General features: G+C 40.4%; 2 protein-coding genes and 3 non-coding genes across 12 annotated transcripts; 4 read left to right on the plus strand and 1 right to left on the minus strand.

The window, feature by feature from the left end:
• Nucleotides 1-3,151: 3,151 nt before the first annotated feature.
• Nucleotides 3,152-32,828, minus strand: SLC18B1 (solute carrier family 18 member B1). Of its 8 annotated transcripts, none has more exons than XM_034962870.3 (14): nucleotides 32,170-32,826; nucleotides 30,742-30,881; nucleotides 23,958-24,053; nucleotides 23,545-23,618; nucleotides 21,214-21,361; nucleotides 17,704-17,860; nucleotides 13,028-13,164; nucleotides 10,088-10,189; nucleotides 7,982-8,073; nucleotides 6,756-6,851; nucleotides 5,902-5,976; nucleotides 4,829-4,902; nucleotides 4,663-4,712; nucleotides 3,152-4,113 (listed from the first exon to the last, which is right to left on the minus strand). In XM_034962870.3, the coding sequence occupies exons 1-14, from the start codon at nucleotides 32,210-32,212 to the stop codon at nucleotides 4,108-4,110; spliced, it is 1,290 nt and encodes a 429-aa protein (XP_034818761.3). In that variant the 5' UTR covers nucleotides 32,213-32,826; the 3' UTR covers nucleotides 3,152-4,107. The 8 variants fall into 8 exon arrangements, 5 of the variants coding, with proteins under 5 accessions (XP_034818761.3, XP_034818759.3, XP_034818760.3 ...); XM_034962868.3 differs by having other exon boundaries at nucleotides 4,663-4,705; nucleotides 4,809-4,902; nucleotides 32,170-32,825; XM_034962869.3 differs by having other exon boundaries at nucleotides 4,809-4,902; nucleotides 32,170-32,822.
• Nucleotides 32,829-47,897: 15,069 nt separating this feature from the next.
• RPS12 (ribosomal protein S12) lies at nucleotides 47,898-51,161 on the plus strand. Its single transcript, XM_003827670.5, has 6 exons — nucleotides 47,898-48,206; nucleotides 48,325-48,375; nucleotides 48,564-48,680; nucleotides 50,057-50,159; nucleotides 50,554-50,655; nucleotides 51,074-51,161. The coding sequence occupies exons 2-6, from the start codon at nucleotides 48,362-48,364 to the stop codon at nucleotides 51,134-51,136; spliced, it is 399 nt and encodes a 132-aa protein (XP_003827718.1). The 5' UTR covers nucleotides 47,898-48,206; nucleotides 48,325-48,361; the 3' UTR covers nucleotides 51,137-51,161.
• On the plus strand, nucleotides 48,899-48,969 carry LOC112440243 (small nucleolar RNA SNORD101). Its single transcript, XR_003028418.1, has one exon. It is a non-coding gene; the product is annotated as a small nucleolar RNA SNORD101 (small nucleolar RNA).
• Nucleotides 50,398-50,473, plus strand: LOC112440267 (small nucleolar RNA SNORD100). Its single transcript, XR_003028442.1, has one exon. It is a non-coding gene; the product is annotated as a small nucleolar RNA SNORD100 (small nucleolar RNA).
• LOC112440259 (small nucleolar RNA SNORA33) lies at nucleotides 50,813-50,942 on the plus strand. Its single transcript, XR_003028434.1, has one exon. It is a non-coding gene; the product is annotated as a small nucleolar RNA SNORA33 (small nucleolar RNA).
• Nucleotides 51,162-71,547: the final 20,386 nt, after the last annotated feature.

A 71,547-nucleotide genomic window follows, 5' to 3' on the forward strand; every position in this document is an offset into this window, starting at 1 on the left:
TAGGATATTTCTTATTTATTTATTTATTTATTTATTTTGAGACAGAGTCTTGCTCTGTCGCCCAGGCTGGAGTGTAGTGGCGTGATCTCAACTCACTGGAACCTCCGTCTCCCAGGTTCAAGTGATTCTCCTGCCTCAGCCTCCTGAGTAGCTGGCATTACCATGCCCGGCTAATTTTTGTATTTTTTTGTAGAGATGGAGTTTCACCATCTTTGCCAGGCTGGTCCTGAACTCCTGACTTCAGGTGATCCGCCCACCTCGGCCTCCCAAAGTGCTGGGATTATAGGCCTGAGCCACCATGGCTGACCAGATATTTCATTAATGCGTGATATTTAATATTCATTGTCAAAATCAAGTTTCTTATCTAAAATAAATGAGTTAGTTGAAAACAAACTAATCATGCAATTACCACGCAACTCAGCAGTTGTATTGCTGGGCATTTATTCCAGAGAAGTGAAGTCTTATGCTTCATATCCCACCCTCTACCCTCGCCCCTGGCAAAAACAAACAAACAAACAAACAAAAAACCTGTTTCTGAAAGTTCGTAGCAGCTTTATTTGTAACAAATAAAGTAGTATTCCATTGTGTCTTATAGCCACCCAATGGAATACTACTCAGCAATTTAAAGAACTGAACTATTGATACATGCAACAATGCCAATAGAACTCAAGGGCATTACGCTGACTGAAAAAAGCCAATCCAAAAAGTTTCATACAATACAATTTCATTTATACGTTTCTTGAAATGACCAGATGATAGAAATGGAGAAGAGATTAGTGGCTGCCAGAAGTGAAGATGGGAGGGAAGTGGGTGTAGCTACAAAAAGGCAACGCGAAGAATGTGGCGATGGGAATGTTCTGTATCCTGGTTGTGCTATTGTACTATAGTTCTGCAAGATGTTACCATTGGTGAAAACCAGGGAAAGAATACTCATGATCTTTTTCTATTATTTCTTACAACTGCATGTGAATTAACAATTATCTCAAAATTTTTAAAGTTTAATTTTTAGAAATGATCTGTGATTTGTATTTATCCTTTTTAGTTTTCCTTTGGATTGATTTATGTATCATATTATAATGTATAGGTTGCAATATGATCTTAACATAAAAGATTCCTTTTATTATTAACATATTCCACATTCAGTTATATAGAATATTCTCATTATTAAAAAGGTTCTTTTAAGCTGCTCAGCCTTGTTACATTTAGAAGACTATAAATATATAAAAATATAAACACATACACAGAGATTTCCTTTGATAGTTTTGACCAACCTTTTGGTTTTCTTGTTCAAAGTGTTCTTTCCTCTGTCTTTTCTCATATTTTTTAAACTTTTCTGTCACTTATCCTTTTTTTTTTTTTTTTTTTTTTGAGACGGAGTCTTGCTCTGTCACCAGGCTGGAGTGCAGTGGTGCAATTTCGGCTCACTGCAACCTCCTCCTCCCGAGTTCAAGCAATTCTCCTGCCTCAGCCTCCCAAGTAGCTGGGACTATAGGCGCACACCACCATGCCCAGCTAACTTTTGTATTTTTAGTAGAGATGGAGTTTCACCAAGATGGTCTTGATCTCTTGGCCTCGTGATCCATCCACCTCAGCCTCCCAAAGTGCTGGGGTTACAGGCGTGAGCCACTGCTCCCGGCCCACTTATCTTAATACTTGCAAAATTTCAAAATGAGAAAGGAGTAAATTTGGTTTTGCACATAGCATCTTTAAATACACTGCTATCTAAGGGAAGTATTGAGAGCCGTGTGTTGGGAATGGGGATGAAGGAAGTGCTGTCCCCAGAGAGCCTCGAATCCTTGCGTTGACTTTGAATTCTCAACAATCAACTGTGCTGGTAACAGAACAGCCTGGCCCAGAGAGTGGGTAGGAAGGTGCAAGCTGCAGACTCATGCTTTAATAGTGGCCCCAAGTGACAGTGGCAGGGACTGCAGGCACTCAGCCGCATCCAAGACCACCGGGCTGAGGAAGGGCGGCTGTCCTTGCGTGGGTGGACATGAAGGTCAAAAAAGTCCTGGAGGGGGCCAGGATGACTTAAGGCAATCAAGGCCCAGATCTGCATGCCACATGGGTGCAGGGGACCAGGGTCACACTCTGTCCTGGCACTGCTCCGGGAAGGGAATTGCAGGCCGTTTGTCCTCCTCAGACATTGGATCACCCTCTGGAGGTTCAAGAGTGAAAGGTTTGAGGGGACAGGGAAATGAAGAGATCACAAGACAGATGTACATCCAGTCTTGACACTCAATGCCAGGCAGTCTTCCAAAGCCATCCTCTCCTACCCTGGGTATTGTCCTCCTTTTCCATATTTTTGGTTTTGGTGGTGTGCAATGACATCCCATGGTGGCTTGAACTTTTGCCACTTCAGGATCCGTTTTGCTCCTATTCTTCCCCAATTCACTAAGAGTCACCACCATCCACCCACACCCTCAAGCCAAAACCTAGGAGTCCTCCTAGATTCCCCTCTCCTCCCTCCACATCAGCAAGTTCTGTTGGTTCCACTCCCAGATAGAGCCTTTTCTCTCCATCACAAGCTCCCTGGTCCAAACCATTATTGTCTCTCTCAAATCTTCCAAAGCTCCGCCTCCATTCCCATTACCGTCCCTATCCCCACTCACTGTCCACATGCAGACAGAATGGACTTTCTGAAATGTGAATCAGATTCTGGCATCGCCTCCAGTTTACTAGACTCCAGCCAGCAGACCAAACCTCACCTTTGACCATGTCAAGCCCTTGTGCACATACTACGGACTGTCCTCTGTCAGAATGAATGGTGGTTACATTCTCTTCCTTTAGATCTCAACTCAAAGGTCGCACTTCCATGGACTTTTTCAAATTAGGCACCCACATCTAAACAACCCCAGCCAACTACTCTATCACATCACCATGTTTTTTTTTCCTTCTTAGCATTTCTGTAAGATAATTGGAGAGTCTGATATTTATTCATTGTTTGTCTCTTCCACCAGTATAAGTTACATAAAAGCAGAGATTGTGTTTATCTTGATCACAGCCAAATCCCTAGTATCTGGCACAGTGTCAGCTCAGAGAAGACATTCAAAAGATATTTTTGAATGAACAGATAAAACCATTTCTTCTTTAAAAAAATTACTGTAAATGTGGCTACTACACCATGAAAATAGACCAAGAAGCATGAGAGTTACACAATAGACATTTATTCACTTCAACATCACAATTTCACACGAAGTTGGAGGAAGCCCTTCCCTAACAAAACAAGCATTCGCATTAGGGGAAGGAGGCTGACCTGCTCTAGGGATGAAATACATCTACCAAGAATATAGATAAAAACAAAAACAAAACAGATGGTAGAGCCAAAAAACAGAGACATTAAAGGAAATGAAAAACGTTATACCAAGTAATGTTTATAAATCCAGATCATAAGTGAACGTAGGTTACAAAAATGGAAGTTGTAAGTATTGTTATTCTTGTACTTTTCACACAAACAGAATTTTTAGAAAAGCTTAAGGCCAGGGAATGCTAGAGAGTTTCTGTATGGCAGGCAAGAATTCTTCCTTTTGAACAAGACCGAAAAACCTCAGGACAAAGAGAAAGTATATCTTTTAAAAACTGATTTCATAGTAATGTTTCTATATATTTTGAAGCACCTTTATGTATTTAGAGCATATCAAATTAATTCATTTCTTTCCCTGTTAATAAAAAAGGTACATTCACAGAATCAGTGTACTTAGAATAAAAAATAAACAGAGGAGATAAGAACTAACTCGAGTTAATAACAACATCTTTAAGGACAAGTTTGGTCATTTAAAAACGAAGTTTTGTTTTGTTTTGCTTGTTTTTAATTACTCCTTTCATACTTAATATTTCAGATATAGCTGCTTCAGCAGGACAGCTTTTCAGTATCACAGTAAGTACAGCCCAATACAGGATCATCCAAAAACACGTTGACACTTCCAAGACACTGGCACGGGGTCCACGGAGTTTTGCGCGTAAAATTTTAAAAACCCTTCCTACGGTGATGTTTAAGGCCAGGAGCATTCATTTCTCAACCTTGTATCAATCCAGGATCCATCGGACTAGGTTTCATTAGGCAAGAGAGTAGTTCGTTCCTCCTCTGTGCTGAGGATGTTTTGAGATTTAGACCTACATTGAGGGAAAGAAGAGATGAATCTCAATATTTCTCATCTTAAAAACAAACAAACAAAAAACCAGTACCTGTATCTCCATCCAACTATCTTTTTAAAAAAGTTTCTACTGCCCGGGCATGGTGGCTCACGCCTGTAATCCCAGCATTTTGGGAGGCAGAGGCAGGCGGATCACTTGAGGTCAGGAGTTCAAGACCAGCCTGGCCAACATGGTGAAACCCTGTCTCTACTAAAAATACAAAAATTAACTGGGCATGGTGACCCATGCCTGTAATCTCAGCTACGTGGGAGGCTGAGGCAGGAAAACCACTTGAACCCGGGGGGCAGAAGTTGCAGTGAGCTGAGATTGTGCCACTGCATGCCAGTCTGGGTGACAGAGCAAGACACCATCTCAAAAAATAAAAATTAAAAAAGTATCTACCAACTGATGAGCCTCAGAGTGCTTAGAAATCCACTGACTGGAAGAATAAATGTAAAATGTTATTTATTTTCCACTTGCACTGGCTAACTTTTAAAGAGAGAAAAAAAGCCCCAAAATTGACCATACCTTTTTCTCCTTGAATACTCCAGTAGATAAAACAAGCCCATGGCTATTCCCTTAAACAAAATTAAAAGTACTGATTAATGTAAATTTTCCAAGTCAAGTTTTTCCACAAATATAAGGAAAATGCAAATAAAAGACTGATTACTCACACTTATCAGAGCCCACAGACCTTGTATAGCTGCTGCCCACTCAAAACCAATTTTCTCATACAGAAATCCACCCAGCGTTGGTCCCATAAAAGCACTAACAATAGAAAGAAGAAAAAGTATTCAATAGTGCAAAAAATAAATAATTACTTCATGAAAAGCTACATGATCCTTCAATTGTAAGTCTTCATTAAATTGGAAGATAAGTACGAAAGAAAAAGCTAATTCCTGGGCACAGCATTCAGTAAAAGAAAATAATTCTACCTGATAATGACATTCAAAATTTTTTAACAATTTTGAAATTATTACTGCTTCTGAAAAGTTGATGGCTTATATAAAACTAAAAAAGATGAAACAGGTTTAAAAAATTCTTTATATTATTCTATTCTCAGTATTTGCAACTAATATAACTCAATTCAAAACAATATATTACATTGTTAGCATAGTTACCCTTCTGGTAGAAGGTAAAAAATAAACAAATGAATGAATAAATGAATAAATTGTAAAAATCAGAGACATGTTTCTATTAAAGGAACTTATAAATACCACTCAAATAAGATAAAGTATATGAAACCATTTTGACTAAGTATTAAACTGTTGGTATAGGCATTGATTGTTGAGTGAAAGGGTATGGATTAGAACTCTGGCTTTCCCCTAGATGAACTGTTTGTCTTTGAGAAACTCATCTGATCCCTCAGTGTTTCAATTTCTTCATCAACATCAAGCAGGGATAGTATTAATATTTTCCATCTTGCAAGTATGAATGAAATTAAATGAGGCTGGGCACGGTGGCTCACGCCTGTAATCCCAGCACTTTGGGAGGCCAAGGTGGGCAGATCACCTGAGGTCAGGAGTTCAAGACCAGCCTGGCCAACACGGTGAAACCCTGTCTCTACTAAAAATACAAAAATTAGCCAGATGTGGTGGTGGGCACCTGTAATCTCAGCTACTCAGGAGGCTGAGATAGAAGAATCTCTTGGACCTGGGAGGCGGAGGTTGCAGTGAGCCAAGATCGCACCATTGCACTCCAGCCTGGGTGATGAGAGTGAAACTCCATCTCAAAAAAAAAAAAGAAAGAAATTAAATGACTACTCACCCAATTGACCACATTGCACTAAAAAGACCTGATACAAGTCCCAATGTACTTAATCCCTCTTCAAACCCATTTTCACTGCAAAAAGAGACATGAGTGTATCCATTATTAAAAGGAAAACCTGTGTGAAAGAAAAAATTGTATGATAGATCAATTAAGATAAACCAAGGATAATCTGGAAAAAACCAACAGCAAGAATACTCTGCTTCTAAGATAAAAAGCAAATCTTATTTAAAAGAATTTTCATAGTTACATTTACTCCATGGTTTTCTAGAAATAATTTTTCTGCATATATATGATATTAAGAAGCATGGCTCATTTGCATTAAATACTTATAAAAATATATAATTAAGAAATTCTTAAAATGAGATGAAGATGGAAAGAGAACAAAGGCAACTTTTAAAAAACAGAGATAGCTCCTTATTCCCATGAGAACTATTGAACTGACCCAGCACAGCCATAGTACTTAGTGTTCTTCATCATCATGCCTATTAAACAAAAGAATGATGACCAGGTGACAGATGCTGGTCACTCTAGGCTTTCTCATGGACCTCCTCCATGAAAGAGGAACAATGCTGAGACCTATTTTGCTTTAGCTTTTCAAAATTACTTACATACTGAGGCATAAACCAAGCCAGACATCTGTCCACAACCCATTTTAGCTATTAATGTACTATTATCATTTCTATTAGTGTATTATTACTATTTATATCATAATATCATATGCTACAAAATCATGAAGATTTAACATTGGGGCAAAAATATCCAACATGCTGCAAAATTGAGATATTCAAGAAAGCCTGTGATACTTACTACTTATTCACAATACAGCTCTTCAAGCAATGGAAGTAACTTACTGTGCACAACTGAGAATTTCCGGGAAAGTTGGAATTATACTCATTCCAGCAGAGAGGCCACTTACAACTAATATCAGCACCAGCAGCCAGAGCTGACTGCAAAAGGGTTTTGGAGAAAACAAATACAAAAAGAAAACCATTAGTGTTTTAACAAACACAAAGCTTAATGCTAAGGAAGTGAGGATCCCTGATAAGTTATTTCACCGATTATGTGCCTAGTCTCATTCCCTTTCCCATCTAACCCATTTCATTCAGTTAGAGTGTCCTTTAGCTCCTTACAGTTTTGGGGGCGGGGGGGTGGGGGGGAATTCATCCTGATATCTCCATCTCTTTGGTCCTTTGGTTACACATATCACATATCTGGAGCCAACCTGGCTTCTTCTCACCAGACAAAATCCCTTCAAAATTGGTGAAAACGTCAGTACTAAAACTGTTCTTTCAATCACTCGGCTTTGAACTTCAATTAATTTAAAAATAGCATAGAAGGAAAGAGGTAAAAGAAGAGTCAGGAAACACATTTGTTCCATGTGAGGAGACTATGCCAGTTACTTAATATATGTTACCAGATTTAATCCTTGTAATGTAAGTACTATTATCAGCTCCTTTTTGTAGATGAGAAAACCGAGGCTCTTGGAAGTTAAGTGGTTTGCTTATTAGTACATGGCAAAGCCAAAATGTAAACTCAAGTCTGAAGGACTCTGAAACCCCTTCCTTTCCATGTTACTATGTTTTATCCCAGAAGTACCTGAAAAGGTCTAAGAAGTTCAGTTTATTTTAGCAACTAAATTACATTAAGCAAGGTCTAATAAGCAGCTACTACATGCTAAGGATGATACAGAAAGAAAAATAGATTTGGTCCCTGCCTCAAGGAAAAAGAAAAGAAAAAAACAAAAATATATTCTAAGAACTATCAACTAAAGGTAAGTAGCAACAAATTCTATTTTAAAAATATAACAAAAGTATAAACAAGTATGTACAATTGAAATACAGAAGGAGAATATGCATTTTTGTCATTTGAGACAGATTTTATGCATTTCTTTCTGTTGTCCCACTGCTAGCTTCTAGTAGGGTAAAATATTGTCAGCCTAACAATTCAATAGAGTCCTAAAGTTAATTATTTAAATATTAATGTTCAAAATACTAAACTATACCAATGTTAAGACAAAATTTTTCGAAATAATTCCTAATGTTATTTGGCCAAACATACAGAAGAAGAAAAAAATTACCTTTTAATATGCAAGATTGGGACAGGCCCTAAGAGCATGTAGCACCCGGCTGTGATTAAGTTGCCAAACACCAGAAGCCATTTCCTTAGAGGCTGGTAAAGGAGAAAGAGAGTCAAAATGATTCTTAGAGGCAAAGACCCTCCATAATCAAACAACGTAAAACATTAGTAAAAAACACAAATCATGATATTCAAAAACCCAAATACAATGAAGAAAACAAAACTTTACATTTAAAAGAAAGTAAGGAGATGATAAACTCGCAAGCAATGACGATATATAACAAGACAGAAAGTGAACAAAGGACAAAGATTTCTTAGCAGGGGAGTGTATTGCAGATCACATTTTGCACATGATGAACTATTACAAATATAACAACGAAAAAACTCATTATAAAAAGCAGTAACCGGCCAGGCACGGTGGCTCACACCTATAATCCCAAAACTTTGAGAGGCCGAGGCGGGAAGATCCCTTGAGCTCACAAGTTTGAGACCAGACTAGCCAACATGGTGAAACCCTGTCTCTATTAAAAAAATACAAAAATTAGCTGGGCAGGGTGGTGGACATCTGTAATCCCAGCTACTCAGGAAGCTGAGGCAGGAGAATTGCTTGAACCTGGGAGGCGGAGGTTGCAGTGAGCCAAGATCACACCACCGTACTCCATCCTGGGCAACAGAGCAAGACTCTGTCTCAAAAAAAAGCAGCGACCACAAAAAAAACCCACCAAGTATTAATAGTTACAATACCTAGAAAAATCACATTATTAAAAAATTACCTGCTAGAGACTGAATGCTTATGTCCCCCCAAAATTCATATGTTAAATCTTAACACCCAATGTGATGGTATCTGGAGGTGAGCCTTTGGGAGGTGATTAGGTAATGAAGGTGCAGCCTTCATGAATAGAATTAGTATCCTTATACAAGAGGCCCCAAAGAGCTCCCTTGCCCATTCCATCATGGTGAGGTTAAAGTGAAAGATGACAATCTGTGCGCCAGGCAACAGGCCCTCATCAGACATCAAATCTGCCAGTGCCTTAATCTTGGACATGTCGGTCTCCACAATTGTGAGAAATAAATTTCTATTGTTTATAAAGCCTCTCAGTTTACGATATTTTGTTATAGTATCCTGAATGGACTAAGATTGTATCCAGTAAAATTATCCCTTATAAACTATTTGAATCAGGACAAAAATTACAGGGGTACCATATCTGCTCAGTTATGTAAGATTATGTCTGAAAACCAAGCTCCAAACACTGTTTAAGATACTTGCTTTTTGACATCTGGGTTACTAAGTAATCCACAAGTAATTCTGTTCTTGATAAATAAATATGCAAATGAAATCAAGAGAAATGCAAAATATAAGCCCTAAAACCACAGAAGTTTAAGATTTTACTAACAGTACTAATTCTGTACTCTGATCATCTGGACTGAATGGTTTAAACCTGGTTGAAAGAGAACAGAAGGGTTTTTTTTGTTTTGTTTTGGTTTGCTTTTCTTTTTATCAGAAAGGCTATGGGATAACCAGTGCATATTTATGTGGTCAATTCTTTCACTCACACAGAAAATCTAAATTACCTCCTCCTAAAGAAGAATCTCTCAATTTGATCAAGTCCACAGTAGCCTCTAGGACTTTGCCCTATTTATTAAGATCAATCCATTTTTTCACATCAAGTGAGCTTTTTTCATAAGAGAGTTTAATCTAGGAGCTGGATGTGGTGGCACATGCCTATAATCCCAGCTACCTAGGAGGCTGATGCAGGAGGATCACTTGAGCCCAAGAGTTCAAGGCTGCAGTGAGCTATGATCGCACCACTGCACTCCAGTCTGGACGACAAAGTTGGGGGAAGAAATTAGAAAAGGAAAGTCTAATCTAATTTATTTTTTTTTAAGCATAAGACTCTTCCTCTTTTCCCAGGTGAAGCAATTTAAAGTGAACTGGCTTAGTGTGATAGCTGAACCTTAGGGTGATAGAAGACACTGAAACCTCTCCATCAGTCCAATTGAATATATCAAGTCTAACCAGTGGAATCCTAGAGTTCCAAAGGAACAGTTGGAAAACCACTGCTCTAAACATACAAAAGTGACTCAAATATAAATTAAGTGTACATACTGGCCTTTTATCACTTAGGAGACCAAATAGTGGTGAAGAGATGGCATAGGACAGTGCCATACCCAGGAATACTAGTCCCACATATCCAGCTGGTAAATTGAACTGTAAAAGAAATCCTATATTAAAGTTACATAATTAAGTCATTTTTAAGTAAACATCCCTCTTTTCCCTCTACCATTTCTTTAGCTCTTGTTATTACCATGAGTCTACTAATAATATTCTGCATTTTCCTAATTTTCATCTTACCTTTGAAAATGCGTTACTTTTTCTCTATATGGGAGGACAACCTAACCAGAAGTCAGAAGAGTAGATTTTTTGCTTTGTAGCCTTTGGCGTTAAACATATTTTGCTTCCATAACTCAGAGCATTTTTATATGTAAATTAATGTTTTGCAAACTTCAATGTGCATAAAATTTACCTGGAGAACTTGCTAAAAGAGATTCTTGGATTCCAACCATAGGGTTTCTGATTCAGAAAAAGAGGAAAATAAATTTCTAAAGATTTCTTAGGTTGGAGTTGGGTAATGGGATGGGCCGCAGCACTTCCACCTGAAAAGGGAGCAGCAGTGGTGAGGCACCACCAATAGCCCTGAGAGAGTCAAGGTCTGATGTAAAACCGGGTGTGGTGGCTCATGCCTGAAATCCCAGCATTTAGGGAGGTTGAGGCGGGTGGATCACTTCAGGTCAGGAGTTTGAGACAAGCCTGGCCAACATGATGAAACCCCATCTCTACTAAAAAATACAAAAATCAGCCTGGTGTGGTGGCGCATGGCTGTAATCCCAGCTACTCAGGAGGTGGAGGCAGGAGAATCGAGGTGGAGGCAGGAGAATTGCTTGAACTCATGAGGCAGAGGCTACGGTGAGCCAAGATCATGCCACTATATTCCAGCCTGGGTGACACAGTGAGACTCTGTCTCAAAAGCAAAAAAAAGTTCTGATATAGTCCATCATCAGCCAGGAACAAGTAGGGCCTATACTACCTCCCATGCCACAAATGGGTCGATTATATTTATCTCTGAGGAAACCTCCTGTCTTCCTCATCTCTTAAAAATAAATTAAATTTTCTTGAGAAACAACAAAAAAGATTTATTATAAGATATACACAAACGGGCCAGGTGCGGTGGCTCACGCCTGTAATCCCAGCACTTTGGGAGGCCGAGGTGGGCAGATCATGAGGTCAGGAGATCGAGACCATCCTGGCTAACACGGTGAAACCTCATTTCTACTAAAACTACAAAAAAATTAGCCTGGCCTGTTGGCACACACCTGTAGTACCAGCTACTCGGGAGGCTGAGGCAGGAGAATTGCTTGAACCTGGGAGGAGGAGGTTGCAGTGAGCCGAGATCCTGCCATTGCACTCCAGCCTGGGCAACAGAGCAAGGCTCCATCTCAAAAAAAACAAAACAAAACAAAAAAGATAAACACAAACAACTTGGATTTCCCAGAGATTACAGATTTTTGTTGTTGTTTAGACACAGCTTCTTAAAAGCACAGAAAAACAGCTCAAAAATACAGGTTGTTGATGATCTAAATGGACTGTGTCAGTATAATCATAAAACATTTTTCTTATGAGTGTCACACGCGTCCGTGTAAAGAGACCACCAAACAGGCTTTGTGTGAGCAATAAAGCTTTTTAATTACCTGGGTGCAGGCAGACTGAGTCCGAAAAAGGAGTCAGCAAAGTGAGATAGGCTTGGGGCAGTTTTACAGGCTTTGGGTAGGTAATGGAAAATTACAGTTAAAGGTGGTTATCTCTTGCGGGCAGGGGCGAGGGACACAAGGTGCAGGGTGGGGAATATCATAAGACTCATTGTCCAGGGGAGGAATGTCACAAGGTCGATTGATCAGTTGGGGTGGGGCAGGAACAAATCGCAATGGTGGAATGTCATCTTTTGTGGTTCTTCAGTTGCTCCAGGTCATCTGGATGTATACGTGCAGGTCACAGGGGTTATGATGGCTTAGCTTGGGCTCAGAAGCCTGACATTGGGTACCTTATGGATACTCACTGGCTAAAGGCAATATTATAATACTCTCTAAATCTTGGACCAGGCACTAAAATAACAGTCCCCAAGTTTACCTGTGAAGTACCCCAAACTGTCTTCAGTGATTTCAAGGGGTAGTGTAAAATTATAAGAAAAAATAATTTTAATCTTTACATTCTATAATAGGTAAATGTTCAGAAAGCATTTGAAATGACCATATTAGCAACTTTGTTGATATTAGAAAATATATTCAAACTTAAGTTTCTGTGCTATTTTAAATCTAGTGCCTCAAAGTCATTATGGGTCGAAGTTAGTCATTTTTGCCTTTTATCAACACATATTAATTCTCCAGTATAGTTAACTACCACACCTGGTAATGGACTTCACTGTGTCAGTAATAATATCTTTTCAAAAATATCTAAGAACAAATTTCAATGACATCAAACTTTTAGAATTCAACATTTTATTTTTTAATGCTAAGGATACTTGGTTCCTTTCTCAAATCCCAGAATAATACAGTCCATAGTCATTTGATTATATGAAGCAGCTTAAAAAGTAAGTGGACCCAGGGGGAATCTGTTATAGAAGAAGCACATCTCACATCAAATGAGCTACTGTGTACCCCTAATGTCTCATTGCAATTCAAACAAATAGAGGAAAAGTGTCCTTGTTAAGCAGCATGGATGATGCCCAAGCTAGACCTACAATGACATGAGCAAGTTCTTGGAAAGAAGGAAACCAATGTTAAGGCCACTTAGTGAAAGGCTTCCTTCATTTTTACTGAATCAGGTTCCTAGTTCACAGGGACGGTAGAGAGGGACACACTACCTCGGTGTGTAGTGTCCATTCTACCTTCTTCTCCCAGCCACGCAAGGGTCTTTCCACAGAGCAGGGCCCAAGAACAAGCAGTTACATCCACCTGCTACAATGCAGCACTCTTCAGCAATCAGGTAACTTACCTTCTCCAAAACAAAGAGAGACAGAGTAGGATCGAGGAAGCCAAAACACGAGCTGAGTGAGTTGATGACGAAGGCTATAAGGCCAATTTTGGGTAAAGCGATCAGTTTCCAGAATGAGTGTTCACCTGGATCAGACTCTTTGGGGAAAAAATGAAAAAAGAAAAAAAAAAATGAAAGCAATTAAAATCTCTTAATTTTAACTATTTGGAAAACTGGTAACACCATCTTTATCTGGTAATCAAAATGACTCAATCTCTGAGTTTGCCTAAAATTGTATACCATCTACACTTGCATATAAATTATTCAAACCTAGAGGCCACATTCAATTTATCAAAAACAATTTCCCAAGTTTAAAAAGAATCAACTGGAATCAGAGTGTGAGGAGAAGAAGGGGTCTTAGGTTACAGGTTGTAAAAATTATACTCATCCTGGCCAGAGATAATATCAAGTTTGGACATGTATTAGTCTGTTCTCATGCTGCTAATAAAGACATACCTGAGACTGGGTAATTTATAAAGGAAAGAGGTTTAATAAACTCAAAGTTCCACATGGCTGGGGAAGCCTCACAATTATGGTGGAAGACGAAGGAAGAGTAAAGGGACATTTTACATGGCTGCAGGCAAGAGAGCCTGTGCAAGGGAACTCCCATTTATAAAAACATCAGATCTTGTGAGACTTATTCACTCCCATGAGAACAGTATGAGGGAAATCACTCCCATGAATTAATTACCTCCACTTGGCCCCACCCTTGACACGTGGGGACTATTACAATTCAAGGTGAGATTTGGGTGGGGATACAGCAAAATCATATCAGACATGAAAGCTTTTTTTTCTTTTTTTTTAAGAGATGGAGTGTCTTGCTCTGTTACCCAGGCTGGAGTGCAGTTGTGTTATTACAGTTCACTGCAGCCTCCAACTCCTGCGTGCTCAAGTGATACTCCTGCCTCAGCTTCCCAAGTAGCTGGGACTACAGGTGTGCACTACCTCACCTAGCTAATTTAAAAATTTTTTTAGAGATGGGGTCTCCCTATGTTGCCCAGGCTGGTCTCAAATTTTTGGCCTAAAGCGATCCTCCCACCTCAGCCTCCCACTTATGGATGTGGAAGCTATTTGATGGCCATGATGGCCCTCATTCATCCCCATTTCTCCTACAACATCCTGCACAGTTCATTATTCTGTAAATACTTGTTGAATCATGACCAAATATAAACATCACGCAGTGTGGTTCAGCTATTTTAAGTGTTATCCTTAGATTTTTTCAGGATATAAGAGATAAAAGTTAAACCGTGGTGTTAGTTTTTTTTTTTTTTTTTTTTTTTTTTGAGACAGTATCTCACTCTGTCACCCAGGCTGGAGTGCAGTGGTGCGATCTCAGCTCACTGCAACCTCCACCTCCTGGGCTCAAGCGATTCTCCTGCCTCAGACTCCCGAGTAGCTGGGATTACAGGCACACGCAACCACACCCAGCTAATTTTTGTATTTTTAGTAGAGACGGGGTTTCACCATGTTGGTCAGGCTGGTCTTGAACTCCTGACCTCGTGATCCACCTGCCTTGGCCTCCCAAAGTGCTGAGATTACAGGCATGAGCCACCACCCCTGGTAGGTGTTAGTTTCTTAATTATAAGCCAAGTATTCAATGGTGAAATAAATCTGAGCACATCCTTGATGCTCAACTACAGAAACTGCAGGATGTAGTTGGACTTAGAAAGAGGAGAAACACCACTGTGTGGCTCAGTGAGGTATTGCCAGCAGGGAGACAAGTTGGTATGATTTTTGAATTGTATATACTAAGGATGTTAGTTACTTTTAAAATATAAATTATAAAAGATTCTAATTTTAATTGGTTACATTTATTGTGAAAGTAAGAAGTATTATGTATTTACGGTAAGAAATAAATCATTATTGCACAATAGTCCCTTTTCCTAAAATCCAGGGTAAGAAAAGTTGTCATAATGAGAATATATTAAAACATCCATGAAAATGAAATATAATTAGTATAATTAAGCTGTTGAAGACCAAGTAATGAAAACTTGGGGTATTTGCTTGAAGGGACATGACTCCCTGGCTGACAAAGCCTGCACAGAAAGTTACTGTTAGAGATGGGGGGGTGGGGTTGTCCTCAGGTGTGAGGGGACAGGAAAAATACTGACCACTATGGCACTACTTACACAAAATCTAGTCCAGTGATCAAGAAGGTTTAGAAAAACTCCCCAGAAAAGGGCCGGGCACGGTGGCTCACATCTGTAATCCCAGAACTCTGGGGGGCCGAAATGGGTGGATCACGAGGGTAGGAGTTCGAGACCAGCCTGGCCAACATGGTGAAATGCTGTCTCTACTAAAAATACAAAAATCAGCCAGGTGTGGTGGCGCAGGCCTGTAATCCCACCTACTCGGGAGGCTGAGGCAGGAGAATTGCTTGAACCCGGGAGGCGGAGGTTGCAACGAGCCAAGATCACGCCACTGTATTCCAGCCTGGGCGACAGAGCAAGACTCTGTCTTTAAAAAAAAAAAAAAAAAAAGAAAAGAAAAGAAAAAGAAAAACCTCCCAGAAAAGGTAATAAAATCAAGTTTTGCAGGATGAGTAAGGGTTAGGTAGAGTGGAAGAAAGATATTCCAGATCATATGACTCCTCTACTTAAATCTAACAATAGGCCAGGTGCAGTGGCTCACACCTGTAATCGCAGCACTTTGGGAAACCAAGGTGGGAGGATCACTTTAGGTCAGGAGTTTGAGACCAGACTGGCCAACATGGTGAAACCCTGTCTCTACTAAAAATAGAAAAAGTACTCAGGTGTGGTGGCATGCACCTGTACTCCCAGCTACTCGGGAGGCTGAAGCATGAGAATTTCTTGATCCTGGGAGGCGGAGGTTACAGTGAGCCAAGATCACACCACTGCACTCCAGCCGGGGTGACAGAGTGAGACTCTGTTTCAAAAAAAAAAAAAAAAATTCTAACAATAGCTCCCAGTGGCTTTCAGGATAACATTCACATTTCATGGATTTATGAATTTTTTATTTTAAAAAATAACAAGTAAAAATTGTCTATATCTATGGTATAAAACATTATATTTTGATATATGTATACATTGTAGAATAACTAAATCAAGCTAATTAACACATGCTTTGCCTCACATACTTATTTTTTTATGGTGAGAACACTTAAAATCTACTATTGGCAATTTTCAAGTGTCCAATATGTTGTTATTAACTATAGTCACTATGATGTACAATAGATCTCCTGAACTTACTGGATTTAAAGATTTTAATAAGATAATTGACATGTCCATGACTCTATTTTAGAAGTATTTTTTTTTAGAGCAGTACAGGAGAGGGGACTTGGTGAGCAGATATAATGAATGACTCTTAGCCACCTAACGCTAAAGCCGTATTGTCTATGGCTCTAAAAGGTGGTAAAGAAATGGGTAGAACTTATAAAATAAAAAATTCTGCCAATATCAGTAATTTTTAAAATTTATTTGATTTTCTAGCATCTATCTATAAACTCTTCCAAAATAATAACAATGTTTTTTTTTTTGAGATGGAGTCTCACTTTGTTGTCCAGGCTGGAGTGCAGTGGCATGATCTTGGCTCACTGCAACCTCCGCCTCCTAGGTTCAAACAATTCTCCTGTCTCAGCCTCCTGAGTAGCTGGGAGTATAGGTACATACCACCATGCCTGGCTAATTTTTGTATTTTTAGTAGAGATGGGGTTTCACCATGTTGGTCAGGCCGGTCTCAAACTCCTGACCTCAGGTGATCTGCCCGCCTCGGCCTCCCAAAGTGCTGGGATTACAGAGATTAGCCACTGCGCCTAGCGAAATAATAACAATTTTTAAAAATACTACTAATTGGGAATACTTAAATCTACATTTACAGCCTTAATATTATCAATCCTAGAGATTTTTTTTTTAAATACCAGTTTATAATTTTTTGAGGGGGTGGAAGAGTCTCGCTCTGTCACCCAGGCTGGAGTGCAATGGCACGATCTCAGCTTACTGCAACCTCCACCTCCTGGGTTCAAGCAATTCTCATGCCTCAGCCTTCTGAGTAGCTTGGACTACAGGTGTGCACCACCATGCCCAGCTAATTTTTATATTTTTAGTAGACACAGGGTTTCACCATGTTGGCAGGCTGGTCTTGAACTCCTGGCCTCAAGTGATCCGCCAGCCTCAGCATCCCAAAGCTCTGTGATTACAGGCATGAGCCACTGTGTCTGGCCCAGTTTATAATTTTGTAAAAGCACTACTCAATGAGAACACCTGAATCTACGTCCTTGTATCTGAGCTACGCTGTGAGGACAGCTGCAAGAACCATTGGGAGAGAAGGATGGGCATTGTTCTCCTAGCTTATAGCCTTCTAGGAAGACTGGGCCATATGTGGCCCACAGAAACTTCTGGTTTTGATATTTAGTTCAGTCCAAGAAAACCTCTCATAGACATAGCGTATGGTAATGGTTTATGATCAGAAATTAAATATTTGCTAGCTCTAAAGGTTGGAAAGAATTTGTAATTTATAGAAATTCATATAAACTAATTGCCTACATTACTGAAAAAAGAATCAGTTATTTTTAAAAGCTATTTTTGATTATATAAAATAATAACTGGTAAAACTGGTCTCTTACAAAGGTATAAAAATATATTTAAGGTTCTTAAAATGAGTAATAAGTGTGGACTTACCGTAATTGGGTAAAATATACATATTGAGTGGTACCATCAGCAAAACGATGCATCCCAGAACAATAAAAGGCACTTCATAGCCAAAGGATTGATACAAAAAGCCACCTACAGGAGGACCTAGTATTAGCCCCAGTCCAGAAAAAGTCTCAAGACTTCCCTTAAAATGAGAAAAAGAAAAAATCAGTTTAAATATTTCATTTGAAGAATTAACATGGTACTATCTTAAAAAAAAATTTCTATCTTCTTCATAATTTACATACACACACTCCCAAGATGGCCCCAAAATTTAAATGCACATATTGAAATCATAAAAATATTAGAAAAATAAAATATGGGAGTTTTAAAAAAATTGTTATTGTAAGGAAGGTATTCTAATTGTGACATAAAACACAGAAGATAAAAAAGATTGACAAATCTGATTACATGAAAATACGAAAACTATGCATAAAAAAATCAAAAGATAAATGAAGAACAGAGAAAAAAATGACAAAGAACTAATTCCCCAAATACATCATGAGAGCTACAATGAGGAAAAGATAAACAACCCATAGAAAAATGGGCAAATGCTATAAATAAACTATTGACACATAGATGGAATACAAAGATCTTTTAGAAGTTCACCCTCACTTTTTAAAAGAAATGAGCAAATTTGAACCACAAGATACCAATTTTCACCTATCTCTATCGAACACTCTATGCTAGTGAGTGAACACTGGTAGGCAATTTGGCAATTTGGCAATTTGGCAAATTGAGGCACATACCTTATGACCCAGAATTCCACTTCTAAGAATTTAACTTACAAGTTTAGACATGCAGATATGACATGGTATGTATACAAGCTTATGCGCTATAGCAGAGTTTTGCAATAGCAAAAGATGAAAATAATCTAAATATTCATCAACGATGTAAGTAAACCAGGTTATATCCACGCAGTGAAATACTATACAGACAGTAAGAACAGTAAAGAGTAAGAAAGCTCCTTATATGTAGGTACAGGAAGATCTCCAAGATGATTTCATTGTTGGTGTAACCAGTGAGGTGCTGAATGGTACATATGGTATGCTACCATTTGTGTAAAGAAAAAAGAGGGATACTGCAATAGTCCTGTCCAGTTAAAAAAAAAAAAAAAAGGAAAAGAAAAAAGGGGGAGGGAAATCATGCTCTCTTGTTCACGTGCTCTCTCTCTCTCTCAGTGTGTGTGTGTGTGTGTGTGTGTGTCAGTGTGTACATACATATATGTGGAATTTCTCTGCAAGAAACCTGCAATATCTGTTGCCTTCCCCTAAGGGGATGGAGGGCTGGGCACCTGCACAACTGATGTGTATACAAAGGCTGAGCAACTGTTATATGTAGAATATATTTACTATATTCTATGTTCCCTTCTGTAACTTTTGAATTTTGTACCATATAAAATTATTTTGTTTAAAGTTAAACAAAACAATGCTATGGAAAAAAAGGGTTTACCACTATAGATATTGCAACATTTTAAATCAATCTAGTTTTTAGGGACCTTAAACAGAGATCTGTGGCTTGCAGCCTTATATCCTCAGACCTTATAGAGTACACAAAAATATACCATTAATAACTTCCAAAACTTCATAAAGAACATTGAAATTCTTTAATCACAATAAAGCCATCCAGATCAATTATCACATTAGTGTGTTAGCTGTTGGCTGCAATTTTATACAGAAACTTGGTACAGCAACACTGGTGTCTCTTGCTGATCAGAAAATCCAATGGATTGTTACCATTATCATAGGAATTTATTAAGTAGCACTTTCCAGAGTGTTCCACAGAATACCAGCTCTTTAAGAGATCAACAAGTCTTGTTTGAAAAAATAGTTACACCCAGGTGTGGTGTCTCACATTTGTAATCCCAGCCACCTTGGAAGGCCAAAGTGGGAGGATTGCTTGAGGCCAGGAGTTCAAGACCAGCCTGGGCAACTCAGCAAGACCCTGTCTCTACAAAAAAAAAAAAAAAAAAAAAAAGAAAAAAAGAAAAAAGAAAAGAAAGAAAAAAAATGGTTCCATAGTTAAAGTGAGTTGTGGAACATTTAATAAAGTGTCCCTACTCCAAGATTTTCAAGGTCTGAAGACATTAATGTGAACTGGGCATCTCTAAGTTAGAGGACAGCAGACAGCCCTCTCCAAACTTGCTTAACCATAAACCCTTATCTTAATGAGCATATCAACAGGCGGGTGTTCTTCTGAGCCCTTTCTGAGAAATAAATTTTCTGGAAATGTAAATGGTATACCGGCCAAATGGCAATAGAACCTACCATAAACCTATCCAGCTATATACATAAATGCTTAATAAAAAGTGGGAAGAACGTGCCGGGCACGGTGGCTCACGCCTGTAATCCTAGCACTTTGGGAGGCTGAGGCAGGTGGATCACGAGGTCAGGAGATCGAGACCATCCTGGCTAACATGGTGAAACCCCGTCTCTACTAAAAATACAAAAAAAAATGTAGCCGGGTGTGGTGGCGGGCGCCTGTAGTCCCAGCTACTCGGGAGGCTGAGGCAAGAGAATAGCGTGAACCCGGGAGGCGGAGCTTGCAGTGAGCCGAGATCGCTCCACTGTGCTCCAGACTGGGCTACGGAGCAAGACTCCATCCCCTACTCCAAAAAAAAAAAAAAAAAAAAAAAAAAAAGGTTGGGGGAAAGGACTATTTACACCACAAAGGGTTTATCTGATGGTAAAAATTTTCAAACTACATTGTTACATGAGTCAATGAGGGAGTCCTCGGTACTAAGCTGATTAGACTCTGAAGTCTAAGAGAACAATTACATGCTATAAGGGCGCCATACCGACTATGATATGAAGTGCGTGGGCCCAGAGAGAGAGAGAGAGCTACGACGGGAAAGCCTTCTTGGGGATCAGAGAGGCAGCTGCCTAGAGATGGGATGAGAATCTGATATGTCACTAATACCAGGTCTATACGCATCTAGGCAGTACACAAAAACGCATGTCAATATCATGCCACCAGGATCTGGATTTTTATGTCAAAATGCAAAAGCACTCCTCAGACAGACAGCACAGAAACACTTAAGGACTTTGAGATGATTTCTAAGATCCCGTGCATAAATCTGGGGAAAGTGGAAGAAGGCCTTTAGTATGAATTGATTATTTTGCCACTAGGGATAACTCTTTTCTAAAGCAGAGGAATGCTTCAGGCAGCTCAGCCACAATCTAGGCTACGGGGAGACAGCAAAAAAACTACAAAGGAAAATTTTTTTTTTAAGTGGTAAAAAGAACGACTGATTTGGACCACATTTACCTGTCAAACTGCCCATTCAGGGAATTCTAAAACCAGGAAGAGCACCTAAGTGAAACCAATGTTACATTTATTGACAGGCTTGCTGCTAGTCAAACTCGGGGTGAAAGGCAACAATAATACAGAGAGTAGAGAAATGCAAGTATAGAAGAATGGACCCCAGCTTTAACTTGGAAGGGCAAATATTTTGGCCTACACTCAAAGGAAAGTGGGAAATACTTCTAAAATACATACCAATACCGTAGCCACGTTATTTGGAAAAGCCTTTGCCAGGATAGAAGAAGATGCAGTCATTGCTGCAGCAAAGCTAACTGCATCCATTACTCTCACTAGAAAACACATAGCAATAAATACTGGCCCATCTGGAACTCGGTCCAATACACTAAAAAGGAATAAGATAATTCTGAAATGCCAAGCTGGTTTTCTTTTTTTTTTTTTTTTTTCCTTTTTAACTGTACTCACTAAAAAGAATAGTACATCACTCATGGTTTTTAGAATAAACCGCTTTAGAATATGATTTTTTAAAAAGAGTTGCTTTGTTGTCTTTTCAGGAGGAGGAAATTACCCTTTTTCTTTTTTTGGTAACCATTTGAGTCATAATGACAGCTTAGTCACCCTTTTCTGCTGATATAACTGGTCCCCCAGATAATAGCACTAAATAAACCTTTTTGGAATATGTAGAATCAGCCGGGCGCGGTGGCTCACGCCTGTAATTCCAGCACTTTGGGAGGCTGAGGCAGGCAAATCACGAAGTCAGGAGATCGAGACCATCCTGGCCAACACGGTGAAACCCCGTCTCTACTAAAAATACAAAAAATTAGCCAGGTGTGGTGGCAGCCACCTGTAGTTTCAGCTACTCGGGAGGCTGAGGCAGGAGAATGGCATGAACCTGGGCGGCGCAGTTTGTAGTGAGCCGAGATCGTGCCACTGCACTCCAGCCTGGGCGACAGAGTGAGACTCTGTCTCAAAAAAAAGAAAAAGAAAAAAAAAAAAAGAAAAAGAAAACACATAGCAATAAATACTGGCCCATCTGGAACTTGGTCCAATACACTAAAAAGGAATAAGACAATTCTCAAATGCCAAGCTTGTTTTCTTTTTTTCCTTTTTAACTGTACTCACTAAAAAGAATAGTACCTCACCCATAATTTTTATAATAAATTGCTTTAGAATATGATTTTTTTTAAAGAGTTGCTTTGTTGTCTTTTCAGCAGGAGGAAATTAACCTTTTTCTTTTTTTGGTAACAATTTGAGTCATAATGACAGCTTAGTTGCCCTTTTCTGCTGATATAACTGGTCCCCCAAATGATAGTACTAAATAAACCTTTTTAGAATATGTAGAATCAGCCGAGTGTGGTGGCTCATGCCTGTAATTCTAGCACTTTGGAAGGCTGAGGTGGGTGTATCCCCTGAGGTCAGGAGTTCGAGACCAGCCTGGCCAACATGGCGAAATCCCATCTCTACTAAAAAAGTGCAAAAATTAGCTAAGCATGGTGGTGAGCCCCTGTAATGCCAGCTATTTGGAAGGTTGAGGCAAGAGAGTGGCTTGAACCTGGGAGGTGGAGGTTGCAGTGAGCCGAGATCACACCACTGCACACCAGCCTGGGCAATAGAGTGAGACTCCATCTCAAAAAGAAAAAAAAAAAGCAACATGTAGAATCACTCTGACAAGACCTATAAAGAAGAAAGCACCCAGTTTCGATCTCTCCCGTAGTCAGACTGAAACCTTCAAAAAAAAAAAAAAAAGGAATAAAGAAAGAAAATAAACGACCCTTCCAAAAAAATTTTAACCCCATTTCATTTAATATAACAGTTTTCTTCAGTTTACTTCATTATAATCTTACTATACTGGTATTCCTCTATGTTCCCCCATGTACTTATATAAGCTCTTCCATATTATTTGGAACTTTCACATCTGTTTTGCCTCTGGCACTCATTTTTCCTTTTTCTGGAAGTAGCAATGGGGGAAACCATTTTGTTCCATGCTCTGAACTGAGCATGTGACCTGGCCTGGCCAAGCAGAACATTCTTTCCCCATGGCTACAGCCATCAGCAAAGGTCAGGCCAGCGGGGCTTCATTCTGTGACTCTAATAGGAACTATTAGGAAACTGGCACTTTCTACTGAAGCTGCTAGGGGTCCCCTTGACACCTAAAGGGGAGGGCTTGTTCAAATCACAAGAAGAAAAATTTCTCGTGACATCGTTTCAAATCTGTATTCTGATATTTTTTGAGTTGACACTTTATTAAAGAAATTCACTTTTTTGCTGAAGCTAGTAAGTTTCCGTGACTCAGAAAAGTGAGTTAAGTTTCTGTCACTCACAATCACAGGAATCCTAATGAATAGGTTCAGTAGCAAGCATCACGGAGATCCCCTGGAGGCCTGTTTCCTTAAAATCAATGCCATTTATCCCTGTTCTCTACTTACTCAACTCCTGCCATTAGTCACATGCTATGCATTTGACAGACAATAAATGGAACCATTGACTTAAAGAGTATTTAACAATTTAAACAGAAGATACATTACAAAATCTGTTCAAGCTCCCAAATATAATCAGAAAATGACTTACCCAAAGAGAATTGTAACTCCTCCTGAGACAAACATTCCTGCTACAAACATAAATTTTGCTCCAATATGTACAAGCTATAATAAATGTCAAAGAAGAGTGGTAAATTTATGACTTCTGAAAGTCTATATTGATATAAACAAATCCACTGTATTGGCAAATAAAGGATAGGGGAAGACATGTACAGTTAATATATTATAATAATTCTTTAATATGGTGACAGTACTCATTGCTTAAAAACATGGAAAGAGTTAAAAATCAATCAACTCTGAGGAGGGAACTGTCAACAGTGGCACAATTTATAAAACTATAACGATGGCTATTTCTGTATCAATGCAAATTCTAGACTAGTAAACTAAAATAATCCATCATATAATTTTTAAAAATTAAGATGTGCATATGAACTTTATACTTACATAGTTTCCAAATACCAAGGATGCCAGCAACTCGAACAAAGCAAAACATCCAAAGATCATACCGATAATTGTATTGCTGGCTCCCTTCTTTTCAGCCTTTAAGTAATAGAAACGGAAACAAAGTTTCAAAGAAAAATTAGATCAATATGAAAAAATGGAAATAATAGATCAGGGCATCATCTTCTTGTGAACTTTATCTGTATATCAGTTTCAAAAAGATTATTCTTTTAAAATAAATGGGGTGGGGAAGGAAGGGAAACTATTAATAGTTTAGATAGTAAACCATAGTCTCTTACATGAAAATAATTCACTCACCATACCTATAAAGAATTGTTAGCTTTATGTGGCAAAAGTCAGAATCAGAGTGTATAAACAAACACAAAAAAATGCCTTGGATAAGGAAATTTGGGCTCTATTGCATAGTCACAGGACTGAGGAAACAGCTGATTCAGACACACTTCCTTTTGGGTATCACATTTATAGGAAACAAACAAAAAACACTGGCCAGTCTTCAAACTCAAGAATAGGAAGTTCCATGAGTGGGCACATGGGTCAGACCAAGGCCCAATCAGTCTAGGTCTCTGTTTCTGACAGTAATACCAATTACCTGACAGTTTGGAGAAGACAGTTTTCCTTCCTGTCATCAACAACACAGGTGAGAGATGTTCCCCTGACATTCTACGTTCTCCTGAAACAGCCAAGGTAGTTTATCATCCATCAATTACAGTTACTAATGTTTATAGCCTATTCTATCAGGGAGCTCCTAAAATTTGCTACAGATAATATTTATCATAAATCTACTTCTTTTGAACTTCAAATGCTACTGTGATACACAACTACATTCACATATAAAAATAGAAAGTTTAAAAAACTTTGTCAAGTCCTGGAACTATTGCAAATCCTTAAATCAGGTTCTAGCTATAGAAATTTAAGAAATCAAAATATGAGTTTAATTTCTTTAAGATAGGACTGGCAACTTAGCATACTACAAAAGGAAAGCCCGAACTGTCGTATATTGACCATCTTATATATATGAGGCATTGTACCAGCAGTGAATATTTATGGTCAGAAGAATCCAGTTTAGATCCATCCTTTTGGCAGAGCTTTGGATTTTCGCAAATAACTTCATAATACAGAAATGCACACATGCGCACATACTTTTGCACTCTTCAACGTCCATTCTCTATAACCATGATTGCCTTTCTTTATCTTTTCTCTCTACAATTGATGATAAAAATTTTCTCCATCCCTTCCCATGTAAAGATACTATCATCATTCAATCTTTGTCTTTTTCGAGGACTTTTTTTTGCATGTCAGACTATGCCTCTTTAAATAAACCATACATTCCTCATAGCGTCATACCACAGGAAGCCAGGGAAGTGAACTCTATTGTTCTAAGCTAAATTTTAGGAAGGACCTCTCTCTTACTCTAGGAAAAGTCCTCAGAAATGTCCCTAAGCACTTGGTGGTGGGTGAGGGCAGAGAGGATGGGCCCACAGCTCCATGGTAATGGCTTGGGCACGATTTAAGCCCATAATTCTTGGGCTTCATAACCAGCCATTCCCTTTCCATGTACTAATAACCACAGGAAATAATGGTGTGGATACAAGAGAGAGTTCATTAAAATACCTTTAATGGCACTGTGACAAATGGTTATGCTGTATGTCGACTGGAACATGAGGTCTACATTTCTACTACACACGGGTCAGGTTCCTCAAAAAGAAAGTATTGTGAAAGGAGTCAATTAAGGCATAAGAAAAATATGCATGCCAGGCATGGGGGCTCACGCCTGTAATCCCAGCACTTTGGGAAGCTGAGGTGGGAGGATCACTTGAGGTCAGGAGTTTGAGACCAGCCTGGCCAACATGGCAAAACCCCGTCTCTACTAAAAATACAAAAATTAGCCAGGTGTGGTGGCACGTGCCTGTAATCCCAGCTACTCAGGAGACTGAGGCAGGACAATCACTTGAACCCAGGAGTCAGAGGTTGCAGTGAGCCAAGATTGTGCTACTGCACTCCAGCCTGGGTGACAGAGCAAGACACTGTCTCAAATGAAAGAAAGAAAGAAAGAAAGAAAGAAAGAAAGAAAGAAAGAAAGAAAGAAAGAAAGAAAGAGAGAGAGAGAGAGAAAGAAAGAAAAGAAGGAAAGAAAGAGAAAGAAGGAAAGAAGGAAGGAAGGAAGGAAGGAAGGACAATCATTAGTCAAGTTGCATTATCAATGTTCTTTGCTTAATAGTTCTGATAAGTATTTAATTTAGAATCTAGCAGAAAATATATAATGCCTATAGCAATTAATACTTATTAGACCCTCATTATGAGCCAGAATCTCTTTATTAAGTGCCGTTTTACATGGTATCTAACAACAATTAAATTAAATAAAGGATACATTTTTAGCTGGCCTCATTTATAGATGAGGACAGGAACTTGCAAAGGTTACAGGTCATGAGCCACTACAGTTTCCATCATGTGCATGTTCCCATATTTGCTGTGGAAATGGAATGCTGACACAGGATGTGCTAGAACCACATGCTACAGCAGCAGCCGAATGTCATTTTTGGAACATGGATCCTGCTTCACATTAGGAAAGCAAAAACAGCTATTAAAAGCAATTTCTAGTCTGGGCACAGTGGCTCACTCCTGTAATTCCAGCAATTTAGGAGGCCAAGGCGGGCGGATCACCTGAGGTCAGGAGTTCGAGACCAGCCTGGCCAATATGGTGAAACCCCATCTCTACTAAAAATACAAAAAAATTAGCTGGGTGTGGTGATGCGCGCCTGTAATCCCAGCTACTTGGCAGACTGAGGCGGGAGAATTGTTTGAACTCAGGAGGCGGAGGTTGCAGTAAGCTGAGACGATGCCGCAGCACTCCAGCCTGGGCATGATGGAACGAGGCTCTGTCTCAATAAATAAATAAATAAATAAGCAATTTCTGGTCCTCTGACAAAAGATGAGTGTGGCAAGAAAAATGATGAATAGAAGTAGGAATCCCACACCATAATTTAAGAAAGGCACTATTTTTCCTTTGCCCAGTTAGCTTAGCTAATAAGAAAAATGACAGAACATGCAGGAGGAAGGGTGAGGCTTCACCAATGCATTTGTTGACCACAAGATTTTAATCAGAAATGAAAAATCAAAGCCTTCTCTTCATATTTACAGCTTTTAAAGTTAGAATGTTCTCTCTCCTGCCTCTATCTCCTTTCTTTCAGCCTTCCCTCTGCGAGGCGAGACAAAAGTAGCAAATGTAAGAAGTCACATTTTGCTCACTTCTGCTTGCCAGCATAATGTCATAAAACCCCTGACTCTGTGACAACATGCAACTCTTGGGAGGGATGAGTTGAAGACAGAGCAGGATAGAGCACATGGTCCCCCACATCTCTTGCCTGAGCTATTACATTCCTTAAATGATAAATGCCCCAGCCTTGCCTTTTCCTACACATAAGATAACAACTAACAGGGTTGTGATTATGCGTTTATAAACTATTACCAAAGGTACATTCATAATCTATAACCAGATGTACTCTTACACCCAAACTTTGATGTGACCGTGCATGTACTGGGTCTCTACTACCTGTACATGAACTGTGAACTGAAATACTCAGCCTATAGTCCTCGGTAAGACTTCTGAATAAAATGAACTTTAATTCTTTAAAAGCTTGACTTTTTTCTTTGGTCAACATTTCCTATAAGCAAAAAACTCAATCAAAAACTTAAAAAGCACACACCCACAGCCTGGTTTTCCTTTGTCCCTATTCACTTAGAGGAAACTAACATTAGTTGCACTCACTGAGTTCCAGCTGAGCTAGGAAATGCCCTTCTCACTGGTTGATTCACTCACTCCAATTCTTCTCCATCTCAATTCCACAGGCTCTTATTATTATTTTTTAAATTCTTTTTGAGATGGAGTCTCACTCTGTTGCCCAGGCTAGAGTGCAGTAGGGCGATCTCAGCTCACTGCAACCTCCACCTCCTGGGTTCAAGCAATTCTCCTGTCTCAGCCTCCTGAGTAGCTGGGACTACAGTCACATGCCACCATGCCTGGCTAATTTTTGTATTTTTAGTACAGACAGGGTTTCACCATGTTGGCCAGGCTGGTCTCGAACTCCTGACCTCAGGTGATCCTCCCACCTCAGCCTCCCAAAATGCTGGGATTACAGGCATGAGCCACCATGCCTGGCATTATTATTATTATTATTATTATTATTATTATTATTATTTAAAAATCCCAAGTCTGGCCAGATTGCTCTTTCTTGCTCAAACACCTCTGATGACTGCCCACTGACTAAGTCCTTGACAAGTGCCCTTCCTTTCTATCTTAGGCCTGCCTCCTCAGATCCACTGTCTCCTATTAGACCTCACTTCACCCCAGGCTCAAGCCACATCAAGAAGCTGTCTGTTGTTCCCCAGGAACATGCCATTCACTCTGCTCTTCCTGTGACTATACCTAGAACACCTCCATCTCTGTTGTTCACCATAAGAATTAACACTTCTTAGGACCCACCTTAGGCCGGGTGCGTTGGCTCACACCTGTAATCCCAGCATTTGAGAGGCCTGGCCAACATGGTGGACGGATTGCTTGAGCTCAGGAGTTCAACATCAGCCTGGGCAACATGGTGAAACCCCATCTCTACTAAAAATAGAAAAAAATAGCTAGGCATGGTGGCACATGCCTGTGCCCCAGCTCCTCAGGGGGCTGAAAGGATCTCTTGAGCCTGGGAAGTTGAGGCAGCAGTGAACTCTGATCATGCCACTGTACTTTCAGCCTCGATGACAGAGTGAAACCCTGTCTCAAAAAAAAAAAAAAAAAAAAAAAAAGCCCCAACTTAGATTTAGCCTGAAAGTTCCTTTCAGTACCGCCCTTTCTTCTGCTATCCGCACTCCATGTATGGCAGAATTAACCATTCTTCTTTCTAGGGTCTCATAACATTAGTATGGATAGAGGGAAGCCAGAAGAAAATGATTTAAAAAAAGAAAAAAAAAACAGTCTTATAACATTCTGGACATCCTTTTCTTAAGGGATATCCAAATCATTGCAACCTTTATTTTTCCCATATTTTTTCACTCCCAAAGGGCAGACAAGAGACAGCCATTTCCCTGATTTTTTTATACTACCCTAACACATCCCATGCTTAGCCTGCTCTAGAGAAGGGACTCATTAAACCTCTAGTTAATAGAACTGAATTGGGCAAGTCACAACTTCTGAGACCGTTTCTTCATTTGCAACATGCTGAGATTCTCAAGATTCTGTATGAGGTTGTTGCGGGGATTAAATGGATAAATAAGGGGTAATGTGTACTAGAAGCCAGAGAGCACTGTATGGGTACATGGCAATATTGTTCCTTTAGCAGAGAAGCCACTTTATCTTCTTTTGTAACACACAGAACGAAGGACTACATGTTTTAAAGGCAGTTGGAGGACTAACAAGCTGCCACTGCACTGTGAGCCAAGGATTTGGCAAAAAGCACAAAATAAAACACATGGATATGCTGTCTACACTCCAAGCCAGTCATATTCATTTCATACTATATCCTATTGACGTCTAGAATCCAGTTGGACTTTCTAGGGATTATTATCTTTGAATCTGTGTCATTAGCTATAAATCTTAACACCATATAAATGGCTATGCCTAGAAGGAATAGGCCCTATTAATCAGAATTCCTCCCTTGCATAAACATTGCCGCTAGAGTCCATAAGAAATTAAAGTCAAAAGAGGGAATATGGAGCGGAGCCGGGGCTGGGCATAGTGGCTCACGCCTGTTATCCCAGCACTTTGGGAGGCCAAGGTGAGCAGATCATCTGAGGTCAGGAGATCCAGGCCAGCCTGCCCAACATGGCAAAAACCTGTCTCTGCTAAAAATACAAAAATTCGGCCAGGCACAGTGACTCACGCCTGTAATCCCAGCACTTCGGGAGGCGGAGGCGGGCAGATCATGAGGTCAGGAGATGGAGACCATCCTGGCTAACACGGTGAAACCCCGTCTCTACTAAAACAATACAAAAAAAAAAAAAAAAATTAGCTGGGCGTGGTGGCGGGCACCTGTAGTCCCAGCTACTTGGGAGGCTGAGGCAGGAGAATGGCGTGAACTCAGGAGGCGGAGCTTGCAGTGAGCCGAGATCGCGCCACTGCACTCCAGCCTGGGCGAGAGTGCGAGACTCCATCTCAAAAAAAAAAAAAAAAAAAATTACCCGGACGTGGTGGTAGGCGCCTGTAATCCCAGCTACTCGGGAGGCTGAGGCAGGAGAATCAATTGAACCTGGGAGGCAGAGGTTGCAGTGAGCCAAGATCACAACATTGCACTCCAGCCTAGGCAACAAGAGGGAAACCCTGTCTCGAAAGAAAAAAAAAAAAAAAAAGGAAGGGGGGTCGGGAATCAAAACGTCCTAATTCTAAAATGTGAATAAAACCTCGAGAAAATAGTTACTGTCTTAATACAGACCTATTGCAGTAACATTTGAATCAGTTATTCAGTGCACTCCTTTTTTTCAGTTGCAGAAACCAAATAAAGATTAATCAGACTACATGGTAAGCAAAGTAATTCTCAGAAGATCAACTATTTTTAGGTGAATTACCTCCCAAGAAGATGTTCTTTTTGACTGGATTTTTTTCCCTGGTATCAAGCATTCTATAAGAAGTATTATATTGGCTGGAGTTCTATACACCATCTGTCCTATATGCAGATTTTTACATTTTATATACTATAAAATAAAATAATTCAAAAGGCTTTTAAAAAACAAACAAACAAAACAAAAAAAAAACAGAGGTCCTAAGGATTTAAAAATGTCTTACCTCTTTGGGGAAAAACGGTCCAAGTATAGAATAGCACATCATGGAACCTAAGTTCACGGAAGCTGCCGATATCAGTACAAAAACCTGTTCTCTCGAAAGCCACCCGGGGGTCTCTCCTGCACTTCCTGCAGGATCATCACCTTGAATGCAAACATGCAGCAATTAGGCATATAATTGAGACTACTGATTAAAGTACACAAATGTGATTTCTGTGCACATATGTTGCACTCTGAAGATATCATTTGCTGAGCTTAGGGCTATTTTGAATATAGCACATTTGATCAAATGGAACACAATCCTTGTACATTACTGCCGTTTTGAAAACGTACTGCTTTCGGCTGGGCGCGGTGGCTCACGCCTGTAATCCCAGCACTTTGGGAGGCCGAGGCAGGCGGATCACGAGGTCAGGAGATCGAGACCATCCTGGCTAACACGGTGAAACCCCGTCTCTACTAAAAATACAAAAAATTAGCCGGGCGTGGTGGCGGGCGCCTGTATCCCAGCTACTCGGGAGGCTGAGGCAGGAGAATGGCCTGAACCCGGGAGGCGGAGCTTGCAGTGAGCCGAGATCGCACCGTTGCACTCCAGCCTGGGCTACAGAGAGAGACTCCGTCTCAAAAAAGCAAAACAAAACAAACAAACAAAAACAAAAAACAAACAAAAAAGATTTCTAAGGCAGTATTGAAGTCAAATGAAGTGTAAGTAGGAGAAAACAAGCTAAATCATTCAGCTGGTGAATTAATATTTACAACGGTACGCTTCTGGATAGACAAGTCCCACAAATTCATAAATAAATACTTTTTTTTTTTACCCTAATTACTGGTCTTTTACATCAGTTAATTTAACACTTATTTCCAGGGCTAAATTGTCATTTAAAAACACGAAATCAATTACTGAGTTCCAAATATCCAAGCAAATCCATCAGCCATTTATAAATTAAATTGTTTTTAGGAAAAACTTAAGAAAAACACATTTGCTTTGCTCTATTTGTCAGAGGTTGCCATTGCAGTCCAGAAGGGAAAAAAAAATCAGTGCAACATGAGGAAGTCTTACGAATCTTTGTAAAATGTTTGTAGTAGATAAGAAAGGGAAATGAAAGTTAAAAAGAAAGGCAACAACAATGGGTACTTGAAAGGTAACGTTTTACATTTGCCTAATGGCATACTTATTTGAATGCATTAAACACACAGTACTTAAAAGCAGAGGTATAGGTTAGAAAGTCATTAGAAACCGTGACACATATCCAATCCTGGAACTCTACCCCGTCCAGAGAGAAAAGAAACGCTGGCCCGAACCCCACGATCAGGCCCCAGCCTTTTCCAGTCTCTCGGAAACAGATCAAGCTATAAGCAATTCAATCGTTGCTAAAGAGACACGCCGGAAGCCGCCGCTGGTCTCCGGGCTCCCGGCCACGCAATTCATGGTCACCTCCTGGTGCGCGTGGTCCCTCCAGGTCACCCAGCGCCTCCATCCCCGGTGCGTGGACTCCGGCGCCCCAGCTCCCGGCTTCAAGCCACGTCCTTGGACTCGATCTCCAAGGAGCCACTGGCACTCTGGCGGGCGGCCGCTGCTCAGCTGGAACCTGGCATCCCCGACTCCCTGCGGGCAGCGATCCTCCCGGCCCGGAGCTCCGCAAAGCCTTCCAGGACTCTGAGTCCCGGGGAGGCGGCCGGGGGCGGGGCAGGGGTGGAGCAAGCCTCCTTTTTTTTTTTTTTTTTGCCCCCCCCCGCCATTATCTTAATCCACCACCTCAGCTGCTATATCATGGTGTCCTTTTTCATTCTGTGACAGAGAGTGAAAAAAGATGAGTCTATATTCCATACAGCTGTACCCCCCTCGATCTTAAAATAAGTTCAGTTTATTCCTACGAAACGAAAGAAAGGAAGCTTATGTAGACACAGAAAAGGTAGGGAGTACCTCAACTGAAAGACACAAAAGTGAATTAGAAAATTAGGTTATACAGGAACTTTGAAAGAGTGAATTATTTTTCACAGTGGGTAAATGCGGTAGTGTTCGTAATTACTGAAGCCAGACACTATTGAACCGGAAATGAATTAACCTATGTGAAGCACCTGGAGTCGAAAAATATTTGCAAGAATACTAATAAATATCGAGGAAGCATGGTGAAGTGGCTAGGAGTGCGACCTCTGGAGGCAGGTGCCAGGGATTCAAGCCAGGGCACTTGCTGGCTGTGTGTAACTTTGGATGACAAGGTCAGTTTCTCTACCTGTACAACTGAGATTATAATGTTTATCTCGTAGGGCGGCTGTGAGCATTGGCGATAAAGTGTGTTAGTAGCTAGCACATGAACATGATGGCTGCTACCTTACTCTCACACTCACAGTTTTCTTGCATAAAAAATAGGTTTCACTTATTTTCACCGTATTTACTATTTGGGAAGTGTTAAAGCTCGAGGACTGGCTGGGCACAGTGGCTCATGCCTGTAATCCCAGCAGTTTGGGAGGCCGAGGTGGGCAGCTCACCTGAGGTCAGGAGTTCTAGACCAGCCTGGCCAACATGGTGAAACCCTGTCTCTACTATAAAAATACAAAAAAATTAGCCGGGCGTGGTGGCAGGCACCTGTAATCCCAGCTACTAGGGAGGCTGAGGCAGGAGAATCGTTTGAACCTGGGAGGCGGAGGTTACAGTGAGCCAAGATCCAAAAGAATTGTGTGAGGGTAGCTTTATCGACTGAGAATCTGCCTCAGATCCACTGTACAAGGTCAGTTCAAATACACAGGATGGCTGATAGTAAGTTTGTAATTACTGTGCCACCTCATTCCAGCCTGGGTGAAAAAGCGAAACTCTGTCTCAAATAAATAAATAAAGTTTAAGGACTGGGAAATTCTTGTTTTGAAGCCAAAGCAAAACAAAAGACTGAGTTACCACTTTGTGCCAGGCATTATGAATTTAAAAAGGAATGAGCCTCATCCAGACTCTGCCCTCAAGTAGCACACCTTCTAGCAGATGAAATTCACACTAATTAATAATCTACTATAATGCAATCGGTTGTATACAAACATATTGGAAGAACCATTTACTTTGGCAAATGGGTCCTGGATGACTTCCTGAGGAAGTGATGTTACCTTGGTTCTTGAAGGTTATGTAAAAACTCCCCAGTGAGGGCCGGGCGCGGTGGCTCACGCCTGTAATCCTAGCACTTTGGGAGGCCGAGGTGGGCGGGTCACGAGGTCAGAAGTTCGAGACCAGCCTGACCAACATGGTGAAACCCCGTCTCTACAAAAATGCAAAAATTAGCTGGGCATGATGGCACCCAGCTACTCAGGAGACTGAGGCAGGAGAATCGCTTGAACCTGGGACTCGGAGGTTGCAGTGAGCAGAGATCATGCCATTGCACTCCAGCCTGGGCAATCGAGCGAGGATCCATCTCAAAAAAAAAAAAAAAAAATTCCCCAGTGGGCAAGTTGTAAAGGAGAACCTAGAGAACCACTCTGAACAGAAAGTTCCACTCTAAGCCAGGTGCTGTGGCTCACGCCTGTAATCCCAGCACTTTGGGAGGCCGAGGCAGGCAAATCACCTGAGGTCGAGAGTTTGAGACCAGGCTGACCAACATGGAGAAACCCTGTCTCTACTAAAAATACAAAATTAGCTGGGCATGGTGGCGCATGCCTGTAGTCCCAGCTACTCGGGAAGCTGAGGCAGGAGAATCGCTTGAACCTAGGAGGCAGAGGTTGTGGTGAGCCAAGACAGCACCATTGTGCTCCAGCCTGGGCAACAAGAGTGAAACTCCATCTCAAAAAAAAAAAAAAAAAAGAAAAGAAAAGAAAAGAAAGTTCCAATCTAGCAAAGGTTCCCTAAAGTAGCCTTATGAAATCTTTATGATCTAACCCCTGACAGCTTCTCCAATCTCATTTAACTCTATGCTTTCTCTTCAATCTAACATCAATCTGTAGAGGGAAATTTTCTTGAATGATTTCTTTGATGATTACATTTCCTCTTTTATTTTCTTTCTGGACTGCACTTTATGTGGATGTTGGGTCACCCAAACTGGTCCTTTTACTTATTTCTCTTTTTCTTCTCTCTTTTATTTTATTTTATTTTTTTAGACAGGGTCTCACTCTGTTTCCCAAGCTACCATGACACTATAATGGCTCACTGCAACCTCAAATTCCTGGGCTCAACTGATCCTCCCACCTCAGCCTCCCGAGTAGGTGGGACTATAGGCCTGTGCCACCACACCTGGCTAGTTATTCTTTTTTCTTTTTTTTCCTCCATCTTATAGGAAGTATCCCTAACTGTATCTTGCCATCTGAATTTTTGCCAACTGAATCTTGCCAACTGTATCTTGCCAATTGAATGTTTCATTTCTGTTGCCATCTATTTCCTTGTATCTCCATTCTCATTCCTCTCCCCATTTGCAATAATTCTTGCATGTTTAATGCAAATCTTGTTCTTTATGTTCTCAAAAAAATCTATGTTCTTATGTGTCCATCTACTTTTAATTTACATAAAGGCTATTCATATCCCTATCCTCTGCTCTTCTTCTAATCTCTACCTCTCATTCTCCCTTCAGATCATCAGTTTTATTATCAAATATATTATTGTGTTAGTTTTCTGGGGCTGCTGTACAAATCACCACAAATTTGATAGCTTAAAACAAGGTCCTCGAAGCCAGAAGTTCAACATCAGTTTCACTGAGCCAAAATCAAGGTGTCAGCAGGATCATGTTCCCTCTAGAGGCTCTAGGGAAGAGTCTGTTTCTTGCCCCTTGAAGCTTCTAGTGACTATTGGCATTTTGTGCCACATCACTGTAATCTCTGTTTCTGTGATCACTGTGCCTCTTCTTTTCTGTGTGTAATCTTCGTTTGCCAGTCTCTTGTAAGGATATTTTGAATGAATTTAGGGCCCACCTGGATAATCCAGGATGATCTCTTCATCTCAAGTTCTCCAATTTAGTCACATCTGCACAGACCCTTTTTTTCATATAAGGTAACGTATACAGGTTCCAGGGATTAGGATGTGAACGTATCTTTGGAATCCATTATCAGCCTACCACAATTATCTATTCATAGTTTGATATGCTCATGTAGACATTTATACACATATGGAATATTTGTTTCTTTACAAACTAAAATGGAGTAATATGGTCTTTGTTTAAATGCCACCTCCTCAGAGAAATTCATTCTTTTTTATTATTTATTTATTTAATAATAGAGACGAGGTTTCACCATGTTGCCCAGGCTTGTGTCAATCTCCTGGACTCAAGCAATCCATCTGCCCTGGTTCCCCAAAGTGCTGGGATTACTGCTGTAAGCCACCATACCTGGCCAAGAAATTCATTCATTTTTTTTTTTTTTTGAGATGGAGTTTCACTCTTGTTGCCCAGGCTGGAGCACAATGGTGCTATCTTGGCTCACCATAACCTCCGCCTCCTAGGTTCTCCTGCCTCAGCTTCCTGAGTAGCTGGGACGACAGGCATGCACCACCATGCCCAGCTAATTTTGTATTTTTAGTAGAGACAGGGTTTCTCCATGTTGGTCAGCCTGGTCTCGAACTCTCAACCTCAGGTGATCCGCCCACCTCGGCCTCCCAAAGTGCTGGGATTACAGGCGTGAGCCACCGCACCCGGCTAAGAAATTCATTCTTATGCCCTTATCCAAATACAGCCCTAGTCCTCCTTTGTCCTTTCACCTTTCTATTTTTCTTCCTAGCATTTCTATCAGTCAGGGTTCCCTGTTGCTAATAAAAAAAAAAGCAACGTTGGCTAATTTAAGCAGAAAATGAATTCATTATTGATTATTAGGTAACACATAGTATCATCAGGAGGATCATGCATACCACTTAGAGGCTAAGTGCCTAAAGTCACACCACCTAAGTGGTCCAGTATGCATGGCACTGCAACCCTGCTGGACGTACATCTCCAGCACATGCTGCCAATACCACTGGAGCCAGGTGTGAGACACTGTAGTTAGAACATCATCCCCACTCCTCAAGAATGCTGCCACTCTCACCAGAAGAGATTTTAGGTGGTGCTAGCTTCTTCCACTCACTTGCTTCCATTGCATATCAAGACCCAATGTGTTTGAAGTCAGGCTGTAAAAAGTGTCCAAGTACGTTCTTCTTTTTCAAGAGTGGTTTGAATATTTTAGTTACTTTGACTTTCTAGAGAAATATCACAATTAGCTCTCATATTCTCCAAACAACCTGGTGGAATTCTTACTGGTATTTTTTTTTACTCCATGTATCAATTTGGAGAGGACTGATATTGAATCACTATTAAGCTTTTAATCCATGAACATAGTATATCTCTTCAATTATATAGATATTTCTTTCATAACATTTTCACATTTTTCACCATGTAGGTATTATATGCCTCATGTTAAATTTATTCATAAATACCTTAGTTTTAGAAGCTACTAAAATTGGTATTTTTATGTTTAAATTTCCAACAATTTGCTGATTATATATAAAGGTAAATGAACTTTTATATTAATCTGGTATCCTGCAATCTTGCTAAATTCCCTCATTCGTTCTAGTCATTGTTGTATGGATTCCTTTAGATTTTCTACATAAACAATTATGCCATCTGCGAATAGAGTTTTACTTCTTCCTTTCTGAAATGTATGCTTTTGTTTCTTTCACTTATTTTATTGCACTGACTAGGACGCCCAGTAAAATGGTGAATAAATGTGGTGAGAATGGAGAGCCTCACTTTGTTCCCAATCTTACAAGAAAAACACTTGGTCTTCCATTATAAAGTATGAGGTTAGCTGTAGGTTTTTCACATCTGTCTTTCAGAAGATTAAGGATGCTACCTTCTATTCCCAATGTGCTGAGAAATTTTGAAATGAATTTGTGTTAAATTTTATCAAATAGTACTTCTGCATCTATTGTACATGGTTTTTTCTTTATTCTGTTAATTTAATAAATTATACTGATCAATGGTCTAATGTTGATTGTCTAATGTTAACCTTGGATTCTTGAGATAAATCTTGCTTGGTCAAGATGTATTCTCTTTTCTTATATATTGCTGGATCAATTTGCTAATATTTTGTTAGAGGTTTTTTTGTCTATGTTTATGAGTAATGTTGATCTGTAATTTCTTTTTATTTTCTTTTGTCAGGCTTTGGTAGTAAGTAATTCTGCACTCATAAAACAAGTCGAAAACTTCCCCTCCTCTGGTATTAACATGTATTAATTTGAGAAGATAGTCTACTTATATATAAGGTAAGTATTGATGGGGTTGGGTTTACGTCTACCATTTTACTATTTGTTTTGTATCTTCCCATCTGTTTTTTATTCATTTGTTTCTTCTTCTTCTTCTTCTTCTTCTTCTTCTTCTTCTTCTTCTTCTTCTTCTTCTTCTTCTTCTTCTTTTTTACCTTATTTTGGCTTAATTAGAAAAAAAGAGATTTTGGAATTCCATTGTAATTTATATGTTATCATTTTACCTATATTTCTTTCAACTATTTTTAGTCATTGCTTAGGAATTACAATACACACATTCTTAATTTTTCTTGTCCACTTGGCATTAATATTGTAGCACTTCATGGAAAATGTAAGAACCTTGCAGATTGTTAGACTCATACAGATTGCCTTACCCAGCAGCCACCTCTTCTCTCTTCATCCTTCATTCTTTAGCTGTCATACACATTATATCTATGAAGACACAAAGTTCATCATGTAATATTATAATTTTTACTTTAGATAGCTATATGTACTATTTAATCAAAAAGAAAAATAGTCTGAAATTTACCCACATATTTACCATTTTCAGTGTTCTTCATTCCTTCTAGAACATCTAAATTTTCCATCTGATATCATTTTTCTTCGACATGAGTAACTTTCTGTAGCATTTCTTCAAGTATGAGTCTTCTGGTGATGAGTTCTGTTAGTTTTTGTTTAGCTCTGAATGTCATCATTTTGTCTTCATTCTGGAAGAGCCTTTCATTGAATATAGAAATATGGGTAGCAAATTGTCTTTCAGCCCTTTCAAGATGTGGTTCTGTTTTCATTTGGCTCCTATTTTTTGAGAGAAATTAGTGGAATTTTGTATTATTGGTCTCCTGTATGTAATGTGTCTTTTTCCCCATAAATGCTACTGTAATTTTAACTTTGAGTTTTAATATCTCACTTATGATATGCCTAGGGGTGTATACATGTGTGTATTTATTCTTCTCAGGGTTCACTGAGCTTCTTGAATCTGAATTTATGTGTTTCACCAAATGTGGGAAGCTTTTGAACATTATTTTCTTTCTTTCTCTCTCTCTCTCCTTTCTCTCTCTCTGTCTCTGTCTTTTTCTTTTTCTTTTCTTCTAGATGGAATTTCGCTCTTGTTGCCCAGGCTGGAGTGCAATGGCATGATCTTGGCTCACTGCAACCTCTGCCTTCCAGGTTTTAAGCGAGTCTCCTGCCTCAGCCTCCTGAGTAGCTGAGATTACAAGAATGCTCCACCATGCCCGGCTAATATTGTATTTTTAGTAGAGATGGAGTTTAACCAAGTTAGTCAGGCTGGTCTCAAACTCCTGACTTCAGGTGATCCGCCCACCTCGGCCTCCCAAAGTGTTGGGATTACAGGTGTGAGCCATTGTGCCCAGTCTTATTTCTTTAAATATTGTTTCCTCCCTCATTTTGTTGCCTTCTGGCACCCCAATTGCCTATATGTTAGTCCTGTGTATTCTAATTGCGTATATGTTAGACCTTTAAATTTTGTCCAACAGATCATTGCAGCTCTATACATTTTTTTTTCAATTGGCTTTTTCCCTCTCTATTGGATAATTTTGGATTTATTTAAAGTTTACTGACTCTTTCATCATCTCCAATCTATTGCTGAGCCCTTCCAGTAAATTTTTTGTTTCTCATATTTTACTTTTTAGTTTTCAAATATCTATTTGATACTCTTTTATGGTTTATACTTTTCCTATTTATTCATTCATTATGAACATTTTTTACATTCTTAATCATATTTTTAATGGCTGCTTTAAAATTCTTGTCTGCTACTTCTAACATATGATCATCTTGGGATCCTTTTCTCTTGAGTATGAGTCATGTTTTCTAGTTTTTTGGTATATAGCATAATTTTGGATCATATCAAAGACATTGTTAATGACACATTGCAGAGATTCTGGATTCTGTTACATTCTTCCAAAGAATATTAATTTTAAAAAAGAATTTGGCAGAGAGTTTACCTGCCTTGACTCAAACTTCATGTTTCCCCAGTGATGGGAAAAGCAGCAGCTGTAATCTCTGTGCATTTTGTTTAGCCTTACCTGTGTTGCTTGGAGGTTTTTTTTTTTCTTTTTTCTAACATGGAGTCTCGCTCTGTCACCCAGGCTGGAGCGCAATGGCGCAATCTCGGCTCACTGCAACGTCCACCTCCTGGGTTCAAGTAATTCTCCTGCCTCAGCATCCTGAGTAGCTGTGATTACAGGGATGCGCCACCATGCCCAGCTATTTTTTTTATTTTTAGTAGAGACGGCGTTTCACCATGTTGGTCAGGCTGGTCTTGAACTCCTGACATTGTGATCCACCCACCTCAGCCTCCCAAAGTGCTGGGATTACAGGCATAAGCCACTGTGCTACCCCATGCGTGTGTAGTTCAGAGCTCAGCCAGAGATTGAGGCAGAGTATACACGGAAACTTCTGGTTTTCCCCTCTCTGGCTCTCTCCTTTCTGGGATTTCCCTCCTTTCTTCAATTTCCAGTGCCATGGTTATTCTGAACTCTTGTGATGGTTAATACTGAGTGTCAACTTGACTGGATTGAAGGATACAAAGTATTGATCCTGGGTGTGTCTGTGAGGGTGTTGCCAAAGGAGATTAACATTTGAGTCAGTGGGCCGGACCCACCCTTAATCTGGGTGGGCACAATCAAATCAGCTGCCAGTGTGGCTAGAATATAAGCAGGTAGAAAATGTGAAAAGAGAAACTGGCTTAGCCTCTCAGCCTATATCTTTCTCCCGTGCTGGATGCTTCTTGCCCTTGAACATCGGACTCCAAGTTCTTCAGTTTTGGATCTCAGACTGGTTCTCCTTGCTCCTCAACCTGCAGATGGCCTATTGTGGGACATTGTGATTGTGTGAGTTAATACTTAATAAACTCGCCTTATATATGGGTCGGGTGCAGTGGCTCATGCCTGTAATCCCAGCACTTTGGGAGGCTGACATGTGTGGACTACCTGAAGTCAGAAGTTTGAGACCAGCCTGGCCAACATGGTGAAACCCCGTCTCTACTAAAAATATAAAAATTAGCCAGGCGTGGTGGCACATGCCTGTAATCCCAGCTACTCAGGAGGCTGAGGCAGGAGAATTGCTTGAACCCAAGAGGCGGAGGTTGCAGTGAGCCAAGATCATGCCATTGCTCTCCAGCCTGGGCAACACAGCAAAACTCTGTCTCAAAAAATATACATATACATATATATATATAGAATATATATTATATTTTATATATATTCCATTAGTTCTGTCCTTCTAGAGAACACTGACTAATAGAACTCTGTTCTCTGGTTTTTTAAAGGCATTACAACTGAGGAACTCTATTAGTTGTTCCGTGTAGCACTGACTAAGGGTCTCCTTGTGCTAACACTCATAAAAATGGAAAATCATCCAGTGTCATTCCTTCTTCTTAGTGTTGGTCCTCACACCGATCCCCTAGTTCCGTCTGCTTTTGGTCACTCTCCAGTGTCTTCAGGTAGTTATTTTTTGTTTTGTTTTGTAACATTTTCAGAGTTACATTAGTTATCTGCAAGAAGGTTAGTCTTAAAGAACCTCCTAGTAATTAATATTTGTTGTATTTTATTAAACTAATAATCTTTGATGGATTGGGTGAAAAATCCTCTGATAGTCATTTTATAAAGCACTGCCTTAAGAGGCTTTTGCTCAGGTCCTATAACCAAGACCCCTGGAACTATTCCATTCCTACCATTCCCTAGACCTGACTGCTCAAACAAACTGTTCTGTTCTCTGAGCCATCCAGTATATTTCTCATAAATTCATTTTTTAAATTTTGGCCACAGCTCATTCCATTGCGTGCAAAGAATTATCACTGATACAGTATTATTCAAATCTTCTACAATGAACATGCTTACTTGTTCTAATATTTAAAAAGCAATAACTGTTATTTACAAATAAAGATATCATCTGTAAGTTGGAGACATAGGAGGGAAGCGGGCATTAACTGCAGCTCATAGTCATGTGGATAAAGTCAAGTGAAATCAGAAAACTAATATAGCAGACAGCATAGGATGTTCAACATTTACCAGCAGTGAAAATCATTTGAAAATAATGAGGTAGAATGCTGAAACTGAAAAAGTGCTTAAGGGTATCTCGTATAATTGCCTACTTCATTTTGCAGATCCAGAGTTTGGAAATCTCTTGACCAAGGCTACAGAGTCAGAAAATGATAGAGAGGAGAATCTAAATCAAAGAGTCCTTGAATCACCAGTCTGCCCTTCGCATTCATTTGTAGGATTAGAACCAGTTATAAAAACAGGACTTTTTTTTAATGTAGCTTCAGTTATAAGAATAGGAGTGGTACTGCCTTCATTCTAATGATTCTCTAATAAGAACTGCATGCATCAAATACCTTTTAGAGCATCAGGACCCATTTTCAAAAGAAATGTTGCGCAGATAACAGCAGGGGAAGCAGCAGAGAGGGCTGGAGTCTCCCCCACACCAGCCCTCTTTGTATCCTAAGGGAATCAATTTAATGTTAATTTAAGCTTTGCTCTACCCTCCACTACTCTTTATTTCATTTATAAAGTATTGTGTAGCGGCCAGGTGCGTTGGCTCATGCCTGTAATCCCAGCACTTTGGGAGGCTGAGGCGGGCGGATCACCTGAGGTCAGGAGTTTGAGACCAGCCTGGCCAACATGGAGAAACCCTGTCTCTACTAAAAATACAAAAATTAGACAGGCGTGGTAGCAGGTGCCTGTAATCCCAGCTACCCGGGAGGCTGAGGCAGGAGAATTGCTTGAACCTGGGAGGCGGAAGTTGCAGTGAGCCAAGATCGTGCCACTACACTCCAGCATGAACGACAGAGCGAGACTCCATCTCAAAAAAAAAAAAAAAAAATACTGCGTAGCTGGTTTATAATTAGTTTATTTATAAAAATTGGCCAGGTGTGGTGGCGGGCACCTGTAATCTCAGCTACTCAGGATGATACTTATAAAGTATTATCTCTAATTATATTCCATAGTATATTTGTTTAGTTTCCATGAACTCTAAGTCAGCCCTGTAGTGTGCAGCTACAGTACCCCAAGAGTTGTGGGTAACATCTGGTAGCAATAAAAAAAAAAAAAGTGGATGGTTGGGCACAGTGGAGTTCAAGATCAGCCTGGGCAACATAGCAAGACCCTGTCTCTAAAGAAAACAACAACAACAACAAAAAAGAACAGATAAAAACTACAAAAAAAGCAGGTGAAGATATATTCTTACTAAGACTTGTGAAAATTTAGATGATAATTACACAAAACCTCCAAAAATATAAGCTATTGGCACAGGCTTCATACTTAGCTATACAATAATCTAGCCCCATTCTCCCCTACAACTTTGTTTTCACTTAATAAACATGTTAACTTTACAAGCTACTACCAACAGCCTTTATTAGTCTATCCCACTCTTATTAATGCATCTGCTTTCTTATTTTCTGTTTTCTTCTCTCTTTGCAACTTCTCTTTTTCCTTTAATTCTTCCTTTGATACAATGGGATTCTATTCAAATCTTTCTTCAGCTATGACTAATTTTTCTTCAGTATGTTTAAAACTACATGCTATAATAAATGAGAGTTAAGCCTATATGTTCCTGAGTTGCAGCAGTATAGTATTTTTTAGTTTTTTTCTCCTATTTCTTATCACTCATTTCCATCCATTGTATTTAGTTTCTACCCCCAAAGGTAAGGAAACTTGAAGTTTTCAAATTAAAAGTGATTTTCTGGGATGCTCAAAGCTTCCAACTAACTCCCAACAAATTCTAATTTATTATGGTAGTCCTCAAACATGGCTTTCCTTTAAGTATGACATCTACACAAGAGGCTTCTTTTTTTTTTTTTTTTGAGATGGAGTTTTGCTCTGTCGCGCAGGCTGGAGTGCAGTGGCTCACTGCAACCTCCGCCTCCCGAGTTCAAGTGATTCTCCTGCCTCAGCCTCCCAAATAGCTGGGATTACAGGCGCCCACCATCACACTCGGCTAATTTTTGTATTTTTAGTAGAGACGGGGTTTCACCATGTTGGCCAGACTGGTCTCAAACTCCTGACCCCATGACCCACCTGCCTCAGCCTCCCAAAGTGCTGGGATTACAGTCTGAGCCACAGCACCCGGCCCCAAGAGGCTTCTTTAATCTTATTTCACTCAGTGAATTCATTCAGTACACATGTGTTTAGCCTCCAATATGCAATTCACTGTACTAAGTGCTGGATGGTTTAGGACAGGAGAAAGGTAATATTTAAGAAACTCTCCATGTATTTTCATACGAAGTTCTTTATAAGGTAAATTACTTTACAGGCATAGTGGTAAACACTTTAAATGACTATCTCATTTAATCCTCACAGAAATATTATAGCATGACCACCATTTTACTAGCTCAGAAAGAAAATAACTTGCCAAAGGTCGCAAAGTAAGCTGGAATTTTAACCCTGCACAGTTGGGTCCTCCTGACCACTCCAAGATATAAAATCATTATTATGCCTCAGCCCGGTTTTTGTCTCCAGCTCTGGTCTTCAAAGTAAGTTTTTTTGCAGTTCATCTCAAAGATGCTTTCTTTCATTTGATCATTCTGTATCTCCTCCTTGTCATCTGTTATGAGTTGAACTGTGTTCCCTCAAAATTCACATGTTGAAATCCTAACCCCTTCCACTTCAGAACAAGACCTGATTTGGAGTAGGTTTGTTGTAGATGGAGCAGGTGGGCCCCTAATCCAATATGGCTGATATTCTTATAAAAAGGAAACATTCAGACACAAAATCAGACATGCACATAGGGACAACATCATGCGAAGATTGGAGTTATGCTAACACAAGTCAAGGAACACCAAGATTGCCAACAAACCTCCAGAAGCTAGGAAAGAGGTGTGAAATGGATTCTTCCTCACACCCTCAGAAGGAACCAACACTCCCAACACCTTGACTTCAGACTTCCAGCCTTCAGCACTATAATAGATTTCTGTTGGTTAAGCCACCCAGTTTGTGGTACTTTGCTATGGCAGCCCTAGCAAACTACACATCTACACTTACATAATTCAGAAATCCAAATTTCTAAATCCAAATGCAAATTTTTCTGCGTAACAGCAATATTCCCTTCCTCCATCTATATAGTTTTTAGCACAGTGGGATAGAACTAGTTGTACTATTGCCAAACCAGAGATGTAAAGAGTCATTCTTGAATTCTCGGCAATCTCCTTTCCACATTCTGGCAATCATTCAAATGACCGAAAGGTTAGGAGCACAGGCTTTGAAGTCCACTGAGCTTAAATACCAGCTTCCACATTTATTAGCTGTGTGATCTTGGGCTACCTAAGCCTTGGCTTCCTGACCTGTTAAAGTGGGCTAATACCATCACTACCAGATAGGGTCTCCATAACAATAAAGGGGAAAAATGCCTGAAAGAATTTAGCGCCTTATCTGGCATATAGAAAAAGTGAAACAAATTGCCTGTTATTATCAGTATTGTTCCTAAAACAAACTTCAGAATACATTTCGTTTTCATATGTGTGTCAGACTCATATTTGTGCACATGTGTTATACTCTGCTGGTATGAGTGACCAACCACTATCCTCTATGTAGTATTGTCTTCCACCTTTACCAGTCTCTGAAATTGAGAGGAGGTAACCTTAAAAATGTGAAGTAGGAGGCTGGGCGCAGTGGCTCACACCTGTAATCCCAGCACTTTGGGAGTCCAAGGTGGGCGGATCAACCAAGGTCAGGTGTTCCAGACTAGCCTGGCCAACATGGTGAAACTCCCATTTCTACTAAAAATACAAAACTTAGCTGGGCGTAGTGGTGGGCACCTGTAATTCCAGCTACTTGGGACTGAGGCAGGAGAATCGCTTGAACCCGGGAGGTGGAGGTTGCAGTGAGCCAAGATCCCGACACTGCCTGGGCTACAAGAACAAAACTCCATCTCAAAAAAAAAAAAAAAAAAAAAGTGAACTAGGAGAATCTATATTAAAGAAACCCTGTATCACCAGTGTGCCCTCTGACTTCATTTTGGGGGTTAGAACTGGTTATATAAGTAGGACTTATATAAGTAGGTTATATAAGTAGGACTTAAAAAAAAATGTAGCTCCCTCTAAGGAGGGAGGTTTGTGTGAAAAGACATTTAGTGCAGTGAAACATTAAAGCAGAGATCCACGATGTCTGAATCAATAGAACAGATTAGCAGCTGCTAAAAGATAGAAACCAAGTCTGAGCTGGTTGGTACTGGGAACAACTGCCTTAGCTAACAAGGCACTTGATCATTTTCCCCCCACATAAATATGCTGTTTGGCAGTGAATGTTTTCACTTAGGTTTCCCAAATTCCCTCCTTCTTCCTTAAAAATTTTTTTGGGGAAGGAATCTAATATGCTTAGCATATCAACTGTACTGTCTTTAGATAATGAGAAATGTGCTGAAAGACTATTTGCCACATTCTCTTTCAAAAATACAAACGTGTTAATTATAACCTCCAAAAAAGGCAAGAAGGTCTTCATGCCTTTGCCCCTACACTTTCATCCATTTAGAATACCCTCCTCTCCTTCCATGCTCACCGATTTGGAATCCCTTAGTTTTTGTTTTGAGCCTGTTTCGAATGCTGCCAGAAGCCTGAGGTCCTCTTACCTTTTCACACCATCCCCACTCCCTAACCCCCTGCCACTTTGTATCTCCTCTGTGGCCCTGAGGTATTCTGATTTTTGTCTAAAATCTCAATCCCACCACAAACAAACCAGGGCAGCAGGAATGAATCATCTTTATAAATTCCTCGTTTTTTTTTTTTTTTAAATCAAAAGCTCAATAAACATTTGCATGAGTTACTGACAGAGAAGCAGCTTCAACGCTTTAAAAATGAAACTGAAACCAGCGGAAAATCTAAAACTGAACTCTATCAGTAAACTGAACTCTATCAGTTTATTAACATTACAGCAGGTTTCTGTTCTGGTGAACTCCCTGGTGCTCTTACTGCGTTACCCATTTTTGTTTTTTTCGCTGCACTCACCAGTCTAACAGTATCTGCCCACTGGATTCACAGCGCTGGCACGTGCCAAGCGCCTAATAATTGTTCACTGGTTTGGCGGCTGACTACCCAGGAGAGGAAATTAAACACAAAGGCAGTATTGATCATATTCAGTAGTGTTTCGTGCGTTTGGTTTGGAAGTGGGGATTGGGGAATGGCCAATCACTTCCAAATTTAAAATATTGCTTCCTGGAAGAAAATGGACTCCTCAAAGACTGGATATTTCATGTCTGTAGTCCCAGGCCCTGGCCCTGCGTCAGGCACATTGTAGGTGTTGAAAATGCACCTGAGGAATTCTGAGTTGCGCGGAACTGTGTATTCCGAGCACAACGCGTCGTTAAAAACCAAACAAAGCAGAACAAACTTCGTTCAGAAGCGACTCCCGCTATACTTAGAAACTAGAATTGACCCCCTGGCTGCAGGGTTCCCCTTTACCAACACACCGCAGGGAAAGGGCTTAGAAATAGTGAAAGCGGCCGGGGGCGGCGGGTCACGCCTGTAATCCCAGCATTTTGGGAGGCCGAGGCGGGTGGATCCCCTGAGGTCAGGAGTTCGAGACCAGCCTGGCCAACATGGTGAAATCCCGTCTTTACTAAAAATACAAAAAATTAGCCAGGGTGGTGGCAGGCGCCTGCAATCCCGGCTACTCGGGAGGCTGAGGCAGGAGAATCGCTTGAAACCGGGAGCCGGAGGTCGCAGTAAGCTGAGATCGCGCCATTGCACTCCAGCCTGGAAGAGTGAAAGCATGTAGGCTCTCGTTTCATGAAGACAAAGATGAGGATCACACCCACAACGACACAAACATGGTCTCTCAGGGTGACTTAGAAGCGAAGGAACAAAGTGCGCTGCCTGGGAAGGCTGGGTCTTGTAGAAGCAACAGGAAAGTAGAACGTGGTGTGGAAAGGGTTAAAACTGGCGCTCGGCGGGATACAAGGCTCTAGGTGCCTTAAAGAACACGCGGACACACTTGTTTGGCTTCTGTCGCGCTCCGTAGAATGAGTTCCCTGGGCCTCAGTGGGCCACGCCTCCGCAAAGAAGGACAACGCGAAGCTGCCCGCGTAGTGCCTGTTGCACTCGCCAAGGACCGGCCTGGCAGAGATAGAAAACTCGCAGTACTCTTGCCTCAGAACCGCCTCAATCCGGAAACAGAAACTCCCCAGGCCCGGCACTGCGGGAGCCACCTCTTTCGAGGGTGGGAGTGCACATGCGCACGGGGGCCTGAAAAACCCTTAAATACCGGCATGCGTGCGGACGAGGCCTCTTTCCCTGCCGCCGCCGAGTCGCGCGGAGGCGGAGGCTTGGGGTAAGTTGAGCGAGGCGGCAGGGGGGTGTATTTGTTATAATTTGTGGCTCGTTGTGTTCTTGCTGGGATTCGTGACGAGTATCTGGTTCTTTAACAAGTCAATGCTTTTGTTTTTTAGTGTGTTCAAGATTCAGCTTCACTCGTAACCCACCGCCATGGCCGAGGAAGGGTGAGCCCAGGGGCCGGGGTTGGAGTTGGGGTCGGAGTGCGGCTGAGGCGTGGGGCTAGAGCTGGCGGAACAGGACTGGGTCAAACGGGTGCCGTAAGCGCGTCTGTTGTACACTTAGCCTTTCCTGAGTGCAAGGCCTTATGTGGTGTGAGGATGTTAACTGATGGTTTTGATGTGTCGCGTTTCAGCATTGCTGCTGGAGGTGTAATGGACGTTAATACTGCTTTACAAGAGGTTCTGAAGACCGCCCTCATCCACGATGGCCTAGCACGTGGAATTCGCGAAGCTGCCAAAGCCTTAGACAAGTACGTGTATCAGTCTCAATACTGTGGGTTCTTGCAACCGGAACAAAACTGCCACCCAAGGGAAGAAGGCATGGAGTTCATGGTGTTAGCGCAAAAGTTCTGAATGGCATCCGTCCTACCGGAAACCTAGGAAAAGGTATCAGAACTCAGATCTATAAAGCCCACTTAAAATGTGTGGGTTGCTGTTTGGAATGGGGATAAGCACTCAAAACTACAGTGTTTGAATGATGACTTTAATTGTCGGATACCCCTTCACTCCTTTTATGAGTGAAACATGAGTCTGACAAACCTGTAGGTTGTGGGGCTAGTCAGTCTTATACTTATCTGGCAGATAGATGAGATGGAGAGCCACATTACATCTGGTAGTTTGCAAAACAAGCATTAATTTAATGGAATTTCAAACTCAGGTTTCAGAAGCATTTGGTCCTAGATGAATTTAGTAGTATAATAGCTGTGATTTATTTGAATTTGGGATATTTGTTAATGTATTTGAATGGATCGAGTTAATGTGTTTTTTAGGGTGGTGGCATTGACAAATCAACCTACTCTTGAGCTGAATTTAAATGCAGTTTTAAGGTTTTACAGGACAAGTTCGTTTTGGTGTAATCTAGCCAGTTCAATCCGATGGAAACGGCATTATTGTTTAATGTATTTAGTAGGTCCTAGTATGAGTCTTCTGTATTTCTATTTCGGCATTATTGCATGGCATTTCATAACTGTTCCATTAATGCCACAGTCTTTTTTTTCTTTTTCTTTTTCTTTTTTTTTTTGAGACAAAGAGTCTTGCTCTGTCCCCCAGGCTGGAGTGCAGTGGCGCGATCTCATTGCAACCTCTACCTACCAGGTTCAAGCGATTCTTCTGCCTCCCGAGTAGATGGAATTACAGGCACACGCCACCGTGCCCAGCTAGTTTTTGTACTTTCAGTAGAAACGGGGTTTTGCCATGTTGGTCTCTGGCTGGTCTGGTACTCCTGACCTCGGGTCATCTGCCCCCCTCGTCTTCCCAAAATGCTGGGATTACAGGAGTGAGCCATCGTGCCCGGCCTTTCACATGTTTGTTGAGGTATATGAAGCTGGCTTACAAGAAAGCTATTATGGTTTGGTTTTGGCCAGAAGTTTTAAAAATGACTTATACCAATTCAGTGTGTCAGGGACAGAGGTTTTACTGAAGACCAGTTGTAGGTTAATTGAAGATGTATGTATATGCTCCCTAGCAGGTTCTTCAGACTCAAGCAATTTTGTACGCATTTATGTGTTCAGTGGATTGGCTGCTTATGTTTCGCAAGTGTTAGTGCAAAGATAACCCTCCTAAAATGCAAGAATGATGGATTTGGATCTGAGTTTTAGCTCCATTTTCATTGTAATTTGAATTTCAGGCGCCAAGCCCATCTTTGTGTGCTTGCATCCAACTGTGATGAGCCTATGTATGTCAAGTTGGTGGAGGCCCTTTGTGCTGAACACCAAATCAACCTAATTAAGGTAAGGCTGCTAAGGGTTGTGTTGGGACTAATGTTCGGTGATGCTTGTATATGGGGGTAAATTCTGTGAAGTCTCAAGCTGTTCATTTTGTGCAGGTGTAAACATCACGTGCACCTGATACTGTCGGCCATTTTAAAAATGATTGTAGGTAGAAGCATTTTATACCTGCAGAATTGAATCCTAATTTTGACGTTGGTATACAACAAAGATTAGTAGCAGGCTTGTAGGTGATCTTTGTGCTGTACATGATGACAACTGGCTCCCTCTACTGAACTGCCATGAGGAAACTGCCATGTCACCCTTCTGACTACAGCCACCTTTTGGGTTTCATTTAATTTTGGTAGTGTTAATGTCTATTAATGTGATTTTTTTTTTTTAACCTTTCTCCCAATAGGTTGATGACAACAAGAAACTAGGAGAATGGGTAGGCCTTTGTAAAATTGACAGAGAGGGGAAACCCCGTAAAGTGGTTGGTTGCAGTTGTGTAGTAGTTAAGGTAAGTCACCGTTTATTCTAGGGATGAAGGTTATGCTGGGTAATCATATAAAACCTTGTATTGAAATAAGTTGAGGATCTTATAAAAGGAAAAAACTGATTCAACAGGTTTAAAGCATTTTCTGCATTTCAGGAAAAAAATAAAAGCTGTAATTTACAAGCCAGCCAATGAATCTGCTTACCTGATTGTGTTTGTGCAGACATACTTTAAAAACTGGCAATAGTAAAGCCATGTTACGAGCCTTGAGGACATTGAAGTCGTTAAGGTCCCTGAGAATGGCTATAACAAATCTTAGTGATGGGAAACATTTTTATAAGACATAGCTAATTGTTGAAGCTCCACTATAATTGATACTAATAGCTTGGTGAAATTCCTAAATATTAACAAGAAGTTGCATGCGTGTTTTGTTTTTTTTAAGGACTATGGCAAGGAGTCTCAGGCCAAGGATGTCATCGAAGAGTATTTCAAATGCAAGAAATGAAGAAATAAATCTTTGGCTCACATTCCTCATGTCTGGCTTTTTATTTGGGGCAGTAAAATAAGGTCCCCGTTAGCAAAGTAAAATGTAATAATCGCAAAGTGATTGCTACAGATTAACTGGAAACTTGCTCTCAAAGTCTTCTCCCCAGCCAATGACTGCATCATGGGGCAATTCAAACCTGGACAGCCTTAGCAAAGATAGGTCTGCCATGCAGTGTTGGTGATGGCCAGGATTACTTAGCTATGGGCATTTATCCCTCACTAGACTAGCCTAGAATCTGGAGAGAGAGGTTGTGTTTTTAATAGATTGCAGTCTATGAAAGGACAGTGAGTAGACTTGCTGGGCAGGTTAGTAGAAAGTACACAGTTGGGCCAGGGTCATATCTTGCATGTGGGACAAGTGTATGATACCCAGGAATGCTTGTGGACATTCGTTTGACTTCTTTGGTTGGAGACGGAGTTTCACTCTTGTTGCCCAGGCTGGAGTGCAATGGCGCAATCTTGGCTCACTGCAACCTCTTTGTCCTGGGTTCGAGCGATTCTCGTGCCTCAACCTCCCAAGCAGCTAGGATTACAGATGCCTGGCATTTTTTTTGTGTTTTTAGTAGAGATGGGGTTTCACCATATTTGGCCAGGATGGTCTAGAGCTTAGCAGGTGATCCATCAGCTTCAGCCTTCCAAAGTGCTGGGATTACAAGTGTGAGCCACCATTCCTGGCCTTACTTTTGTGCAGGAGCGAGAGGGGCTTGAATGCACCCCAGTCCTTAGAAATCTCCGCAGTGAGAGAAGCCATGGCTGGTGTTTGGTGTATTTTAAACTTGGATAAAGGTACCGTTAAAAGAATGTTGTGAGGCCATATACTTGGCCAATCCTGGTTTTGAAGACTTTATACCAAGGTTTTTCTTTGCATCTTAAACCTTGATTGAGAATCTCGGAGTAGGGTCTCCCGTACTGGTTGGTTTGGTAGTTATAGCTAAAGCTGGTTGACCTTAGCATGGTAGTGACATTGAGTACCCTCATGGAAAGCAAGGAGCTCTGAGACATTTTTTCTGAAGTGTATGTAACCTGGAACTGTGTGTTAACATTGAAATTGTCAACCTCATGTACTCTGGCTTTTCTGAGGAAAGTTCACTTTGAATTCTAGTTTCCTTGTATGACCAATCTGTGTAGACATTTTTGAGTGCCGGTTGCATATTTTTTGGTGGAGATGGGGTTTCACCACATTGTCCAGGCTCAGATTTTTTTGTTTTGTTTTGGTGTTTCCATGTCCACTGTCACCTCAGCTGCAAAACACCAAAGTCAGAAGGAATGTTAATCTCCCAAAGTTTTTTTGTTGTTTTTGTTTTGTTTTGTTTTTTGAGAGAGAGTCTTCACTCTCACCCAGGCTGGAGTGCAGTGGCACAATTTCAACTCATGGCAACCTCTGCCTCCAGAGTAGCTGGGATTACAGGCGCATGCCACCATGCCCAGCTAATTTTTGTATTTTTAGTAGAGATGGGGTTTCACCATGTTGGCCAGGCTGGTCTGGAGCTCCTGACCTCAGGTGTTGGATTGGCCTCCCAAAGTGCTGGGATTACAGGTATGAGCCACTGTACCTGGCCCCAAATCTAACCTTGAACTCTGCATCTTCCCTTACTGTTGCTCTGTGTTTGCTCCTCCAAGTCATTAAAATGTCTCCATCCTCAGACTTTGTCGGCTTTCTGGCTGTTGTCCTCCAGCAGCCTCTGGTCAAATGCAGTGGCTCAATCACAGCCTTTTCCTGACCTTCAGGATTTTAAGTACTGTTGTGTTGGCATTTTGACCTTTACCACATTTCAGTTCTTTCTCTTATTCTGCCTGTGCTTTCAATTGTAATAGTTTCCAGAGTTCAGGTGAGCATGTTTGCTTCTCTGCAGCCTTCCTGAGACATTCTCCCACTCCCACAGCTTCCCCTGATTCCCAAGTCTATTTTGTTTTGTTTGATCAACTCTAAGCTGTACCAGACAATTTCCCAAGGAAGACCCACTTGCTCTTCAAATTTTGCGTGCCTTGAAGTGAACTTTACCATCACTAACATGTTTTTGTTAGAGGAAAAGAAAGCTGACCGTGTGGTATGTACCATACTGCATTCATTATCACTTGTTACTGCGTACCACCTTCCCAAGCCAAAGGCCTTGGCATCCTCAACTCCTACCTGCACCGTATAGGTCTTACTACTGTCAGTCTCATCCAGATGATTTTCAAGACATGAGTCACTCCACTCCAGTTACTCATCCAGACTTCTGAGTTACAGTTACTGAAAAGTGATCATGTCCATCTCTTCATAACTTTGGTTTGTTCTGTTAGAAGTACCTCTACTTTTCTCCATCTAGATATCTCCTACTCATTCTTCAAAACTCAATGCAAATGTAATGTCGGCTTCAGAGTGTGATTTGCCTGTGTAGCTTATATGGAATTCACTGGGGAGCCCACTGAAGCAAAAGTGCCAGGACAGAAGCAGATGTCTTCATTGTTTTATGGGGGAAAATTGTTTTATGACACTGGTTGCTGTGTGTGCTCAGAATCTTGTTGAGGACATCCCTCATGAACCCAAAAGGAGAGCTGTTTGAGCCTAGCACTTGATGTTTTCTTGCACCCATGGACAATGAGACTTGTGACTGCCTGTTTTCTTTGGCTGTAAGAGCCTCCAAATGAAAGACTCAATTTTCTTTCTGTTCTTCTTTTTTTTTTTTGCCTCGTGATTTTATTAGCGTATTCTATGTATTTCTGATAAACCACTTTAAATGCTTTAAAAAATGAATGAGAGGCCAAGCGCGATGGCTCACCCCTTAATCCCAGCACTTTGGGAGGCCAAGGCGGGCGGCTTACGAGATCAGGGAGTTTGAGACCAGCCTGGCCAACAGGGTGAAACCCTGTCTCTACTAAAAATACAAAAAATAGCTGGGTGTGGTGGTGGGTGCCTGTAATCCCAGCTACTTGGGAGGCTGAGGCAGGAGAATCGTTTGAACCCCGGGACGTGGAGGTTGCAGTGAGACAAGATCGCGCCATTGCACTCCAGCCTGGGAGACAGGGCAAGACTCCATCTCAAAAAAAAAAACAAAAAACATCTAAAGAGAAATTGTAAAAAGGCTGTATTAGACTGCTGTTACAAACAAGTACTGTCAGTCTTTAACTGGATTGTTGAGGCAACAGAAGCATTACATAGACAGCTTATAAACCCTAGGAAAGTGTGGAAACATCTGCTAGTCTTACTGAGGACTAGCCCTTAATGGAGTTTGAATTTCTTTTTTTAAATGAGTTATTTAAAGAGTTGTGCTCAAGGACTATGTTAATCACAAGTACTCCTGAGAGCCACTGAGAAAGAAGAGACTATGTAGTCAAGGAATAAGGTCAGTAGCCATCACCACTCCAGGAAAAGGATGGGACAGGCTGATGGCAGAGAAGGGTACAGCATTGTCCTCCCAGCCAGGCATTTTCAGAAAGGTCAATCCATGTGCTAGAAGAACAACTTCAGCAGTAAATCCTAGCAAAAGAGATGGCGTGGTTAAGGAGGTGACCTGGGGAGAGGCCACCAGAGTCACTCAGGGCACCAGTCTGACTCAGTGCTGGTGGCTTGGGATATGGAAGTATTGACACATCAGAATGTTCAGAAGGATTGGGACCAAGCCGATCCCAGGCAAAAATAAATCATGAGTTCTTTTTTGAAAACATGGTTTGACACTTCAAATATAACAGTACATCTCAATTCAAATTGCTTTATCATAAGTGAGATGTTTCAGCCAGCTCTTTTCCCAGAGTTTACAGATCATAATCTTAGTCTGTTGATAAGTTGTATTCACATCTGGCTTTTGCTTGGGAAGGCTTACAAATACCGGGGAGGAGGATGAATCTTCCTCCTAAGGATTCTTCACCTATGTTGATGGGCAGTTTTCTAAGCTCTTCCCTACTTTGTGTAAAACATTCCTCAGAGTATTTTTTCTCCCCTTTTCCTCCTCCTCCTCTTTCTTCCTTTCTTCTTTTTTTTTTTTTTTGCTAAATGTTCAGTGACGGTCTTCATCACCACACTTTTAATTTGGCTTCCACAGTACCTTAGTTTTTGGAAGGAAATGTGCCAGAGAAGAGACAGAAGTGTCTTTTTGTTGTATTTTTCCATCTCTTTTGAGTTCGTTTTTTAAATATGAATTAACCAAACTGAGTGACAAAGATTGTGAAGATAGAAACCCTGGTGATCCTCCTGAGACCCTACCAATCAGTGAGGTTCTATTTGCCTTTCACTTTTTGATGATAAAGGGAGAGAAAAAAATTTTTGTTTTTTTTTTTGGTTTGTTTTTTGTTTTTTTTGAGACAGTCTCGCTGTGTTACCCAGGCTGGATTGCAGTGGCACAATCTCGGCTCACTGCAGCCTCCACCTCCCGGGTTCAAGTGATTCTGCCTCAGCTTCCCAAGTAACTGGGACTACTGGCATGCGCCACCACGCCTGGCTAATTTTTGTATTTTTAGTAGAGACGGGGTTTTACCATATTGGCCAGGCTGGTCTCAAACTCCTGACCTCGTGATCCGCCTGCCTCGGCCTCCCAAAGTGCTGAGATTACAGGTGTGAGCCACTGTGCCCAGCCAGGGAGAGAAAAAATCGTAAAGCATCAATTCAGAATGTTTTAGTTTAGAAAACATTTATTAGGCCAATTTCAAATAAAAGAATAGGCATAGCTGTAAGTATATTCATCACAGAGCTACAATACTTTGTGTTGATGGAGGAGAATTGAATAAAATACATGTTTACTTAATGGGATATTAGGGTGCCACTGAAATAGACAGTATAGAAGGGCATTTGTTAATATACATGTTTTGAAAAGTAGTTGAACGTACAATAGGATAGCATTTTCTAGAAAAAGAAAAGGAGGAAATACTAAAATAATATAGAATATAAAGGGGCCGAGAGTGGTGGCTCATGCCTGTAATCCTAGCACTTTGGGAGGCCAAGGTGGGCGCGGATCACCTGAGGTCAGGAGTTCAAGACCAGCCTGGCCAACATGGTGAAACCCCATCTCTACCAAAAATACAAAAATTAGCTAGGCATGGTGGCAGGCGCCTGTAATCCCAGCTACTCGGGAGGCTGAGGTGGGAGAATCTCTTGAACCCAGGAGGCAGAGGTTGCAGTGAGCCAAGATCGCACATTGCGCTCCAGCCTGGGCAACAGAGGGAGACTCCGTCTCAAAAAAAAAAAAAAAAAAAAAAAAAGAATATAAAGGTACATGCTGGCAGAGAAGACAGGTTGGAAGGATATGCATCAAGGTGTTAATGTTTCTAGGAAGGTTTTCCATTTGCTTGTTTTCTTTTTCCTCTAATCAACATGTATTGCTTTTGAAGTAAAATATTTATTTTTATTTTTTAAAGGAAAGTTTACTTGGAAGAAACCCAAGCAGACACTGAGAAAGAAGGCCAAATGCCAATAAAACATTTTAAATTAAATGAAATAAAGATACAGTACATTCTTGGGGTTAATTTTGAGTGCCATTAATAATCTTTTTAAAAATTTATGTTTTGTGAATCAAGTGAATTTATATACTTGTCTGTACTTTCAGTTGTAAAAACAAAACTGCTTAAAACGAATGAATTCATGCCTAGCCAGCAGAGGGCAGTAAGAAACTGATGCCAGCTGAGGGACAGGTCAGTGAAAAACAGGAAGACAAGGTAAGAAGCAGGGACTATAGCAGGTTCACCCTAGGAAAAGATTCTTATCGCATTCTCTGAAGATTTTGAGAATTCTGTTTGTAGGAATAGAGATTACAGGATATTGTTGAGCTTAGTTTACTATTTCTGGTTGCATTTATTTGCTTTTTACAAACTTTTATCCATCATTTGGATTGAGTTTAATGAAAGCTTCCAATAATAATAACAATACCAAATTAGCCTTGCTCTTAGACCATTTACATTTAAACTTTTTAAATACTAAAGGACATTGGCATTCATTTTCTAACTCACATAACTTTATTTCAATTAGTTGTAATTTTAAGTAGTTAAGTAGTTCAAGTTTTTTTTTTTTTTTTTTTTTTTTTTTGAGACAGAGTATCGCTTTGTTGCCCAGGCTGGAGTACTGTGGTGCGATCTCGGCTCACTGCAAGCTCCGCCTCCCGGGTTCACGCCATTCTCCTGCCTCAGCCTCCCGAGTAGCTGGGACTACAGGCGCCCGCCACCACGCCCGGCTAATTTTTTTGTATTTTTAGTAGAGACGGGGTTTCACCGTGTTAGCCAGGATGGTCTCGATCTCCTGACCTCATGATCTGCCTGCCTCGGCCTCCCAAAGTGCTGGGATTACAGCCGTGAGCCCCTGCGCCCGGCCAGTTTAAGTTTTATAAATGATATCAATTAGAATTCTGTAACCACCAGTGGACACTGGCTGTTTTTTATCTTTCTTCCAAGGTTACTAATTTTGCTCAATTGCAATATATATGTGTGAAATACAAATAAATTATAAAAATTTAAACCGTTGATTTTCAATGTTTTCTCCATCATACTGAGAATATGCCTAGAACTACCCGAAGAACAAGTTTCCAGAGAAAGCCTATTCTGGAAAATGGGCATAATTTGGAGATGATCAAGGCAAGGGGTATACTTTGGAGATTAAATTCTCCACACTGTAGCTCCATGGAAGCATCATCTATGTTCTGAGCCTTTATCTCCCGTGCCTAGGACAGTGCGTGGTGTGGTAGGAACTCAGATATTTCAATTGTTTGTTTGTGGGCTTTCTTTTCAGTCTTAAACTCCTCAGCCTTTTTTCACCCTCTATTTTTTAAGGTTCCTTTTCCTCTGGCAACTAAAGTAAGTCTCTAGGTTGGGCTGCTTTGAGTCGAGTGTGGAGCCAAGCTGTCTCAACTTCCTTTCTCTCCAGCTCCACTCTAGGGAGCAGGGCATAGAAACATATCCTATCACAATATGGAGTACATGGCTCTAAGAAGCTGAAAAAATACGTTTAAAGGCCATTGTGAGACCTGGGAACAGTAAAAAGCATGTGAATTCAGAGAAACTATTTTTACATTGCAATAAGTTCTTTTTGAAGCTTATTTATCGAGACATATGCCAACAGCACAGAATTATATGAGTGATGTGAATTAAACCTTACACAAATGTAGTATTTGTCTTTTTATTTTTCCTTCTCTCAACTACTCGCAACTAAAATTTACAAATGGATATAAAAATCCTGTTTGTACTTGGTTGGCTCGTTAGAGAAATACCGAGTCAAAGGTCTGTGATATTTCACAGTGCTGCCCCCAAGTGAAAAGAAGCAAAATGCACATTAAAAAAAAAATAAATATGAGATCCATAAGGGGAAAATAAAATATTAGCATATAAAATGCTACAAATTAAAAAGCCTGCCTTCTCCTGTAGATTTGAAGCTGGATAAACTTGATGGATTCTAGGAGTCAGCAGATGTTTTGCCAAATGGGTACATGTTGTGTCTTGCAGGGAGGTACTTAGCCCCACGAGGGTCATAACGTGATGCAGCTATGCCACTCTTTCAGGAGGAAATACACATATAATTTAAGAAGAAATTAAAACCTTTTCTACATTTCCCCACAAGCTTCATTTTGAAATAAAATTATCCTTTTCAAAATATTATATTCCAAATTTCTATCATGTGAAGACTCTAGAAAAGTTTACTCTAAAATAATGAAAATGATAACATAATGTGAACGATGCTAAAGTGCAAAAGCAGAATTCAGAGTTGTATGTGAAGAGGAAATGATATACAATAAATCTGTTAGATTTTTTAGTAGCATCATCAAGGCATAAAAGGCAGACTTGTCATACTAACTTTGTTGTTGCCTAGTGCTGTCTCGTGAAGTGAGTCTCATTCAAAGTATTTTGGGTTGCACTGCTGCCTTCTGGAAATGCTCAGTATAGAATACAGGACAGATGAAGTTTAACAGTCACTTTGGTTTGACACTACTGTGTTGGGTTGCAATAAAAATAAAACCGATAAGAAGTGAGCTGGTCTTCAAATAAACTTCTATATTGCAGTAAAACTGCGAAGGTGTTTCTCCTGTCATAGCAATGGGCAACAACACGACCTTTTGTGAGTCAGAAACCTGCCTGGCCAATGAATCCAATACATCCCAGTACGGGACAATTTTAAAGTCCGTGTTCAAAGTTTATTTGCAGCAAATGGAGGTAATGCTTTCAAAGCAGAAGTATTAGGCTGGGTGCAGTGGCTCATGCCTGTAATCCCAGCACTTTGGGAGGCTGAGGCGGTGGGCAGATCACCTGAGGTCAGGAGTTCAAGACCAGCCTGGCCAGCATGATTAAACGCTGTCTCTACTAAAAATACAAAAATTAGCCAGGCACGGTGGCACATGCCTGTAATCCCAGCTATTCAGGAGGCTGAGGTGGGAGGATCACTTGAACCTGACAGGCAGAGGTTGCACTGCAGCCTGGGTGACAGAATGAGACTCCATCTCCAAAAAAAAAAAAAAAAAAAAAAAAAGCTGTATTTCTTGCTGGTGTTGGGGAGGAGGCAATGGGAAAAAGAGACAGAGAAAGTGAGGGAGGGATGGAGAGGGAGGGAGACAGAGGGAGAGAAAAATGTTCAGGTCACTATAAATTAGTACGGAGGATTCTTGTTATTTTTTTTGCCCCACGCTGGTGATTTTCTCAAGTTAAAAAATGAAAACAAAATGCCAGCATTCACTTTTTATTTTGGAAATTCAGCTTGATGCAATCGTTAGTTGAAAATAAATATAAATAGGCCGGGTGCGGTGGCTCACGCCTGTAATCCCAGCACTTTGGGAGGCAGAGGCGGGCGGATCACGAGGTCAGGAGATCGAGACCATCCTGGTTAACATGATGAAACCCCGTCTCTACTAAAAATACAAAAAAATTAGCCGGGCATGATGGTGGGCGCCTCTAGTCCCAGCTATTCCGGAGGCTGAGGCAGGAGAATGGCGTGAACCCGGGAGGCGGAGCTTGCAGTGAGCCAAGATCGCGCCACGGCACTCCAGCCTGGGTGACAGAGCGAGACTCCGTCTCAAAAAAAAAAAAAAAAAGAAAAGAAAAGCAATATATTTAATAATATTTGTATTGCCTTATCTAAACTGGAAGACAAACAAAAAATAATATATGTGTATTATTTTATTTATTTGTTTTTTCTTTTGAGATGGAGTCTTGCTCTGTCACCCAGGCTGGAATTCAGTGGCATGATCTCAGCTCACTGCAGCCTCCACCTCCCAGGTTCAAGCGATTCTCCTGCCTCAGCCTCCTGAGTAGCTGGGATTACAGGCATAAGCCACCACACCCAGCTAATTTTTGCATTTTTAGTAGAGACGGGGTTTCACCATATTGGCTAGGCTGGTCTCAAACTCCTGACCTCAGGTGATGCACCCACTTGGGCCTCTCAAAGTGCTGAAATTATAGGTTTGAGCCACCGTGCCTGGCCCCAACATATAAATAATATGTAAATAATAATAAAACTCAGTAGAGTTGAGTGGAAGATCATGTAAGCCAGCTCCTTTTAACATTGTTCTGTGATTCCAGAATTCTATAGACTCTTTGATTTCTACTTCAGTGACTTGATAATAATAGTTAAATAATTGTGCAAATAAATAATGGGGATTTATTTTATAATAACATCTTGTTATCTTAGGGGATTCCCAAATTGCTTCATTTTTTATTTTAGTCTTTTGAAGAGAGTTTACCATGGTGGAAGGACTCTTACATAATACAAGGGCTTATTTAAGACTAACCATTTAATATAAAACAAGAAGGTATATTTATATGTTTATGATGATCATTTCCCAAAGTTAGCTTATTGTTAAAAGATGCAAAATTCAGGGAATTAAAGCAAACAACCCAAACTATTATAGTATTCTTCGTAATGACATAAGTGATCTTCTTTAATACTGTCACCAAAGGTAAATAAATATTAATGACAATTGTGATTTTCCTGAGTGTCAGCAGCCACCTTGTCTCTATTATCATTATTGGTTTTGTTATTTTCTAGAAGTAATTATATGGCCAGACCAAAATGTGACCTTCCTACTTTCTTTCCTGTGTTTCTGGAGAACATGCTTTCTCTTGCCTCTAGAGAATTTAGGCCTGATGTGACAATATTTTTCCACTACAGATTCTACTGGAATTAGAGTCTGAGGTTTTTCTGTTTTTTGTTTGTTTGTTTGTTTTTTCCTTGAGACGGAGTTTCACTCTGCCGCCCAGGCTGGAGTTCAGTGTTGCTATCACGGCTCACTGCAACCTCTGCCCGCCGAGTTCAAGCAATTCTCCTGCCTCAGCCTCCCAAGCAGCTGGGACTACAGGCGTGCACCACCATGCCCAGCTAATTTTTTTGTATTTTTAATAAAGACGGGGTTTCACCATGTTGATCAGGCTGGTCTCGAACTCCTGACCTCAGGTAATCTGCCTGCCTTGGCCTTCCAAAGTGCTGGGATTACAGGTGTGAGCCACTGCGCCTGGCCGAGTCTGAGTTTTTAAGATGGAAGAGATTTGAGAAATGGTCTAGTTTGATTCCTTCATTTTCCAAATGAGAAGATAGAACCCCAAGTTCCAGGACATGACCCAAGAAGCCTTTGAACATTGGGTAAACTGACTGATTATAGGATTTGCCATTTTGTCGAATATTAGAATTGTTTGTATTTAATATAAGTAGAAGGATTATTATTATTATTATTTTTAGACAGAGTCTTGCTCTGTCGCCAGGCTGGGGTGCAGTGGCGTGATCTTGGCTTGCTGCAACCTCCACCTCCCAGGTTCAAGTGATTCCCCTGCCTCAGCCTCCCAAGTAGCTGGGACTACGGGCACACACCACCACACCCAGCTAGGTTTTTGTATTTTAGTAGAGACAGGGTTTCACCATGTTAGCCAGGATGGTCTTGATCTCCTGACCTCGTGATCCACCCGCCTTGGCCTCCCAAAGTGCTGGGATTACAGGCGTGAGCCACCGTGCCCAGCCCTGAAGAATTATATTTTATAAATTGGTAGGTAGCTTCCACAAGAGGCATGTAGAGATTTGGAAGAAAACTGTTTATACAAAGCTAAAACTCAAATGTACAAACATAGTATTCCATAAGCCATTCATTTGCAATGCTCTGCACTTTTGAGGTTTGCTGTGCAAAAACTGTGCAATATTTTCCTGATCTCTACTTATTTCATACTATCCAGACCAACAACAGTGGTTCAGCATGGTGAATTCTCCAGAAAGAGGGATCTACAACACTGAGTCTTGTCAAGCCTTCAGTAGGGGAGCAACATAGGTGAATTAATAAGGCCAAGGAGACACCTTTAAAGAAAAGGGAAGAGAAGGGGAGCTATTTGCCCAGAAAACAGTGATTTGAAGAAAACCAGTCTGGAAGTGTATGATGAGGGTATATTTTATAAAAGATTACAGCAGCTGCTTTGCCTTGCCATGACATAAACAAATAAGAATTAATTTTTAGAAGCGGTTATAATAACTTTAAATGAGGAGTGTTGCTACCTATAATTGATTGTAAGGGGAATTGGGCTTTTAAATATAATACTGGGTTAAGTACACATTCTTCTGAGACCCTGTCAGCAGAATGCTGATGTTTGTAATTGGAAAAGAGAATGTCTCTTAAGGATCTCTTTAACTAGTCAGCCTAAGACACAGATTCTCATCCTCAACTAGAATGCTATTCCTATTCACAAAAACCTGGGGAATATGATCACATTAATGCCCAAGAGATTTATAGCAAGAATAAGAGCAAAAGAAAATCTATGTATTTTTGAAGACATGGACTTCCCTAGTGGATATGTTTTCAGATTCTAAGAGTTAGAGGTAAAAATAAATTTTTAAAGTTTATTTTTTAAAGTTACTTTATTATTTGTATCTGCCTTGGTAAAATTCCAAAATAAGACAGTGATTTCTACTGTTTTGGTTAACTTTTGCCTTCCTCATACTCTCTGTGAGTATTCTAAATTTGAGATTGTTGGTGATAAATCAATTTCCCGAGAACACTTTAGCTAATATTAAAACTTAATATATATGGTTATTATTTTTAAAGTTTACTCTTTTCATGTTTACATTGTAAAAAATAAATGACTGAAATTTAGGTAACATGAGGAGAGCAATATTCTGAAAAATGAGGTGAAGTACCAATTTAATGTTTAGATAAGGACCAACATTTCTTTAGAATAACTTTTATTTAAAGACATATCAAATTTAAAACATTATTATGACATTGTCAATTTGAATAAGATTGGTTTTTAATCTATGGCTAGAGAAAATTTATAAAAGAGCCAACAGTCTCTAGTTTGTAGTTTTATCCAATTTTACTTTTCATTCCTTTCAAGGGTAATTTCATTACATTCTATCCAGCAAACAGGAGATGGCAGCATTACTTCAGCCGTTCAAAAAGACACTCAATCCCTTCTGAAAAGAGAAGGCTGGGAGCTGATGGAGAGTAGAGATTTAGCAGCAGGTGCTACAATGTACATAGAACAGAGGAATGTATATTTCCTATGTAGGGTACATAGGAAACAAATGTGAAATAAAACTGTTTAATGCCTCTGAATGCTGCAGATTTTTATGCATATTTTCCAGTGTAACAGGCCCTTCCCCTGTAAAAGTGAAATGGGTCAGATGTTGAGATTTTTATGGGATTTAGAAAGCTGTGCATGCATAACAAAGAGCTTGGCTCTACAGCTGTAGGATTTTTAATCTCTGTTTTTTTATGGAGTAGTAATTTTCTAAGAACACTAGACACTCATTTTCTTTATTTCTTCTCAAATTTCTAAGCATACATTAATAATAATATGGAACTTGGGTCTCAGGTCAAAAAAATACATACATGATCCAAACTACTGATATCTGCTACAACTGTTAATGCAGGAGATAAAATAGTAGATTGGTAAATCCATGGACCTCAAGGCCTCAGCTCGTTTTTCATGTCAATTGGATACCTCTCCTTGAGGAAGTAACTTCTAAGGAACACAGATCTGTAATATACAAACTGGGTTTATTTTGTTGAATTTTTTTATATATCTGTAAATAAATTTACTTATGTTTTGTTTGTGAAAAATTTGAAATAGTCTTTCTTAGCTTCCTTCAGGAAATCTAACCAGCTACTTGGAAAATCAAAAATTTTATTAACTTTAAGTAAAAGAAGAGAAATAAAGGCCTAAATAGAAGTTTCCTTGATGCTGATGTTAGACCTTTAACCCTGGTTAAGGAAGAAAAGATTCAAAGAATTATTCAAAGATTCAAAGAAAAGATTCAAAAATTGTCTCCATTCAAAGAATGGAGACTTGCATTCCAGCCTTTATCTTCATTTTAAATTCTATATTCTTAGGAGCCTTGTTTAGGAGATATTTCTCCAAACCCTATTTTTAAAATGTGGATTTTTGTTGCTCATTTTAACTAACATCTGAGCTTTAATTTCCTCATATCTGCACATAATCTGCTTCAGGCTATGATTGCTTTTTTTTTCTCTTTTGAGAAAGCAACCTTTCCATGTTGGCATAAATTTGACTTGTATGTACTAAGCAGAACATTTTATTAATATGCTAACCATTTTTCCATTAAAATCCAAGGCTATCACATACATAAATATAGCTTTTATGGGTTCACCAGAGATTCAAACGTGAACCTGAAATTTAGTCTACCACTTGGCAGCTTATGTCAACTGGCAGGGCTACTATATCAGAAATAATGACTTGAGTGTGAGTTTGAATAAATGAAAACCATAGATGTTTAATCATAATGCAGTCAGAGGTTTATCCTGGGCTCCATAAACAGTGGGGAGGGCAAAACTGATCTTGAAACATTTTTCACTTTTCTTTTTCAATATGTTCTGCCTTCTCATTAAGTAATTGTGAACAAGGACACTGGTACTAATTTTTAACCCTCTTTGACATGCTAAGGGCTTTAAAATGTGATATTTGACAGAGTCTTGGTCTGTTTGTAGGGCCAACCACTGAGCATCAGATTGGAGATTCTTATGGTGTCCATACTAAGGCCTTTGAAAAGTGATAACTCAGAGAGGTGAATGCAAGGGCTTTTGAGATGTCTATGTCTGTACCTGTATCTGTATCTCTCTCTCTTTCTCTCTCTCATTTTGTGGTTGGTCAACATACACTGGCTTTATAGTCAGGGGAGCTTGGATGTGAATCCTGCTTTGGCGGTTACTGATTGTGAAACAACAGAGAAGTCATTTCACTTATATGAACCTCATGTTTTTTTCTCTAAAATAGTTATAATAATACCTGTCTTATAATGTTTTTGTGAGGATGAGATGATATGTATAAAGTGCTTTTGTCCAGTGTCTCAAACATAAATAATGGTGGTTGTTATTATGATACAGAATTATCAGAGCAAATTTAAATGTATATAATATTTTTAAAGAATACAATTTGATTACTTTTTCTTTGCAAAACCCTACCCTATATAAAGATAGTTTTAAGATCTGTTAAAACTCAAATATTCCCTATAGAATAGGTTATAACTTTTAGTTACACAGTGCTTGAGACAATGTATTTGTGTAACCTTCTCCGAAAAGTTTTATAAATAGCTTTCATAGGCCATGGACTTTATTAGGGTCCCAGTCCTAAGGGGTCTATAGAAGCCTGTCTAAAGATTATTTAGAAAGATTATAGAAAACTGTTCAGTCCAATGGGTGTTTATGTCTGTTCAGACCCTTGCTCTTGGCTTCAGCTCTCAACTGTGGCTTTGTGCCCCTGTTGTTAAGCGCATTGATTGTAGCCACTTAGAGCTGTTGCTGCTCTGAACAGCATTGCCCAAACAGAATATTCATTTTTGCACACTATTTACTGAGTGTTTAACACAATGTTTTACTTTATGTAGAATTTGTTTTGTCACCTAAGAAACAAAACGAGTTTAAATATTTCATTTAAATATTTCCAAAGTCTAGGCCTTCTGCCTTGGAAGTTCTTTGATGTTGAGTCCTTTGTGTTTTCTTTCAGTTACAATTCAGGTCTTTGAGCAATGAGGTCAGATAATCTTGTTCCTTGCTCTTAGTTTTTCTCTGCCTGCCCTTTCTTATCTCTTCCGGCCCCTCGTTTGTACAGCCCAAATTAGCCTATAGATTGCATCTTTGGTTAAGAGTTTCTCGAAGGTAGGGAACACACTTCTTATGTGCTTTCCTCAATGGCTAATTAAGATATTTTGTTCAGAAGTACTTAAAATGAGGACATTAATATGATCTATGATCACATTTTCTGTGTTGGGGGTGCCAAATACTATTTGCACTGACAAATATGATTAAGCTAAAATGGGGGCTCTTAATTCTGGAAACATGATAATTGAATACTGTGACAGAGATGATGAATAGTACAGATTGAAAAAAGTCTCCCATTACCATTTAGGTTAATCCATCGAATAATTAAATAAAAAATCTCCTTTACATATGGAATAGACAACACATTACTCCAAGAGATGATATATGCTGAAAAGGGAAAGATTTGAATAAGTATAGAGGAAAGTTGTAGAATGAATAATCAAAGGAAGCTGCATATTTTGAGTGTATCTCTATACTTTAAGGCTAATGTCAGCCGCCGCCATCTTGGGATCTCTGCCAAGATTGAGCCATCCTACTGGACTGGTAGGACCCTGGCTTTGACAGTAGGGCTGTTGTTATGTTTTCGGGAGTAACAGAGAATAGAATTGCAGTTTTAATTTTAAAATTATTTTGTCTTTGTCTCCAGCACCCTTCATCATCCTTACCTAATAAAACCCCTATCCTGGTTCATACAACACTTCTTCTCATCCATTCCTGCACCACACAGCTGAACATTATTGCAGAAAAGCACACAACCAAGCCAACTTGTTTCCTCTCAGTGTATAAGGATGTAGATAGGAGGTTAGATGTGGAGGTAGCAACTTGGGAATGTTATTTCCTGATTTTTTTTTTTTTTTTTTTTTTTTTTTTTTGAGAGGGAGTCTTGCTCTGTTGCCCAGGCGGAGTGCAGTGGCGCAATCTCGGCTCACTACAAGCTCCGCCTCCCAGGTTCACGCTATTCTCTCGTCTCAGCCTCCCGAGTAGCTGGGACTACAGGCGCCCACCACACGCCCAGCTAATTTTTTTTTGTATTTTTAGTAGAGACGGGGTTTCATCTTGTTAGCCAGGATGGTCTCGATCTCCTGACCTCGTGATCCGCCCGCCTCAGCCTCCCAAAGTGCTGGGATTACAGGCGTGAGCCACCGCGCCCGGCCTTTCCTGATTGTTTTTATTTTCTCTCAATGGAATAAGGAAGTAAGCTCATTAGCCAGAAAGAGGATGAGGGAGGAGGAGGTGGTGGAGATTTGAGGTGAAAGGAGGGTGACAGAGTAAATAGACAAAGCATGTGATCCTATATTCCCTTAAGCTGTGGTCCTAATTTCTTGATTCCTATTTATAGCAAAACTCCGCAAAAGAGTTGTCTGTTCTCCCCATTGTTAGCTCCACTTCCAGTTGATCTTGAACTCACTTCAGTAAGGTATTTGCTGTCAACATTTCTCTGAAACTTGTCTTCTCAAAGTCACTGGTTATTTCCATGTTCCTAAATTTAATGGTTCATTCTCAGTCTTTTAACTTTCTTGACATCTGGGTGGCATTTGACAGTTGATCACTCCTTCCTCTGTGAGAGACTTTCTTTACTTGCCTTCTAGAATCCTCTACCCTTCTGTTTTTTTCCTGCTTCATTTGCTTCTCCTTCTCAGTCACATTACCAATTTCTCCCCTTGTCTCTGTCCTAAATATTGCAAATTCAGGTTTCCTTCCTGGATCTCTTCTTTTTTCTATCCACACTCACTCTCTTGGTGATTTTATCCTTATGTATGTGGAGGGCTTCCCAATTTACATCTCCATTCCAGACCTTTCCCCTGATCTCCAGGTGCATGGACTTAACTGCTCACTTGACATTTCTACTTGGATGTGTAACAGGCTTCTCTAATCAAACTTCTGATCTTTCCTCAAAAAATTTACTCTACTCCTAACTCTTCCTTATTACTCTAAGGACAACTCTATCTTTTTCCTTTCTTTTTTTTTTTTTTTTTGAGACAGATTCCTGCTCTCTCGCCCAGGTTGGAGTGCAGTGGCACCATCTCGGCTCACTGCAGCCTCCGCCTCCCGGGTTCAAGAGATTCTCTTGCCTCAGCCTCCTGAGTAGCTGGGATTACAGGTACACACCACCATGCTCAGTTAATTTTTTTTGTATTTTTAGTAGAGACGGGGTTTTGCCATGTTGGCCAGGCTAGTCTCTAACTCCTGACCTCAGGTGATCCACCTGCCTCGGCCTCCCAAAGTGCTGGGATTACAGGCATGAGCCACCACACCTGACCAACTCTACCTTCTTAATTGCTCAGGCCAAAAAATTTGGAGTCATTCTTGTATCCTTTCTTTCTCTTATACTCCATAGTCACCTCTGTCAGCAAATCTCGTTGGTTTTGCCTTCAACATTCAGTCTACATGTGATGATTTCTTACCACCGTTACTGCTTCCATTCTGGTCCAAATCACTATCATCTCTCTCACTTGGATAACTGCAATAGCTTTCTAACCCCTTTCCACCTTTGACCCTGACATTCTGTTCTCCCAAACAGCAGCCACAGGAATCTTTTGAAAACCTAAATTTATCATTTTACTCCTCTGTTCAAATCCTCTAGTAGCTCTCCATCTCACGCCGAGTAAAAGGCAGTCCTTAGAGTGGCCTAATACAATCTGACTGCCTGCTGCCTCTATAACCTTTTCCCCTACCTTCCTCCCTCCCTCACTTTACTTAGCAACAATGGCCTCCTTGCTATTCTTTGATAGCACCAACCATACTCCTGCCTCAGAACCTCAGGACTTGCTGTCTCCTCTGCACAGAATGGTCTTCCCCTATGTTTCTGTATACCTCACTCCTTCACCCCCTCAGATTTCTGCTCAGATGACACTGTAGGAAGACATTCTCTTGATCATCCTAGCCTATTGAAAATAGCAACCCCTCTTTGTACTGACTCCTTTCTATTCCTAGTAATGAACCATAGAAATGATCCCTGAAATAATAGTCTTAAGGCTCCTTTCTTTCTCCTCCTTTCTTTCTTTCTCTCTTTCTTTCTTTCTTTCTTTCTTTCTTTCTTTCTTTCTTTCTTTCTTTCTTTCTTTTCCTTCCTTCCTTCCTTCCTTCCTTCCTTCCTTCCTTCCTTCCTTCCTTCCTTCTCTCTTTCTCTCTCTCTCTTTCTTTCTTTCTTTTTTTTTTTTTGAGATAAAGTCTTGCTCTGTCACCCAGGCTGGAGCGCAGTGACGCGATCACGGCCAACTGCAACCTCCACCTCCCAGGTTCAAGCGATTCTCCTGCCTTAGCATTCCGAGTAGCATGGATGGTGTGCGCCACCATGCCCAGCTAATTTTTGTATTTTTAGTAGAGACAGGGTTTTGCCATGTTGGCCGGACTGGTCTCCAACTCCTAACCTCAGGTGATCCACCCATCTTGGCCTCCCAAAGTGTTGGGATTATAGGTGTGAGCCACCGCGCCCGGCCTCCACTTTCTTAAGTTGTCTCTGTACCATTCACCACCATCTGACACTCTGTATTTAAATTACTTACTTGTGTATTATATATTTTCCTCTGTTAAAACATAATTTTCATTTTTATAGAGAGGTAAGGAAGGGCTTCCTGAAGAAGTAACTCTTTAATTGAAACATCAAAGAGGAGGAGAAATTAAATAGGCCCAGAGAAGTTTCTTCCAGGCAAAGGGAAATACACATGCATAGGCTTCCTTTTGTAGGGGGAAGCAGGGTGAAGACAAAAGAATAAATAAGGCCTCACTCCCTCACATTAGACTCCTCAATGACGGCTGAAATTATGGCCACCAGGAACTCTCAGGCTCAGCTCATCACACTCATGACCAGAAAGTAACTCAGTGTTAGTCTCTCTGCTTCTATGTTCATAAACTCTAGAGGAGGACTTGGATGAGCCCTCTTGGGTTAAGAGACGAATGGGAGGAGTGGAGCAGTATGTCTGGTCCAGCTTGGGTCACTTCTTCACCTCATAGACTAATCCCCATGGCCAGGAATGTGGAGTCGATAAAAAGATGGCAGCTACCCCTCAAGCTTCATGTTAAATCGTGGAAAGGTACATTTCCCCCCACAAAAATGGGGATGTAAGAATCAAGAGGGAGGCTGAGGCGGGCGGATCATGAGGTCAGGAAATCAAGACCATCCTGGCTAAAACAGTGAAACCCCGTCTCTACTAAAAATACAAAAAATTAGCAAGGCATGGTGGTGGGCCCCTGTAGTCCTAGCTACTTGGGAGGCTGAGGCAGGAGAATTGCGTGAACCCGGGAGGCGGAGCTTGCAGTGAGCCAAGATCGCACCACTGCACTCCAGCCTGGGCGACAGAGCGAGACTCCCTCTCAAAACAACAACAACAAAAAAACCCAAAAAAAACCCTCAACATCAGGCCAGATGCAGTGGTTCATTCTTGTAATCCCAGCACTTTGGGAGACTGAGGCCAGCAGATCTCTTAAGCTGAAGAGTTGGAGACCAGCCTGGGCAACATGGTGAAACCCTGTCTCTACAAAAAAATACAAAAATTAGCTGGACGTGGTGGTGTGTGGACTTGTAGTCCCAGCTACTCAGGAGGCTGAGGTGGAAGCATTGCTTGAGCAATTGATTGAGGTCGAGGCTGCAGTGAGCCATGATCACACCACTGCACTGTAACCTGGGAGACAGAGTGAGACTCTGTCTCAAAAAACAAAACAAAAAAAACAAAACAAAACAAAAAACAAACCTCAACATCATCTCAGGCCTGTCCTTGCTAATTTTTTTTCTTGCTTCTCTAAATCCATTCTCCAACTTTGTGGGGAGTCTGACCTGAATGAACTGCACTCATGAGCATCTCTTGTGTTCTCCCAGTTAGAGGCACTATCAGGGTGGGAAGTGGGTGAGGCCAGGGTATTTAGTCTCCAGGCTTCCTGCTGGTTCAACTTAGTCCTGTAGGGCTGTAGGGCAGCCCCTATGCTCTCCAAGGGTAGTAATAGCTTTTTTGCTGTTGCTAGTCCTGGAATCCTATATCATCCTGCTGTTTCTTCAAACCCTGCTTACTCTTTTTGTAAACAATTCTTTTATTAAAATTTGCTCAGTTATCCAGTTTAAATATGCCATTCACTTCCTGTTTGGACACCGATTGATATACAAATACAGGATATTCTAAAGGAACAATTTGGGAAAGCTAAAGAAGATAAAAGAGAATTTGCTTTTGTACAAATTCTATAAAACAAACTGCAGAGACAAATCAGAGGAGACAGAGGTTGTAATGCAAAATTCCCAGCAAAGAATGAAACTAGACATCTGCAAGTAGAGAATAAAGCAGGCTGGATTTCAAATGGTCAAAATCCATGCTGATCTATGCTGATCATAAAGATGGAAAGATGAATTAGGATACATTTTGGGGAAGTTTACACACTGATGATGCCCTTTCTGGAAAGTTAAGTT

The sequence above is a fragment of the Pan paniscus genome, chromosome 5 (assembly GCF_029289425.2).
Source record: "Pan paniscus chromosome 5, NHGRI_mPanPan1-v2.0_pri, whole genome shotgun sequence".
Lineage (NCBI taxonomy): Eukaryota > Metazoa > Chordata > Mammalia > Primates > Hominidae > Pan > Pan paniscus.

Excerpts from the sequence above, each read along its gene's own strand:
- SLC18B1 (XM_034962868.3), bottom strand. The coding sequence starts at position 32,212 with ATGGAGGCGCTGGGTGACCTGGAGGGACCACGCGCACCAGGAG. Across the intron at positions 23,619-23,957 it reads CCTTGGTATTTGGAAACTAT|CTTGTACATATTGGAGCAAA; the intron begins GTAAGTATAAAG and ends CATTTATTATAG. Across the intron at positions 8,074-10,087 it reads TCCTAAGTGATAAAAGGCCA|CCTCTAAGGAAATGGCTTCT; the intron begins GTATGTACACTT and ends CTCCTTTACCAG.
- RPS12 (XM_003827670.5), top strand. Across the intron at positions 48,681-50,056 it reads GCTGCCAAAGCCTTAGACAA|GCGCCAAGCCCATCTTTGTG; the intron begins GTACGTGTATCA and ends TTTGAATTTCAG. Across the intron at positions 50,656-51,073 it reads GCAGTTGTGTAGTAGTTAAG|GACTATGGCAAGGAGTCTCA; the intron begins GTAAGTCACCGT and ends GTTTTTTTTAAG.